The sequence below is a fragment of the Chenopodium quinoa genome, unplaced genomic scaffold (assembly GCF_001683475.1).
Source record: "Chenopodium quinoa cultivar QQ74 unplaced genomic scaffold, ASM168347v1, whole genome shotgun sequence".
Classification (NCBI taxonomy): Eukaryota; Viridiplantae; Streptophyta; class Magnoliopsida; order Caryophyllales; family Amaranthaceae; genus Chenopodium; species Chenopodium quinoa.
The window spans coordinates 4654964-4727052 of NW_018745650.1; the positions used below are offsets into that span (position 1 = coordinate 4654964).

At 34.4% G+C, this 72089-nt stretch overlaps 6 protein-coding genes across 7 annotated transcripts; 3 read left to right on the plus strand and 3 right to left on the minus strand.

Moving 5' to 3' along the window:
- The first annotated feature begins 5884 nt into the window (after positions 1-5884).
- LOC110716943 (1-aminocyclopropane-1-carboxylate synthase 7-like) lies at positions 5885-7479 on the plus strand. Its single transcript, XM_021895593.1, has 3 exons — positions 5885-6061; positions 6191-6483; positions 6615-7479. Exons 1-3 carry the CDS (start codon positions 5885-5887, stop codon positions 7477-7479), a joined length of 1335 nt encoding a protein of 444 aa, XP_021751285.1.
- A 5012-nt stretch (positions 7480-12491) lies between these two features.
- Positions 12492-20222, minus strand: LOC110716935 (probable phospholipase A2 homolog 1). The gene is made up of 4 exons (XM_021895586.1): positions 20034-20222; positions 19875-19914; positions 19648-19767; positions 12492-12891 (listed from the first exon to the last, which is right to left on the minus strand). The coding sequence occupies exons 1-4, from the start codon at positions 20142-20144 to the stop codon at positions 12713-12715; spliced, it is 450 nt and encodes a 149-aa protein (XP_021751278.1). The 5' UTR covers positions 20145-20222; the 3' UTR covers positions 12492-12712.
- A 25890-nt stretch (positions 20223-46112) lies between these two features.
- Positions 46113-54757, plus strand: LOC110716795. 2 transcript variants are annotated; one of them, XM_021895425.1, is made up of 7 exons: positions 46113-46406; positions 46519-46651; positions 47490-47593; positions 49799-49970; positions 50106-50246; positions 51869-52064; positions 52159-54757. In XM_021895425.1, exons 1-7 carry the CDS (start codon positions 46375-46377, stop codon positions 54417-54419), a joined length of 3039 nt encoding a protein of 1012 aa, XP_021751117.1. In that variant the 5' UTR covers positions 46113-46374; the 3' UTR covers positions 54420-54757. The 2 variants fall into 2 exon arrangements, with proteins under 2 accessions (XP_021751117.1, XP_021751118.1); XM_021895426.1 differs by having other exon boundaries at positions 51872-52064.
- Positions 54758-56336: 1579 nt separating this feature from the next.
- Positions 56337-58856, plus strand: LOC110716973 (probable caffeoyl-CoA O-methyltransferase At4g26220). Its single transcript, XM_021895622.1, has 6 exons — positions 56337-56389; positions 56666-56769; positions 56922-57013; positions 57283-57430; positions 57540-57671; positions 58141-58856. The coding sequence occupies exons 2-6, from the start codon at positions 56704-56706 to the stop codon at positions 58432-58434; spliced, it is 732 nt and encodes a 243-aa protein (XP_021751314.1). The 5' UTR covers positions 56337-56389; positions 56666-56703; the 3' UTR covers positions 58435-58856.
- A 479-nt stretch (positions 58857-59335) lies between these two features.
- LOC110716971 (probable metal-nicotianamine transporter YSL7) lies at positions 59336-62799 on the minus strand. Its single transcript, XM_021895620.1, is given in 5 exon segments — positions 59336-60576; positions 60579-60867; positions 60954-61143; positions 61255-61389; positions 61486-62799. Coding segments are annotated over 5 exon segments (1497 nt in total). The 5' UTR covers positions 61581-62799; the 3' UTR covers positions 59336-59788.
- Positions 62800-64196: 1397 nt separating this feature from the next.
- On the minus strand, positions 64197-64694 carry LOC110716969 (probable metal-nicotianamine transporter YSL5). Its single transcript, XM_021895619.1, has one exon. It carries the CDS (start codon positions 64669-64671, stop codon positions 64225-64227), a length of 447 nt encoding a protein of 148 aa, XP_021751311.1. The 5' UTR covers positions 64672-64694; the 3' UTR covers positions 64197-64224.
- Positions 64695-72089: the final 7395 nt, after the last annotated feature.

Below are 72089 nucleotides of genomic sequence, written 5' to 3' on the forward strand. Positions count from 1 at the left end.
TAGATAATGTATGATACTATGATGTCTTAAGAGCTTTAGGAACTTTCAGAGCAACAATTTCAATACAATGTTTGATTATTTGCGACTAGAAACACAAACTAATATGAATAAAGAGTCTCTTTCAGTATCAAATTGAATTGACATAGTCTAGTTCTAAAATACTTCTCTTCTCCTAAATAAGATGGATGTTGACACAAACTTAGCTGTTTACAGTTAAGAGAATCTCTTAACAATTCGTCACATATATGTTTGATCATCATATCTTAATTTTAATTTATAATTAGCCAAATGTCATCTTGCAATGGTCCTAGTTTCTCATACACTTTCTTGGGTGTTTCACTGTGGCAATTCCTCTAGGTTTGATTCCATATAAGACTTTTGAATTACCTTGGTTAATTTTTTAGTTTTTAGGATTTTTACATCGGTACATTCCTTTTTGTTCTTTACATTTAAAGCGTTTTCTATTTTGGTTATCAAATTTACTATTTACTCCCTCACCGTATCCTATACAAAAGACCAACTTGTTGCCTACTTAGGGGGTGTTTGGTTCATCAAGTTGGAATGGATTGATATGGAATCGCATACTTGAGAGGTATGGATTCTAAAACTCATACTAATCCAAAGTTTTTTGGTTTTATAGTTGGAATAGATTCTATCCTTCATTAATAGAGTGGATTGTGAATCATAGGGGGAGAGGTGGGTATGGGAGGTATGGGGGGAATTAGCCCCTTGGGTATAAGATTCCGTTACTAAAAACCTCAACCAAATAAAAAAACTAGATGGAATGAATTCTAACTCCATTCTAATCCATTCCAAATGATCCAACCAAACAAACCCTTAATACTCTCAATATTAATTAAGGTTTGTGCATGCAAATAGTAACCGTAAATAACATGCACAATAATACATGAAGATAGTATTCGGGATTACATAACTATATATATTGCATCTGCCCTTTGTTTCTTTTTGTGTAGGTCTCAATTGAAACCTTCCATATGAAAAGAAAATTAGAAAGGGAGGGATTTTTATTTTGTGAGAATGAGCCACAAGAGCTATACAACTTACGAAGGAGGGATTTGAATTTATGACTTAATGTACACAAGTCCTTTATTTTAATTAATTATTAAGCCAATATCTCACTGGTATGGAGAATCTTATATAGATATAAGATATAAGAAAAAACATATTATGTATGATATTGTTTGATTTGTCTCGATAGGTAGTTTTAAAATACTAATAACAAATTTATATAATTTTTATGCATGATGCGTAACTGAACATGTTGATACTGAAATACATAACTGTGCAAATAAGAAAATGTGACAAACAAAGTGGAACAAAAGGATATTTGTTTATACTTAAGCTCCCGACCCAAGTCAAACTTGAATTATCATTAATTTAATGAGCTAAACACAATTATATCCTTTGCATTAACAAATGACTTTTTAGCGCTTTTCTTATTCTTTTTCATTTGTTTTATGACAAATGCAATTATTTTATTATCTAGTGTATGCTAAACAAAGAAACATGTGGGATAGATTTTCTGCTGACGAACCAATGATTTTAATTCCCTTTGGTTAGTCAAGTACTTAGCACCCAGTGTATTATAATGCAAATGATTCTTTTTGAATTTTGAGGTCCTATTTTGACCAGCAATTTCTCTCAAACTACTTTCATTATATTAATGTTGTCACAGTATGTTATAATTAATAATAAACTTATTATGGAATTACTTTTCGTTTAATAATCTTGTCATATATGCTAAGATAAATCAGTAATCAAAGTTCATAAATGAAAATTACGCCGAAATAATTTACCCTTACTGAATAAACTATACTATCCTTAACTTTAAACTCGTTTAATATAACAAATGGGCATTAACATGTCTCATTAGTTTAAGTTGTCTTAAGTTGTATTTGGTCAACCTTGCTTAATTTAATGCATTCTGCTGTTGTTAAAAGTGTCAATAGTTGTAGCTGTGGGTAGGGCTTTCGTTCTTATTGCTCCGGGTTCCGATCTATATAACCTCGGACAGTACAAAGTAAACTTATTCCGTAGAGGCAGGTAATAACCTAACTCTATTCAACGGGGGCCCTACGTACTTGTCCAGTCCAGGACAACTGAGATCTTCTGTTCTACGTGCGTGGGAACAACTCAAACAAAGAAAAGCCTGGTCTGAATTCAAGCACGGTCCGCCCGTCTGCTGCTAGGACGGGGAATGGCGCCAGTCGAGGGCGTCGCTATGCCCCTTAATCATATCGAATGGTATAAAAAAATAAAAATAAAAAATAAAAAATAAAAAAAAATTATTTTGTTTTAATCGAATTATCGAATAGGTTTCTTCAATTCGTTCCAACCATTAATTTTAATTTAGTTCAATTCTTGTTAGGTGATCAAGTAACAAGCCAACTAACAATTATGCAAGAAAATCTATATGCTTAATCCAAAGTTTAAAATATGGAAGCTAAGCATGGGATTTTAAAATGAAATAATGTGTTTTGGTGAGACGAGTTCTTGATACATGTAACTTTTGTAGAGGTCGAGGCCGCCAAACAAACGTCAGCAACTTCTTATTGATCCCTTTTTCACCTTAATTATAATACAAATAATCCTTTAATAGATCGAAAATCTTTTGTTGTTGAATTTTGCACATGGATTTTCATAATTTTGAGCCGACAATAGCATATTTTTCTTGTCGTTAAATTTTTTTTTTATTCGATTTTTCTTCTTTTTATCCTTATTAGTTTATTATTAGTGTAGTTGGAGGTACATAGTTAACTCATTCTGACAAATTAAAAATTAATTCTAATCCTAAACATTACACTTTTATACCATATATGCTGCTTATTTGTTGTGCAATAAACATTACATACTCTGATTATATCCACTTGTACTGTTAGTTGTACATAACCATGGATAAAATATATTATTCATGTCGAAATTTACTAAACTTTGACTAATATTAACTTCAATTGTCTCTTAAGCTACTTTTTGTAGGGCTTGAATCCGAAAAAATCTAATTAAGCTATAACAAACTCAATTGCCAATTGATCTAATAAGTATGGCCTGGTTACAATAATTTTACAATAGGTGATCTAGTTACGTAGACCTTTCAATGCATTTCATTCATGCATATTGTCTCCTATCTAACCTTTCATATAGGGTTTGAACTTGAGTTATCTAGTTATGTAATTACAACTTCCTTGCTAGCTGATCTAGACACGTGGTAGTTACATGCAATATATGATCGAGTTACGTTGACCTTCATTCTAATGCATGAACTTCGTGCATGCATGTTATTATTTCATCATTTGAGTGCTTGAAGTTGGTATGAATTGATTTTATGGTTTTACTCAAAATCTAGTCTGATTGCAATTTGTTGAAGGAGAAAACAACATAATAAAACCATTCATAGGGTATATTGACTTAGTATATGTTATGTTATGCTTTAAATTGATGTAGTTATAGGTCATCAAATCTTATAGTAGCCTCTTATTTTGTCTTTATTTATCGGAAAATCAGAATCTTAATCTTGTGTAAATTAGTATCTTTGGCCTCTCGTCAGAATTTAACTACTGTCAGATCTTATTCTTTGCAGTGTTTTAGGTATTCTACCAATTCTCCAAGCATGACAGTATGTTCTCAACAGTAATGTTCTTAATTTTATCCTCCCCTAAAGATTTGATTCGTCGTAGGTTAGAATTGCAAGCAATTACCAACACAAATTTAAGATTTTAGTTTGAAGGACGTAAATTAGACTAGTTTAGGACCTACTAAATTAATTTATTTTGCATAAACGTACAATAATTTAAAACAAATAAATTTGTCTATTGAGTAAAGTAATGTTAAATTTTATCATGTGTGATTGGGAAATTATAATGAATAAAAGAAAATATGGTCATGAAGTAATATATAATTCAAAATTTTATATTTCAAAAAAAAAAAAAAAAAATTGTAATCAAACTTTTAAAAAATAAAAAATAAATTCAAACTTTTATTAAAAAAGAATCGCTTTGATTGAATAAATTTAAACTTACGCTTTTTTTTTTTTTTTTTTTAACACTTTAACTTTTACACTTATATGTAATTCACTTTGACTACTTTTATTTGATTATTTATAGCGCATCTAAGGAAAATATAGTCATGTGTGATTTTGTAGATTCGCCTCGAGTTACTTTTATAGAATCAAAATTTATAACTTTTGCATATTGTTAATTAAAGATACTACTCCATCTGTCCCCATTTTTTCACCCCATTGCAAATAAATGGGCCAAACTTCAAAAACTTTGACCATAAATTCCCATTTTTCAATAAGAGATAATATAGTTATGTAGGGGTCAAGTTAGATTTTTTTAATATCAAGTTGTTTTAATTTATTTTACGCGTATAAAAATAGAGTTATATACGTTTTAAAACGTGACTAGAAGACTGTGAAAAGTCAAACGGGACAAAAAAAATAGGGACAGAGAGACATTAATGATTGAAATGGTGCATTAGCTAAGGTGAAATGAAAAAGTGTTGCAAGTAAAAAAAAAGTATAAAATAATTGAAACTTAGGTGAAGAGAAGACAACCTTATATCAAAATTGAAGATGTTAATTATTTGCGGCTATTTTTGTTTCAGCGTCTTGCGTGTGGCTGAGCCGTTTATAAAAGAACAGAGTATGTAACCCCTATAATTCTGGCCGAGTAACCCCTATAATGCTGACGTAGTATCCCTGTAACACTACCCGAGTAACCCCAATAACATTAACGAAGTAACTCCCATGATGGTTGGCCACATATAAGAATTTGTGTTTTTGTTATCATGGTAATTGTTATTAATTATGTTTATTGTTTGGAAAGACAATAAATTTATTAAACTCTCCTTGAATTTTTTTTATTATTATTATTTTCCAGTGTTAACATTGCATTGGTCATTAGGGAGTTGATCATGAGAATTACTATTACTTATATACAAGTAAGGCCCTGTTCTCTTCACCTTATTTTTGCTAAATTAAAAATTATTTTTAATGAACTGAAATTATTTTTGCTAAACTGAATATATTTTACTGAACTGAAATTATTTTTGTATAAGGATTAAATTAAAAATTATTTATATTGATTCTCTATTATATTTGTTCTTTGAAGTTATCGATTTTTACTGAATAAAATTTATTTTTACTAGACTGAAATTATTTTTTACTGATTATCAATTTTTTCAGGTAAAGAAAATAGGGCCTAGCATAGATTAAGACATTGTTATCTTCACCTTATTCAAATAATAAAGATAAGTTAATTTCAACAAAAATAATCAATAAAAATAAATTTTAATAAGTAATTTTAAATAATGAATAAAATATTATAGAGAATTTGTAAAAATAAGTTTTAACCCGTAAAAATAATTTAAATTCATGAAAAATAATATACTAAATCAAAAGTTTAAGCTGATAATTAAAATTTAAGCCCAATTTGTATATTCTATCATGGTGTAGCCACAAAAATTTGGAAAACGAGTCAGTGAGCTCAACCACCAAATTTTATAGGATCTGATTCAGAGACTACTGCAACTCACAGTTGTCATGACAAATAAAAGCGTATTATGTAAAAGGTAAGATTTGATCTTGCTTACATTACTAATCAATCATTGGTCTCTTCACTCTTTTTTCTTGCATATATTTTATTGCCTTTAACTTGTTAGTTGTAGAGAACTTGTCTTCTGTGAAACCCTACCTATATATACCAATGCTTTTAGTCTCTAATCTGCATCAAACAGTTTATCGAACTCTCTCTACCTATCTCGCGGTATAACTTACAAGTTTCTCTCCTACGACATATCTTTCATCTTTCTAGACTTACACTAAATAAAGATCACATTATTCAGTGTACTGTCTTGAATTTAAGCTATGGCTATTCTTGAGCTTGAGCAACCAGCTTCCGTCGAGTTGTCAAAAATTGCAGTTTCTGATACACATGGAGAAGACTCTCCTTATTTCGCTGGATGGAAAGCGTATGATGAAGACCCTTATCAGGAAATAACGAATCCCACCGGTGTTATTCAGATGGGACTAGCTGAAAATCAAGTGAGTAGTTTCAACACAATAAATGAAATGGTGTGACAATAAAAGAGTACAGTATGTACAATACATTTTTTTTTTTTTTTTTTTTGGGACTTGGTTGCTCATTGTGCTTGTTATTTTTTTCTTGAACAGGTTTCTTTCGATATCCTGGAAGAATACTTAGAACAACACTCAGAATCGAGTAGCTGGGGCAATGCAAAAAGTGCTGGATTTCGAGAAAATGCTTTGTTTCAAGACTACCATGGACTATCATCGTTTCGAAAGGCAATGGCTAGTTTCATGGAACAAATTAGAGGAGGAAAAGTAAAGTTTGATTACAACAGAATTGTCCTAACTGCAGGAGCTACTGCTGCAAACGAACTCTTAACCTTCATTATCGCCGACCCTGGAGATGCTCTATTAGTCCCAACTCCTTATTATCCAGGGTAAGAGATCGAACCTTGCCTTAAAACACGCTTTGTTAAATCAAGTGCAATGTTGAGTAATTCAACATGCAATGTTTATTTATTCGATTATTCTGGTAAACTAATCATACATCTTTCTGTACTTTCTTCAGATTTGATAGAGATTTGAGGTGGAGAACTGGTGTCAATATTGTTCCAATTCACTGCGATAGCTCAAACGGCTTTCAGGTGACTCCTGCAGCATTACAGGATGCATACAGCAGAGCAGAAGCTTTGAAAATGAAAGTAAGAGGAGTTCTGATCACAAACCCGTCGAATCCCTTAGGTGCTACTATTAACCGAAAAGTCTTGGAAGAGATATTGGACTTTGTTTCGAGTAAAAACATCCATCTTGTATCAGATGAGATCTACTCAGGTTCTGTTTTCTCCCCTGAAGACTTTACCAGTATTGCAGAAGTACTCGAAGCTCGAAACTTCAGAGATGCAGAGAGAGTACACATTGTTTACAGTCTGTCAAAGGATCTTGGACTACCCGGTTTCAGAGTAGGAACATTGTATTCTTACAATGATAAGGTTGTCACAACTGCAAGAAGAATGTCTAGTTTCACATTAGTATCTTCTCAGACTCAGTATCTGTTAGCTGCAATGCTGTCAGACAAAAAATTTACCGCGAATTACATCAGGACTAACAGAGAAAGGCTGAGGAAACGATACGACTTGATCATCAAGGGGCTAAGGAAAGCCGGGATTGAATGTTTGGAAGGAAATGCAGGTTTGTTTTGTTGGATGAATTTAAGTCCATTCCTCGAAGAACCGACACGAGAGTGTGAGTTAGAGTTATGGAGATCAATTGTTCATGAGGTGAAGCTTAACATTTCACCTGGTTCATCCTGTCATTGTTCTGAACCTGGGTGGTTCAGGGTTTGTTTTGCAAATATGAGTGAACATACACTAGAAATTGCATTAAAAAGGTTAAACAATTTTATGGAAGAAAGGAATTTTAAAGAGAGAAATTAAAAAATTCTTTCTGATTAATATTTTTTTCCTTTTTGACATATAGATATGAATTTTTTTAAAGGTGATATCACCTTTTAAATGTACAAGTTAGGATTATAGAGTATTATCACAAAATGCTGTAAAAAAATTTGGTAAAATATATAAACGTACATGTAATTTTTATTATTATTAGGTAATAATAATACAGTAAATAATATCGCCTATAATTTTGTCAAAAAAAATAAAATAAAAATAATATGGCCTATATTGGTGTTGCTGGTTTCCAAGAAGTCTCCGTGTGCAATGGCGTCAAGTATTCTTTCTGTTTACATAACATCTAAAGTTGTTGACTTTGTCATGCTACACTTGAATGTGTCAGAATAATTTCTCCATTTTTTTTTTTTAATCGTCTTATTTTAATTTTTTGAACTATTTACATATTTTATTTTAATTAATTTGATGACTAATAAGTAAGAGACGTGATTTTTTTATAAAATAAACTTTTAAATATCGACAAACAACAAAAAGGATTAAAGGGTTTACAAAAATGAGGAGTAAGGATTTTTTTTTTTTTTTTAATCTTTATCTTTTTGCATGTGGTTTTTGGATGGTTATGAGTTTATGAGCAATTAATATGATGATTTCATTTTTGGGAGAACTAAATGATTAAGATGCCGTTTTGCTAAGAAGACTAAGAACTAGTCAACCCCAAGCATGCATCAACCATTCAACCCACTAACGTAGGCATCGTGGACCATGTTACTGTCCCATTTTTGCTTTTTAGTAATTTAAGTTGTGTAAATATGCTAAAAAGGCAAAAGTCAACGGATATGAAGTACTTACTCCGTATCCTATTACTTATGAGTTATGTGGAAAATAATAATAAACGTATGGCTCGACTTAGTTTGACATACTTTCACTGAGTGTAAACTCCAGCTAGCTAGCTTACATCACTTTGAATTCCAAATCTTGCTCGAATTTGGTTTGATAATAATTATTTAGTTCGAGCTTGACTTAATATAACATGTTCCAATAATATGCACCATAAGATATTAATTTTATTGGTAATCGACTTAATAATATTGCTTCTCTTGGACAAGTCATGTTTGTAATAACTTTATAATTTAATTGATAATTTAAGCCGTCTTTGGTAAGGTATTATAGATTTATAGCAAAATCTAATAAGATAGCAGTGTTGTATTTCTCAAATTAATTGTTCACGAATGTGGATGTCAATGAGCTGATACGTTCACAAATAGCTTTTCAACTGGCTTAGTCAAAACATCCACAATATTGATGATAGTTCTATTGACAAACACTCACTCAATCTTTACTCATTCAATAAGTTAAGTTATAATCTTAAGATAATATATGTGTATTTTTCACCATTTAAATCATTAACCGAATTAAAAGTCATAAAATCTTATTCACCAATCTCAAAGTGATTCCTATCATACTCCTAATTGTCTTGTTGTGCCAACAACTTACAACATTGTTGGATAAAAAGACTGTTTATAAAATTTAGTGTCCAGGCCACCATGCACGTTCCCTCTTTGTAGTACATACATATCTTAATTACCTGTACTGTTACTCTATTAGCTTAGTTTTATGTAATTCTTTATTAAGCCACTAGCTAGTACGAACCTATTTCTAGATGATTTACAAAAGTATGGTTACTTTAAAATTTATTTATATTTTTGCGTCGGAATGAAATTTAATTACGGAACTACTGTTCATGTAAGCTCGGATAAATTTTTTTTTATTTTTTTATTTTTCAGAGTAAAACCGCTACCTCAAGTAGCGGTTTAGCGGTTTTACCCTTTATAAATTGCTACTCCGTATCTTTACTTGGAGTAATAAAGACAAACCGCTACCTTAAGTAGCGGTTTTAGACTATTACCGCTACTTAACGTAGCGGTTTGTCTCTAAAGAAAAAATTACCCCAAATGTATTATTGAGCCTACGTAGACTGTATTTTCGTAAAAAGTTTCATTCCAACGCAAAACCGTAAGTAAGTTTTTTTAAAAGCTATATTTTTGTAAATCATCCCCTATAAAAATTAAGTTTTTTTTACTAATCTTAAGACTAAACGCTAATGTAATTTAACATTAATTTAATTAAATACTATAGTTTCAACAAATTAAACTAAGCAAGGTTTCCTCAAAAAAAAAAAAAAAAAAAAAAAAAAAAAAAAAAAAAAAAAAAACTAAGCAAGGTGAATCACGCAGCTTTGCTTATATAGTCCCACGTGACTAGAGGATTGCTTGATAGATAATGATTGGAATCATTGGATAAACTAATTAAGAAGAATTTTGAACAACTAATTTTGGACTGACCAAATTATACTAACATTTCATATCCCTTCATAATCATGCATTCTTACATTTTTTTTAATTGGACTATATGCATGATTTCTCCCTCTTATATGAATTATGATTATTTTAGTAATGATATTTCTACGTTTATTCCTCGAACATGCACAGTCCCAATATAAATTTGTTTAACAATCGTCGGAATAATGATATAACACGTAATATTATTCTATATATTTGTTTGTCCCGTTTAGATCAGAATATTTATTTAATGAGAGAGAAACTATGACCATGATTATTCGTGGATATGAAAGGAGTGTTTTGAAGGTTTAGTTTTTAAATATAAACTTTTCATAATTTGTAATTCCATACTGTGGATTGTTGCTAAATGATATGCATGTTAAAAACTATGTAAAAGTCATATGAGATAAATATTAAAAAACGGAGGAAATATTATATGTTGTATAGTATGTACATGCCTATAGGAAGTGTATTGTATCAAATATAATTATATAGTGCTCCCATGTTCCAAGCTAAAATTACACATTAGTGTTGGCTCACTTGATAAGACTCTTACCTCATATCCTAGAGGTCTGGGGTTCTTAGAGGTAGGAATCCCTTATATACCCTCCCTTTTACTCCCATGTGACTGACCCGCTAAAATACTTGTATTACGGGTAGTAGCTACATTAATTATTCTAAATCATCCCAAGATTTATTTATTTTACAGACTTTTGAAGAAATTTTTTATGATTGTTATTATTTTATCAACTTAATGACAGCTTTTACTAAGACAATTCTAAATAAAGATCATGCATGAAAACCATGTGTATACGAAGATAATCAATCAATCAATATCAATATATATAATAAAGGCGAATAAAAAATGACATGTGGCAAAGTCTGGTTAAATAATTTCCCGCTAATTTTTTATTTACTTTTTTGTTTTATCTTAGGAAATTTTTAATTCACTATTTGTATAATATTTTCCTACTTTACCAAAATATATATATATATATATATATATTTTTAAAAAAAAATCTTCCATATATTTTATATAAGGTAATCTTTCCCTCCCAAATTCAATAAAACAATTTTGTAATAACTTATAGAAAATTTAAGCAAAATATTTTTATTAAAAAAGATATGCACATAATTTTTAACGTAGTATAAATTTGTATGGAGTATATATATATATATATATATATATATATATATATATATATATATATATATATATATAGGGGAGGGATCCGGCGAGAATAGGTCTATGTGAGAACCCTATTATATATGAGAACAAATCTCAACCATTGGATACCTCATGATCCAACTGTTGAGATTGCTGACATAGTAATGGCATAACGTAATTTATAGTTTTTTTTTTATTGGGCTCATTTTGAGCAATAATTTTTTGTTCATTTATCAAATGAGCAAACAATTATTGCTCATTTATCAAATGAACAACAATTCTTTGTTCATTTATCAAATGAGCAAATAAAAAAAAAATTGTTTTTTTTTTCTCATTTATCAAATGAGCAACATTTATTTGTTCATTTATCAAATGAGCAAATAATTTTTGTTCATTTGATAAATGAGCAAATAATATTTGCTCATTTGATAAATGAGCAATAAATCTTTGTTCATTTATTAAATGAGCAAACAATATTTCTTCTTTTTGTTTGCTCATTTATCAAATGAGCAACTATTTTTTGTTCATTTATCAAATGAGCAACAAATCTAAAACATTCAAACTAATATGAAACCTTGAACTTACTTAATATATTTGAAAATGTAAACAATTGTTGGACCATACGAGACCAACCGTATACTAGTTTATATTATGCACTTCATTTTCAGCCTATTTTTGAAGTAGATAGTTCAAAAGGTTAATTTAATACATGTTATTCTGCTCATATCCTTCACAAATGAGCAAACTGAAATTAAAATGAGCAAAAACACATACAATAACAATGTATAAATGAAAATGAACAAACTTATATTAGAATCTCAGAAAATTGCTCTATACTATCATCACATTATACAAACTCATTAAACTCATTTTCGATCGCCGAAATCTTTCAATTTCACCGAAACGCGCGACCATAATCGTCGTTGAGTGGAGCTCAAAAATGACATAATTGGTCTGAATTTTGAGCTTGATTTCTTGATGTTGCAAAGTTAATAACAATGATGTTAATGGCGATGTTGTTTATGACGAACATGATCGTCGCCGATTGGAGCTCGAAGACACAATTATCGATTTAAATTCGAGCTTAATTTTCTTGTTTTTAATGGCGCAAAGACGATGGTGATACGAGCACAATACAAAGACGCCATGGTTGATTAGAAGTTGAGCTTAATTTCTTTGAAATTAATGGCGTAAAGTTGATGATGTATACTAAACAATAGGTGAGAGGAGAGAGAAAGAGAAGGTGAGGAGAGAGAATAAAAAATTCAAAGGTCTAGATTTATTTTCACATAAGGGATGTGTTCTCACATAATCTCATTTCTATATATATATTTGGTATTTAGAGAGCCACAAGGGCGAGTGATGAGAACCGATCCCAAGAGATGAGACGCCAGTGGAGAAGATCCTCCGATCCATAACAGTCAGCATTTTTTCGGTCACACGACTACATGAGCATTAACATAAATGTAAATCCTAAACCAAGCAGACAAAAGAAGCAAATTGAGAATAGATGCACTAATACCTTGCATAAGGAGATGAAAAATGGATCAGTAACCTTAATAAACATATACTCTGTATTAAGCTTTGTTACACCAATGATAAGTCCTGGCAAAGAATAACCTTTCATCAATCACGTCTACTGTATCTAATTTCACAATGGTTAAAACTATGCGCGAGCACAAAATTTTCAGTTTTTTTTTTTACAGCAGATATATTTTAAGGGCTTTGCTCTTAAGTCAAAACAAAAATTGGGCTAAAGATCGAGCTTTGGAGAAGCGAATTGACTCATTAGAATAGCCATATCCATTCCTTGTACCATGGTGTGCACGACAACATCATAAGGGCAATCCTTCGAAAAACCAGCCTTTCCAGATTTCTGTGCTTTCTTGATGCATCTCTTGAACTTTTGATGGCATTTTATATTTGTCATACCTGAACAATCCGATTACCACCTGTCAGCAATCTTACTAGCCATGTATACCCTCATCATACTCCTACATCCCAATTCCCAATTACATATAGAAAGGACATGAAAAAGAATATAAGACTATAAGCAGCACCCTCATGCACCAAAAAAAAAATAAAAAATAAAAAATAAAAACACCCACGACCCACCCCTTCCCCAACCACACAGCACAGACTGAACTACAAATAGTGCAGTGCTAAACGTTCTAGAATTAAATGGCTAACTTTGCCAGAAGGAATTTGCAAACTACTTCTGCCTAGAGAGCAAATAAGGTAACATTTTTCATTTTCAAGATGACTTGGAAACTCATAATTCAAGTAAATTCACAGAAAAACTCTTCTTTAAACGTTCAACCAGTTATTTATCTTCAGAGAGCTTTGACACTGCAATGATATATCTTCATAACGGCTAATTGAACACAAATTAACCCAATGACTGCAATAACTTCTTTATTTGTATACCAACGAGGGAAAATGAATTTATATTTCAAAGACAATATAATTGGCTTATTGTATATAGTTTAGTGTTTCCCTGTTTTGTAATCGTTTGATAAATGTGTTTCCACATTCTCCCTATATTTGCCTTTACACTTCCTCATTCTATTTCCATGCAACATATAATATGAGTGCGATGCAAAATATAAGTTATGAAATATTGAGATGTGATTGTTTGAATTTCATTTTGTTCTGTTGATATATCCATATTCACATATGTATCACAAATGCAGATGACAAATCATGCAGTCATTTACAAAAACAGCATGAAATATCATTTGGCACAATAACATTTCGCTACTGTCATTATTTACAAATACTGCAAGCTCCATAAGAACTCTCCAACAAGAAAGTCAAAGAAAAAAAAAAAACAATAATTACAATATCAGAAAGCCATTTTGCTGACATTTCCCCTCTTTACATTAGGATTGTTCTGGCCTGTATACAAACTGCTTTAGAGTAAAACTTTCTACAACAATGCTACTATGTTCTCTAGAGCTAACCATGCATTTCTTTCGTTTCACCAAACCAACTACAACTCACTAGTCCTTAACAATGGATAAAATAATAAAAGTTCAAGGTGCAATAAGGCAATTGGGGTCCAGTTATTACTAGAGGTGAACTTAATAGACATCCAAAAGTTGGAGTAAAAAGAAAAGATGTGCACCACAAGTGTGCCTCGTGTGCTTCAAGTGCACCTCAGGTGCCCTTCTTTGAAAGAGCCTCACCTAGGATATTAAAAAGAAAAATAATAATGCTTGATCCCATCCCATGCGCCTAAAACTGGGCACGGGCCGGGGTGGCCCGCGTGCCGCCCAGCACGGCACGGCCCGACCCCAGGCCCGGCCAGGCACGCCCACCGGATTTCGTGCCACGGACACGATCCTGGTTTTCCAGGCACGGCACGAGCACGGCCGTGGCCCAGCGTGTTGGCCCGCCGTTCTGGCACATTGGCCCGGCACGTGGCACGCTGTGAAGCACGGCACGCAGGAACGGCCCGCGTGCCTGCTTTTAATAATGGCTATATTACCGTTTTACAACAGCCATTAACGACTAGTTAACAGCTATATTTTAGCCAAATTGTTCCCCAAAATTTCTATAAATACCCACCTCCATTTACTTCCCAAATCACAAAATCGCAATCTCTTCTTCTAATCTCTTATATTCTCTAATAATCCTTAATCTCTTATTCTCTAATAATTCTCTAATAATTCTCTTAAATTCTCTAATTATTTTCTTAATATCGGAAAAAATTAAAAAGTTCGTAATCGTAATTAGTGGAGCGTTGAAGCACGATTGTAAGATCTAAACTAATCTTTAATTTATTATTGTTTTTATTGTTATTATTAGAATAATCTTGTTTAATTATTATTGTTGTTAATTGTTATTGTTATAATTGTTGTTATTAATTATTATTATTGTTATTATTTATTATTGTTGTTATTGTTATTGTTATAATTGTTGTTATTAATTATTATTATTATTTTTTTTATTGTTAAAATTGTTGTTATTAATTATTATAATTGTTAATCAGTTTTTATTAAAAATCTAATTGTTAATTATGGCATCGAACAACCCATCATCTAGGGGGAAAGGCCGACTTGGCCGTAGTAGTAGTTATAGGGAATCACCTAATACAACGAGCCCCCAAATTTCGAGTCCAACCAATGACCCCGGTTACTTCCCCCCGGCTATGAGCCATTTAGGCACGATGGTACTTCCGGTTTTCAACCCTATAATATGTCGGGATTTCCACCACCAAACCAATTTCAACCACCCCAGCAATTCCCACAATTCGGTCAATTCCCACCTAATTATTTTGGTGATCAACAAAACTATTATTCTAGCCAAAGTAGCCGAGCAGATACCCAAATTCCCTCCGGTTCTACCCCTTCTACTACTACTAACCCAAACACACATCATGAATGGTTAACCGAAACTGAGATGCTACTTTTGAAAAACCGAAAGAGTAATGTATGGCTTTATTTCCTCCTAAATAAACCCCAAACACATGCAAAATGTAAAACATGTAATAGTGTATTCTCGGCACTATCCAAATCCGGGACAGGACACTTAAGTAGACACATGAGAACTTGTGCACAACCAGCTAGTGATCCAACCCAGCCAAAAATTTCCCAATACCATCCACACGGCTTTACCTACAACTATGAGACGGATAGGGATGAACTAGGGAAAATGATAGTACACGCCGAACAATCTTTTCTTTTCTCGGAAAGTGACCCATTTAACACTTACATTAACAAAACACTACAACCACAACATAAAAGAATCTCTAGGAAAACCGTTCGTTCCGCCGCCATGAAAAACTTCCTAGAATACAAATTGCGGTTACAAGTCGAATTGAGTAACCTTAACTGTAGAGTGTCTTTGCCAGCCGATTCTTGGGATAGTGGTTATAAATATCACTATTTATGTGTGACTTGCCATTGGGTAGATGATCAATGGTTGTTACAAAAAAGAATAATACATTTCAAAATGTTGGAATACCCACACACCGGCATTAACATTGCTCACCATTTAATACAAGCAATAGACGAATACAACCTTCGAGATAAAATGATGTCTATGACTTTTGACATGCAACCTCTATGACATACATAGCTAATCTTGTCAAACAAAACTTAACCGATGTAATATTAGACGGTGACGCTCTTCATATTAGATGTGTTTGCCATGTACTTAACTTATGTGTACAGGATGGAGTTCGGGGAGTTCGGGCAATTGGCTCATACTATAACAAAATCAGAAATGCTATTATGTCTATTAATAGGTCAAACATGAGGTACCAAGAATGGAAGAGTTTTCTAAGACAACAAAAGATAAGGGCAATAAAAATCTAAACCGATTGCCCAACTAGGTGGAATTCCACCTATGACATGTTAACCAAGGCAATTGAGTACAAGAATCCGTTAACAATATATTACAACCAAAAATTTCCACAAACTGTTTTATATAATGATGATTGGTATAACTGTGAAAGATATATACAATTTTTACAGTTATTATATGACATGACGTATTGTTTTTCTTCTATTTACAATCCTTGTGCTCAAAACTTTCTTTCTAATGCATGTTTACTCGCCCAACTTTTCGCTGATCATCGCAACCAAAGTGATTATGATCAGTATCTTCTAGCAATGGAAACAAAGTGGCGTAAATATTATAGTGAAATTCCTTTGATTTATATTTTTGCTTCCATATTAAATCCTAGGCAAAAGTATGAAAACACATTTATGTTAGTTGACATTTACTTTCAATGCATGCTTCTTGACGATGATGTAGAAAACTATAAGACTAATGTGAAAGATCAGTTTTTTACTTTATATAGAGTCTATGAAGCCAAATATGGCACCGTTCCTCGGTCAGGGCCTTCCCAACCATCCAAAAACGTAAATAAGAAGGCCAAACATTTATTTTCACAAGCTACTAACTTGATTTCGAAGTTTTCAGGTGATTCATCAATCAGGAGAACGCAAAGCAACGTCTCGGAGTTGCAGATGTACCTGAGTTACGACTTCACCAAAGGCATGGATGACGATGAGATAAACGGCCTCGACCTCCTTGCATGGTGGAAACAACAAAGCAGGAAGCATCCAACTTTGGCGGCAATGGCACGAGACATTCTTGGTATCCAAGTCTCCTCTGTTGCCTCCGAACGAGCTTTCAGCGCATCCGGAAGGGTTCTGGACGATAGAAGAACAAGTCTAAAATCCGAAACACTAGAAATGTGCGTGTGTTTCAAAGATTGGTTGGATGCAGAAAATCGCTCACAAGACCGTTCTTACGAGGACAACGACAACGATGAAGGAACCTCCGCTTCCGACCGTTCGAGTTCGGCTAGTTCCCAATCTATCCAACTAGTTGATGAAGCCGAAGCCGAAGCCGACGACTAAGACGAGCAACAAGAAGAATAGACAATTTTTATATGTTGTACGAATTTAATCATTATCGTTTATCAATATTATCATTATCCAATTTTCATTTTTATCATTGTACAATTTTCTCAACTCAAGTAATAATAATATGAAGTATGCATTATTCACATCCAAAGTCCAATTTGCCTTTTTTCCCCATTCGTTATAATTTGTATATTAATATAACAAAAAGAAAATTATACCAATTAATAATACAAAAAAATATTTAATAAATCATAAATATTAAATTTTAAAGTAATAGTATAAACTAAATATATAAATATAAATATTGAATATAAAAAATAATAAAACATAAATGTTCAACTTAATTTATTTTATAACTTATAATTTTATAACTTATAAGTTATAAGTTATAATTATAATTTTATAACTTATAAGTTATAAACTTATAAATTTATAACTTATAAAAGTTAAAATTATAGGTTATAAAATTATAACTTATAAGGTATAATTATAATTTTATAATTTATAAGTTATTAACCGCTAACAAAAAATAAATAAATAAATAAAAATAAAAATAAAAAAAATTATTTACACAAGGCCAGCCCGCTAGGCCAGCACGAAGGCCGGCACGGCACGAGCCCGCCAGGCTGCCTTTGAAATTCGCCAGCACGGCACGGCACGAAAACCTGGGCACGCCGATGACCGTGGCCTGCCAGGCACGGCCCGACCTGGCACGGCACGATGCCCAGGTTTACATCCGCCTATCACTTCACAGCCTAGGTCCACTATTTTATACACTGCTCCTTAACCCCCAACTAATCTACTAAAATGACTATATTATGAATTCAGCATATTCAAATCCACAGGAAAAAATAAATCTTCCTGACTAAACAAAGGGTTAAAAAAAATTCAATTGGTTTCTAATTTATGCAACTTTGGGGATTTTATTAATTTCTTGATTACAAAAACAAAATTGAACCAATTGAATCAAGAAGATGTTTGGCTACACCAATTTGAGAAGCAAAATCCTTGAATCAAAAATATTTTATACATTTATTCATCAGCTTATAGAAATTTGCAATCCAATTTCTCAAACAAGGATTTTAGTAGTCCCAATGCATCATCAAGATAATCAACACTTCCATTGTATTGCGTAAATGCAGAAGGTAACAAGTTTACGACATTCATCCTCGTTTTCCTTTGTCTTTATTCCTAGTTACATGGCATATTTTATAAATGCTTTCTTGGCCATTCATCCCCTCTTGAGGCAGCAGGTGTTACCAATTCACTCACTCCTATATGAGCTTAATTGTTCAATACTATAGTGAAAGCAACTCATTTCTCAATTTATTCATTCCACTCATGTCAAGAAAATTTGGATAATTATGAGATGATCAGACTTTGACTTTACAAGGGTGCCAAGGGAAAGAGGGAGGGGAACAGAGTGAGTAGTGATACCTTAGACTGTGGATGTGATAGTTTGAACTTCATTTTGTTCTGTACTTATAAACTCACGATTCATATGCTTAATCATAATATTCACAAACATTTTTTAACCATCATCAATTCCTAGGAATGAAAAAACATCATAATGCAGTCCTGCAATTACATTATTGTAAACTAAGGTCAAAAATTCAAAATGCACTGTGTCACAACTCACGACTCAGGTTATCTAACAAGTATGCAGTACTATGCACTAAGTACGATGTTCTTAACTACTTTGAATTCTCTAGAACTACGTCGTAACTGATAACACAAAAATTTCATTTCCTTCTGTTCATCCCACCAACTTCACCCCAAATCTCACTGTCACAACTACTTGACCAAAACTACTCCATTTAATTCCATGGAATTGAAGGATGGTTTCTAGTTTCTACTCAGTATTCACCCAATTTTCAATTATCTGAATATATTTTTGTTACAACGTATAACTAAAGTTTGTGTCCTTTATCAACCCTTACTCAACCTAATTCCTAAGCTTATCTTATTTGAACTTCTCAACGCTTATTTGAACTTATGTTTCCTAAATTAATGGAAATGTGAACAAAATAACTTTCAAAACTGTGAAGTGTAAAGAAATTACTAATTTGTTCCATTAAAATCCAATATCAACTTAACTTTGCCACAAAATCGAAACCCTCCCAATAATATGGACTAATCACACCAATTTCAAGAAGCAATAACTTGGAATCAAATAAGATTTCAATAATTCATCCATATAAATTCCACCAAGATAAGACTACCAATTTCAAACAAACAAAATATTAAAAATAAAAAATAAAAAAATAATGTCGAAAGAAAATTGAAAAATTAAAAAAAGGTACTGTACCATGTTTATCGACGCAATCGTCATGAATTTGACAGCAAGCATCAACATCATCGCAAGGATTCTCGCCTGGACATCCACTATACCCTACTCCACAGTATTTTCCATACTTTATTCCAACATCTATATTTCAAATTTCCCAATACCAAAAATTAGAAGAAAAAAAAAAACAATTTCCTGGTAAATATTCAAAAGAAGGGGGCAAATTGAGAATTGGGTTAGATGCTTACTATCACAATTTAGAGCAATACATCTTTTGCTGCATTGGATCTGCAAAAATAATCGTACCAAAAAAAAAGGTAAACGGATTATTCAGGCTGTTAACTACCAAATACTAAACATTAATAACACCAATCGACGCGTAAGAATGGATAGGAATCGGTGGGTACCTGAGAATTGTTGGTGGTGGAATCGGCGGCGACGATGAGGAGAGAGAAAATGAGGAAGAGAGTGAATGTTTGCTTAGAGATGACATTTTCATGGAGTATTTCTCCCCGCATTTTCACGTTTGGCTCGTCTCGGCTCGATTCGTTTGCGATACGCCAATAGCTAACAAGTATTGGGTCTGTTTCCAAAATAACTTAAGTACGGAGTAGAAGACTAGAAGGTGTCAATCCACACTTGGTATTTGGTCAACGGATGTGTGCTTCCAACTTCCAAGTCATTTCTATTTTCTAGTTTCACGTGAGATGTACGGCTTATATTTTTTGAACAAATATTTTTTTTTAAGTTATAGGATAAAATTTGAGATTTTATTTATTGTATATAGTATATTATTTAATATTTTTATTTTAAAATAAATGGTCTCTCATTCGTTATGTATTTTGATAAAATTTCTAATCTTAAACGATAATATTATATTTAATTAATTTAAACTTTAAAATCTCATTCGCCAATTTTGATTATGTGGCTTTTGAATTATTCAATTCTAAAAGAAATTACAAATCTCTTATTAATTGGCTACAACTAAAATTTATAATCTGTGGCACGCTAAGAAAAACTCCCCTAGCCCATGCGATGCACAATTTTTTTTCACAAAAAAATAATATTCTTAATTAGACTATATAATATTTTGATTAATTTGCTTGTTAAAAAAAGATAGGTTTTCAATTATGTGAAAATTGTATTTAAAATTAAAAAATCATAAATGGTGTCTCATCCGTCAAATATTAGGATAAATATATCACCCATAAACATAGATTAAATTTTATTAATAAAATCTATACTCAACAAAAAAAATTCCGATCCTAATAGGAAAAATTCATGGGAATAAATCCCACCTTTGGGTCATTCGTTTTTAATAATCTCATCTTTAAGTTATTTTTTAATAATTCAACCTTTACCCCCATTCTTTTTTATTGGTCCCAACCGGTCATATAACTTGTTTGACACGTGGCGACCTATGATTGGTAAAAAAAAAAGTTAAAAAAATAAAATAAAATAATAACTCCACAACCACCAACCTAGTGAGCACCCAGCCTCCACAACCTCCACCCTCACCCACACCTAAACATCACCAAACCCTGAACCCCGGCCCTGACCACCCGATCCCGACCACCGCGCGAACCCCTCGACCCCAATTACCACACACCTAGAAACCCACGATCCCGACTACCGCCTCCACCTTCCATCTCTTTCTCCTTAGCCCTCTCCTCCACCTTGATTCGAACCCCAAAACCCCGACCTCACAACCCACCTGCTCTCTCCTCCGACCTTTCCTTCTCTGACCACCACACCTCAGCGCAAACCCCCCCCCCCCAAATTTCGACCTTGCTTGTCCCTTAGCTTGTCCCAAGAATCCGGCCACCCCCTCCCCCCCCAAATTTCGACCTTGCTTGTCCCTTAGCTTGTCCCAAGAATCCGGCCACCCCCCCCCCAAATTTCGACCTTGTTGACAACCCCATCCTCTGATTCTGGTGTCTCTGACCTCCCCCATCATCCAATTCAAGCCGCGTCAAACTCCCTGCCTCGATTTCGCGTCGAACCCAATGTTGGTTTGGATTGGTGGGTTTTCGAATGGTTTTGAGGTTGGCTGGGTTTGGGGACGTGGGTGGGGTTTCAGGGAAGGGGAAGGCCGGGGCTGGGGATTTGGGATTGGGTGGGTGATTTCGGGATTGGATGGTGGGGTTGTGTGAGGGTTGAGGTTGGTGGTGGTTGGGCGAGTGGTGGCCAGTGACAAGTGAGGAGTTGAGGAGGTGGTGGTGGTTTGGGTGGAAGTTCTAGCGGTGACTATGGAAGAGGTGGGAGGAGATGAATTAAAAAAATTAAAAAAATTTGACCAGTTTAACCGGTTTTTGGTCAAATGGGACCAATAAAAAAAATGGGGGGGTAAAGGTCGGATTATTAAAAAATAACTCAAAGGTAGGATTATTAAAAACGAATGGCCCAAAGGTGGGATTATTCCCATGAATTTTAAATTATTAGATACAAATAAAAATATGTAAGAAATATTATAATTTAAAATAATCAAAAACATATATACCATTTATCCTCTATTTCGATAGAATCACCAACTTCATTCACATTAAACTACATCTAATCTTAAGTAGACAAATAGAACACTAAATTGCTAGCAAAAATAAAATTGATATAAAATAAATCTTTACATTTAGCAACTGAAAAGTATCTAACGGAGTAAACTTTTACTTCAATCAATTTTGGATGAAAGTGTTGAACAAAGTTGGCTTCAATTGAGGCCTGAACGTAATCACCCTGTAATTAAAAAATAAGAAATTAAGTTAATTTAATAACTTGATCAAGCCACATAAGTCACAAATTTGTTTTTGTTCATAAAATAAATTATAAAAAAAATTAAAAAAAATTAAAAAAAAATTAAAAAATAAAAACTAAAGAGGTTTATTAAGAATTTAATTAATGTAAACAATTTATAAAAATACCTCCTCGTTCAATAGGATCATATCCAAACTTATTAAATTATCTTGTTTGTGGAAGTTTAATATGTCAAACAGGCTAAAAACTCATACGTTGATTTTCCAATCATTTTTTCTCGAATTAAATTAGATATTTAGATCTGCATGTGAAAACAAAATCAGTAAACAAAACATAAACATAAACAATCGTTACGTATCTAAATAAACACAATCTAAGTAAAAATTACAAATGTAAATTTAAACATGGATTTTAAAAATTAAGCTAAGAATTACCCAGCCATTGATGATAACCTAATATTTACACAATATTACTAACACAAAATTCACTTGATGTGGATTTATTGATACGAAATTTTGTTGGTGTCGTATGATGTGTCAATTTATAATGATATGTGTCACAAATTCTTATTTTATCATTTTTTTAATTTAGTTAAAATTTTAGTTTTAATTTAATCATGATTAAGGAACAATTTTTTTTTAATCATAAACGCTATCTAATTTTATCTTATAAATTTGTGCACTTATCTTTAATTTTTTTTTTTTTACCACTAGTTTATAAGATAAATTCCTTTCCAAAAAAAAATTATACGATGATTTTATTTGTGGTGTTTAATTTACGTGGCATTAAAATTTTAGATGTCAAATATAATTCGTTAGTTTTACCTAGGCGACGATAAATTTTTTATCATTCGTCCTTTTTTCCTTAGGTGGCGAGTGAATTTTTAAATTCTAAAATAAAATACAAATCTAATTTTTAATTGGTCAAAATAATATTTTTGCTTATGTGGCGCGGCGAATGCTTTCGAAAAATACTTACTTTATTTCTACACTAGATGGAAGCCCGTGCGATGCACGGTTTTTTCATCTAAGATATTTAATTATTTGATTTAATTTATTTAATAATTTTAGACAAAATTACAAAAGTTTAATATTTTTTTTTTTACTATAATTTATAATGAATTTATTAAATATAAATAAATTGTAAATATGATATTTTTTCCGTTATATAAAATCTTTAGTGTGAAATGATAAATTTTTAATACTTTAAATCCTAAATCATTATTCATTGTTTTACCATATCTTTTATTTCGATAGAATCACCAATCTCGTTTGATATAAATTAAAATCCTATGTTTAAATAGAAATACTATTCATTTTTCTAAAAATATTGGTAAACATAGAAATACTAATTTAAACATAGGATATTAAAAATTAAGATAAAAATTACCCAGCCATTGATGACCAAAAATTAACACAAAATTACTAACACAAAATTCACTTGATGGGGTTTTTTATTGATACGAAATTTTGTTTGTGTCGTATGATGTGCCAATTTATAATGGTAGGCATCACAAATTTTAATTTAATTATAATTAACGAACAATTTGTATTTCTTATCATAAATACAATCAAAATTTATCATATAATGATAGGTATCAAACTTTAATATAAGCGTTTATCATTTAAATATTTCTTAGTATATTTTTTTGGATTTCTTATACTCGTAGTATTGAATTAATAAATTTATCTTTTCCTATATTTTACTCTATGTTTTTCATTAAAATAATTTCATTCGTGGATTATAATCTACGTGGCATTAAAACTTTAGATATATCAAATCTAATTCGTTACTTTTATCTAGGTGGCGACATAATTTTTTAATTCAAAAATAAAATAGAAATCTTTCTTCTTATTGGTCGAAATAAGTATATTTCTTACGTAGTGCTCCAAATGCTCTCCAAAAATTATTAGATGGAAGCCCGTGCGATGCACGGTTTTTTTTATCTAATATGTTTAATTATTTCATTCATTGTATTTAATAATTTCAGACAAAATTACAAAAGTTTAATATTTATTTTTTTTACTATATTTTATAATGGATTTATTAAGTATAAATAAATTGGAAATATGATATTTTTTCTGTTATATAAAATCTTTAATGTGAAATGATAAATTTTTAATGATTTAAATCCTAAATCATTATTCATTGTTTTACCATATCTTTTATTTCGATAGAATCACCAACCTCGTCCACAACCAACCTACTACATCAATGGATAAATTGAACTGTGAAATGTTAGCCAAACTGAAATTGATATAAATTAAATCTTTATATTTATATAAAATAAATCAATATATTTACCAATAAATGAAAAATTGTTGCGATATAAAATCAAATCTATGCATTGGAATTTTTTCATCATCTCCAAAAATAACCAAAGCCATCCATATATTAAGTATACAATATCTAATCTTATGCCATTACATAAACAAATAATCGTTAAGTATCCTAAATAAATATAATGTAAATAATAATTACAAATATAAATTTAAACATAAGATTTTAAAAATTACCCAGACATTGATGACCTAAAACTAACAAAAAATTACTAACACAAAATTCGCTTGATGGGGTTTAATATTGATACGAAATTTTATTTGTGTCGTATGATGTGTTAGATCTGCATATAAAAAAACATTTAGTAAATAAAACAAAAACATATAATCATTGAGTATCCCAAATTAATACAATGTAAGTAATAATTAGAAATACTAATTTAAACATAGGATTTTAAAAATTAAGCTAAAAATTACCCGGCCATTGATGACAAAAAATTAACACAAAATTACTAACACAAAATTCGCTTGATGGGGTTTTTTATTGATACGAAAATTGTTTGTGTCGTATGTTGTGTCAATTTATAATGGTATGTACCACAAATTTTAATTTAATTATAATTAACGAACAATTTGTATTTCTTATCATAAATACTATCAAAATTTATCTTATAATGATAGGTATCAAACTTCATTATAAGCGTTTATCAGTTAAATATTTCTTAGTATATTATTTTTTATTTCTTATACTCGTAGTATTGAATTAATAAATTTATCTTTTCCTATATTTTTACTTTATTTTTTTCATTAAAATAATTTAATTCGTGGATTATAATCTACGTGGCATTAAAATTTTAGATATATCAAATCTAATTCATTACTTTTATCTAGGTGACGACATAATTTTTTAATTCAAAAATAAAATAGAAATCTTTCTTCTTATAGGTTGAAATAAGTATATTTCTTACGTGGCGCTCCGAATGCTCTCCAAAAATGCTTACTTTATTTATATATATTATATTATACTAGTTTCGTGCCCAGGCGATGCCCAAATGGTTGCTAAAATTTTAAGGTAACATTTATACTTGAATGTTAAATACAGCCAAATAATTCGTTCTGATAATGTAGGATATTTATACATACGATATCATATGGCTTATATTTATATAATAATACTTTTTGTATTTTTGTTTGTAAATAGATATCTATGTTATTATTGACTTTAAATTATTTTTATTGAACTTAAATTATTTTTATTGAAATGAATGTATTTTTACCAACTAAAATTAATTTTACTAATTAAAACTTATTTTTACTGATTCTCTAATATTTTTTTAAATAAATTAAATAGCAATGCATTTTGTATGCAGCTAGCTACACCATCTAGCCGGACAAAGTAACCCTATAAAACTGACCGAGTAACCCCTGTAATACTAATTGAGTAACCTCTAATACTGACTAAGTAACTCCTACCTATAACACTGATTGAGTAACTAATATAACATTGACCAAGTAACCCCTATAGCACTAACGAAGTAACTCTTGTAATAGTTGGTGACAATGTTTGGCCAACAACTTATAAAAGTTTGTGATTAAATATATTATAAATGGACCTTATTTTAAAGAATTTTTTAAAACGAATTTGATGATGGAAATAGAATTGAGTTATAAAATATTTATTAAAAGTTAGGATTAATTTTGTATATATGAAATATTAGAATTCTATCGATAATAAAACTCTATACAATAATTTAATCTTAAAACTTCTATCCAAAAATCGTTTACTTAGCATCATATGTGTCACAATAATACCTATTTATCTCCTACGTAGCGCGACACTTGGCGAAAAACTAGAATGCCAAGTGTCGCTATCTCCTGGCCTAGCTGCGAGACTGACTTTAATTATTAGTGATATGATATTAGATTAGATTAATGAGGTTGTTTTTATTTTTATTTTTTTATTTTAATATAAAGTCATTTTTAATTTAAACTTGTTCACTTCACCTTATTTTTGCTGAACTGAAATTATTTTTACCGATTCTCTATTATATTTCTTCTTCATAGTTACTGAATTTTACTGAACTAAAATTAATTTACTGAACTGAAATTATTTTTCCTGAACTGAACTTATTTTTACTAAATTGGAATTATTTTTTTACTGAACTAAAATTAATTTTACTGAATATTATTTTTTTAAGGTGAAGTGAACAGGGCCTTAGAGTATTTCTTTAGGGAATTTATTATGTGGTGATTGCTACTACTCCCTCCGTTTCTATTTGTTAATCCCATGTACTATTTTGGCCGTTTCAAAAATATCTACCCATATTGAATGTATTCTATTTTTAACTTACTCCCTCCGTCTCTTTATTAAGGACCTATTTGGGTTTTTTTTCACGAAAATTAAGAAAGTTGGTGGAAGTACATAAGTGCATGTGGGGTTAGACAGAGATAGAGAAAAAAAAAGTGGTTGGGAATAATTGAAGAGATGGAGAGAGAAAGTGTTGGAAATTGTTGTAAAAAGTCATTATTAATACAAAAAAGTGATGACAACTCATCAAAAAGTGGAGAATATTCTCAAATAGTACAACCTTAAAATAGAAATGGGTTCTTAATTTTGATTTGTCAAAAAAGGAATACAGGTCCTTAATAAAAGGACGGAAGGAGTAGTTTTTATTTTTTATTTTATACATATTAAATTCTGATTGGTTAAATTAATTGATTGTGGATTGATGACATGACTCTAAGTAAGGAAATCCCTCCCTTAAATTATGCAATTACGGCGGATGCTTTCCCACAAAAAAAAACAAAAAATTTAAATAAGGCAAAACTAATTATGAACTGTTTTTGTACTTTAATGTTTGATTCCAAATATTCTTCTATTCTTATTTTATGTGATTGATTTCATATTGGACTATCATATGAAAAACGAAGGGAGTACTATTTTAAAAAAATTTAAGTACTTATAAAGCTTAGTCATTTTTCTACTAATCATGTTAATTTTGAGAATTGACAGCAAAAAGATGGAAACGATTTTTTCCTGATTTCATATTTATAAGTTTAGTTTTATTTTATTTTTTTTAAAAAAGTTGAAATATTGAAACAAAAAACAATAAGCATTTTTGTCTCAGTAAAACTTTTGAATTAATAGTATTTAGGCATATTTAAAGAGAGCTTTGTGTAATTCTATATACTACCTTTGTTAATGGTTATTTGCAACTTTGGAATTTTTTATATCTCACAAATAATAGCCAAAGTTGCAAATAACCATTAACGGAGGTAGTAATACAAAAGTAATTAAAATTTGAAGTGACATAGGCTATATTGCATTAACATAATTGATCATGTCTCTTATGAATATTTTTGATCTGATTTTCTAATTTGACCAAACTTTGACTTAATTTATACGACACTAATTCGTAAGATAAAAAACTATCAAACGAGATGTCATTAAATTCATATTAATATGTACTTTTCCAAATGTGAAATTTTCATACATTTTTAAACTACAAAGATAAAGACATTCAACGATAAATATGTAGGGATCGAAAAGACGAAAAGGGGTCACTATGACACCCACAATTGAAAGGAATGGTGTCCTTCGAACAAGTGTATTATTTTTATAGAGGGTTCGGAATAAATTAGAAAGTTAATTATTCAGTGAGGTCAAGTGATCGGAATGCCTAGCTGGCTTCCGATCAATAATATTAATGAATAATTAATATTACAGCTTGATCTTGACTGGACCCTTCGAGTCATACCCAATCGTGTAACTAAACCGAAGCGACGAATTAATCCGAAAGATTAAATATGTCGATAGAGATTTTACAAACAAAGACGTTGGATACCGAGCTTAGAGCGTCGAACGTCGAGTCGTTTCAAGGAATCGACGAGACGAGAAAATAAGTCAAATGACAAGTCATCGAACCTAGCCTCGGATTGGCCGAGCCAACCGAGGACTAAGCCGCGCTAGCTAGCATGGCTGTTAGCCATGGACTAGCCTCGGCAGCAGGTCCAGCAGCCACGCGTGTGCGCTGGTCGGGCGTGCTAGCCGAGCTAGCTAGCTAGCAGCGAAGGGGCCCCACGCGCATTGCCTTGTGGGCGAGCTAGCAGCGCTAGCATTAACCCACAAGCATGCGAGCAGGCCAATGCTAGCAGTGCTAGCACCAGCCAGCAAGCACGCGAGCAGACCTATCACCAGCCTGCTAGCTCGCGTGGGCTTGCGACATGCTAGCAGGCTCAGCCAAGGGCAAGGCCGCCAGCTAGGAAAAGCCTTGAGGCCAAGGCATGTTAGGAATTCTTGGGGACATTTCCCTATAAATACCCATCATTGGGTATTGGGAAATTCACTTGAGTTAGTGAACTCTAAGGGTGAGCATTCTTTCTCTTCTCTCTCTTCTCTTATGTTTATGTTTATTTTGCATGCTTTTATTTATGCTGTAATTATTATCATGCGATCCGGTTATCGGGTTTTGTTTTTGCGCGGTGTCGGACACCACAAAACCCAAGAACAATATCACACGCAAGACAATCAACCAACAATTTAATTCAACTAACCTAAATTGTCACAGAACCAAATCACTAATCAGACAAGACATCAACAATTTAGTAATAAAACCAGCAATAATATGAATAAATAATAGCAAACAGCACACACGAATTATACACCCTTCAATGAGAAAGATTTAAACTATGGAACCATTTAAAGAGTTCACCTTATGCTTCTCTTATTGAAAAAAAAGAGGAAAGGAAAAAAAAAACCGCCAAACCAGTCTACAAAAGATTTAAAACCCACCAACAATCACCAAATAATAAGAGAACAAAAGGTGTAGAATCCACTAAAAAAACAGCCAAACTAGAGCTAAACAATGACCGTCCATAATGATGCTTTTGGTGTCAGGAACAAACTGGTAAACTTCCAGCATCATCCAACGGTGAAATTTCCGGTAACAATTAAAAAGTTTTCACTTGCTATCTCTTTTGTGCGTGTGTTAGCTGCTGCTTTTCCTCACACTCACTACCGTTATTTTATATCGAGGCTTGGCATATAAGCTAAGGGGATGAATTACTTGTGTTAAGCAAGGAAGTATTGGATAAGTCAACTTCAATTGGACATATCTCTCAAACTACTTGGAGTTTTGAAGTTATTCAAGTTGGAGGTGAAATAAAGTTTCAAGATCTTTCCAACAATAGGTCATAAGCTTAATTGTGATGAGAAACGAGGAAGTTATAGCTATTTTACTACGAGCTATCTGTGCTGACCCGAACAGGGGCTGCACGTCTAAGCAGATGCAGTTCCAGTCGAGCAGTAGCTACTGGAATGATTCATCTAGGCTAACACGTCCGTGCCAATCTATTACCCTGTCTAGATTTGTCGGGGGTATAAATACCCATTTGGGGTTATTTTGTTCATTATCCCCAAATTGAGAGAAACGCAATTAGAGCTAGGGTTCTTGTTCTGGAAACCTTATGCTTTAGAGTGAAAATTAGTGAGAGATTGCTCTTGTAAACACTAATTAAAATCAATACAACTATTCTCCTTGCTTTGGGTGGGTTTTATAGTCTTCAAATAATTTATTGAAGGATTTTCCCACTTTCCAATTTCTTGTCTCTTTTACTATCAAATTTCTTAATTGTTCTTTGCTAATTACTTCAATTATCAACCATTTGCTCTAACAAATTGGTATTAGAGCCAAGATTAGATATTAAGGTATGATTAGGGCTTGTTGTTGATTGATTGAAGATTGAAGGTATTTTGGCCATGGGATGGAGGTTCAAAATTTGAAATTGAGAAATTTGATAGGTCAATTAACTTTGGGTTATGGAAGTTGAAGTTGAATGCCATTTTGGTTCAAAATGGCTTGGATGGGGCAATGCTTGGGATTAAGAAGAAGTCTTCGGCTATGTCGGAGGAGGAGTTCAACAAGTTGGACAAGAAAGCTCTCTCCTTGATTCAATTGAACGTTTCTAATGAGGTGTTGAGGGAGGTAGTGAAAGAAACAACGGCGGCGGGGTTATGGTTAAAGCTTGAGTCACTCTACATGAAAATATCGGTGACCAATCGACTTTTGTTGAAGAGCAAACTACATGACCTCAAACTTGAAGAAGGTAAATCCTTGAAATCTCATCTTATTGAGTTTGATTCTATCGTTATGGACTTGCATAATATAGATGTTACTTTAGATGGTGAGGATTTAGCTATAAGTTTGTTGTGTTCATTGCCTCCCGATTATAAGCATTTTAGAGAGACGGTTTTGTATGGTAGAGATTAAATTCACTTGAGGATGTTAGGAGTACGTGCGTTGTTGCAAAGGGAGTTAATTGAAAATTAATTAACTAGAAATGATGACCTTGTTCATGGTGGTGAAGGTCTTGTTGTGAGAATTAGACCAAAGGAGAGGAAAAATTTTGGTGCTACATCCGGTACTTTTAAGTCTTGATCAAAATCTAAGCTTAAGAACGTTGTTTGTCATGCTTGCTGTAAGAAAGGCCACATTCGGAAGTTTTACCCGGAGAAGGGGAAAAAGGATAAAGGTAAGAGTGTTGCTAGTACATCTTACCATGACGATTCGGTGGCGAAGGCTCATAGCGATAGTGATGATTCAATTCTTCTTGCGGTTGAATCGAATTTAAGGTCCAATGACAAACGGATACTTGATTTGGGGTGTTCTTATCATATCACTCCCAATTGACATTGGTTCTCTACTTATGATAGTGTTCAAGGTGGAGTGGTACTAATGGGCAATAGTGCGGCTTGCAAGGTTGTGGGGATTGGGGCGGTTAGGATCAAGATGTTTGAGGGAATTGTCCGCACTCTATCAAATGTGTGTCATGTTCCGGATATGACTAAGAAATTGATCTCATTGGGCACTTTGGATAGCAATGATTACCGGTGCACTCTTGAAAAGGGTGAAATTAAGGTTGCTTTGGGGGCTCAAGTTGTGATGAAAGGCAAGAAGATTGGCTCACTCTATGAGTTAATCGGGTCGACAATTGAGGGTTCGGCATCGGCGGTGTCTTCGTCAATGTCCGAGTCCAATAATACAAAGTTGTGGCATATGAGACTTGGGCACATGAGTGAAAGAGGTTTGTCGGAATTGTCCAAGAGGGGTCTATTGGGTAATCAAGCTACGAGTTCTATGGAATTTTGTGAGCATTGTGTGTTCAGGAAACAAAGAAGGGTTAGCTTCAAGGCGGCCATACATAAAACCAAGGGTAAACTTGATTATATTCACTCGGATTTTTGGGGTCCTTCTAGAAAGCCATCCTTGGGTGGTCACCGCTATTTGCTCACCTTTATTGATGATTATTCACTGAAGGTGTGGGTTTTCATCTTGAAAAGCAAAGATCAAGTCTTTGAGGAGTTCCAAGATTGGAAAAACTTGATTGAGAAGCAAACCGGAAGGTAAATAAAGAGGTTGCGAACGGATAACGAGCTTGAGTTTGTGGAGAAAGAATTCACCAAGTTTTGCAAGAAACTTGGCATTTCTCGTCATCACACTTGTACCGGTAGACCACAACAAAATGGAGTGGCAGAAAGGATGAATAGGACTTTGCTTGAAAAGGCTCGGTGTATGTTGTTCCAAGCGGGGTTAAGCAAAGGATTTTGGGCCGAAGTGGTGAAAATGGCGGCTCATGTGGCAAATCGATCACCACACGCCGCTCTTGGGTTGAAGACGGCGGAGGAGATGTGGTTAGGTTCGCCGGGAGATTATTCTGGATTGAGAGTCTTCAGTTGCCCGACTTATGCATATGTGAATTATGGGAAGTAGGAGCCTAGAGCAAAGAAGTGTATCTTCTTAGGATACACGGATGGGGTCAAGGGTTATAGACTTTGGGACCCTAGCACATCAAGAATCATCACTAGCTGAGATGTTACCTTTAATGAGTCTGTATTTCTTCAAAAGGGTAATACTTCTTCTTTTGAGCTTGCCGAGAAGGAGGTGGAGAATGTTGACAATGTTGATACTCATGAGAAGGTTGATGAGGTTCTTGATGGTGATGGTGGTGTAGAAACACCACAAAAGGTGGAGTTGTTCCTTCCACTTCCTCCCCTAGGAAGGCCACCACCCCTAAGAAGGAACAATCTTCCCACCAAGTGCACCAATCAAGTCTTGCACATGGACGGGCTAAGAGGCCTATAAAGCCTCCGATCCGATTTGGTTTTGAGGAGATAGCGACCTATGCATTGAATGTTGCTAGTGAAGTAGTCGATCTTGAGCCATCTTCATATATTGAAGCAGTGGAGTGTGTTGACTCCAAAAGGTAGCAATTGGTAATGGAAGAAGAGATGGAATCTCTTCACCAGAATCAAACATGGAAGCTTGAAGAGAAACCACGAGGCAAGAAAATTGTTGATTGCAAATGGGCCTACAAGTACAAAGAGGGAATTCCGGGGATTGAGGAGCCAAGGTGCAAAGCAAGAGTTGTAGCACGTGGTTTTAGCCAAGTTCCGGGAATCGACTACAATGAAATTTTCTCATCGGTGGTAAGGCACACTTCTATTCGTTCATTACTTGCTCTTGTTGCCATGCATGATTTGGAGTTAGAGCAATTAGATGTGAAAACCACATTCTTGCATGGAGAGCTTGAGGAGGAAATCTACATGCGACAACCGGATGGTTTTGTTGTTGAGGGAAAGGAAGATCATGTATGCTTATTAAATAATTCCTTGTATGGTTTGAAACAATCACCTCGGCAATAGTACAAACAGTTTGACCAATGTATGTTGGGGCATGGTTTCTCCCAAAGTGACTATAAAAGTTGTGTACACTTGAAGAAGGTGAGTGATGGCTCTTTGTTGTATCTTTCGCTATATGTTGATGACTTTATTGTAGCGGCAAAAGACATTTTTGAGGTCAAGAAGGTGAAAGAAATGTGAAAGGGGGAATTTGAAATGAAGGATTTAGGGCCGACAATGAAAATTCTCGGCATGGTGATCATAAGAAATCGTGAGAGACGGAGTTTGTACTTATCCCAAGAAAAGTACATTGAAAAGGTCTTGGAGAGATTTCATATGATGGATGCTAAGCCCATTTCCGTTCGCTCTAGCATCTCATTTTAAATTGTCATCCTTGGAGTCTCCAATTTCAAAGGAGGACAAGGAGTACATGTCATCCATTCCTTATGCCAATGCGGTTGGGAGCATCATGTATGCAATGGTTTGTACTCGACCGGACATTGCTCAAGCCGTAATCGTGGTGAGTAGGTACATGGAAAATCCCGGAAAGGCACATTGGCAAGCCGTCAAGTGGATCCTTAGGTATTTGCGGGGTACTTCTAGCACTTGTATTGAGTATGGGCGGAATGGAGATGACTTGATTGGTTATGTGGATTCCGATTATGGTGGTGACCTTGGTGATCGGAAGTCCACTTCAGGGTATGTGTTTTGCCTCGGTGATTCGGCTATTAGTTGGAGGTCGGCATTGCAAGAAGTGACCGCCTTGTCAACTATGGAAGCCGAATACATGGCTTTGACAGAGGAATTCAAAGAGCCCAATGGCTTAGTGGCTTTGTTGGAGATTTGAGGTCGGAGAGATGTTTTCCTATGATGTATAGTGATAGCCAAAATGCCATTCACTTGGCTAGAAATCAAAATTCTTTCCATAGGAGGACAAAACACATCGATGTGATCAAGTATCACTATATTCGAGATACTATTGTTAGTGGCAAGGTAGCATTAGGGAAGGTGCATACTTCGAAGAATTCGGCGGATATGTTAACTAAGCCGTTGCCGGCTGCAAAGTTTGAGCATTGCACAAACTTGGTTGGTTTTTATTAGCTATATTGTTTTTGACACCCTTGTAAGGGTGGTTACACCTCTTTAGGTGGTTTCATCTTTGTTGAAGATGTTGTTTACATCCGTTGTTTTCGAATGGTTGTTTTGGTTACTTGAAATGATTGATTATCTTGTCAAGGTGGAGAATTGTTGGAATATGACTCGAGAATCAATCGAGGCTTGGCATATAAGCTAAGGGGATAAATTACTTGTGTTAAGCAAGGAAGCATTGGATGGTTCAACTTCAACTGGGCATATCTCAAACTACTTGAAGTTTTTAAGTGGTTCAAATTCCGATGAGAAATGAGGAAGTTATAGCCGTGTTACTATGAGCTATCTATGCTGACCCGAATAGGGGCTGCACGTCCGTGCAACTGCAGTTCTAGTCGAGCAGTAGCTACGAGAATGATTTATTTAGGCTAGCACGTCCGTGCCAACCTATTACCCTGTCCAGATTTGTCAGGGGTATATGTTGGGTTTCGTAGCGTCCAACGCTACACGGAAGAGAAACCCGCCCTAGACCCGCTCACTAATTAAAGCAACTAAACATGCAATCACATAATTAACAACATAAGAGAGAGAGAAAGAGAAAAGACATTCTTACCCTTGACGCATGCTTCGCTCAATTCACGAGCTCTTACTTTAAAGCTCGAGCCACGCAAGTGCGACGGCCTCCCACGGCTCGCACCCTCGACCCGACCCGAACGGTCCCGAAGGTTAGTCGGGACTTGACCAAATAAAACTAGAGTATTACGAACTTAAAGGTTTTCTCACTAATGATGAGATGCCTTATTGAGTTCAACTCAAGTGAAGTTTCCCAAACCCAAAACTTGGGTATTTATAGGGAAGGGAGCCTTGATCTCCCTTTTCCCATCAATGTGGGAGGTTTGCATTTTCCTCTATTATATTTTAATCAAAAACAAAATAAAAATGCAAGGCAATCAACAAGCTCCAAGTGTCACATGGAGGGAGAGAGTAGGTTAGGACCATTCAAGGGGGGGACCAAATCCCCTTGCTCACCAAGCAACCCCTCAATTTCGGTCCCCACACAAAAACCGCACCACCTCACCACTTAGCTGGCTGGCAGCCTGCCTTGGCTGCCAGCTGGCGCATAGCACCAAGGCTGGGCAAGGCTGGGCAGCCTAGCCAGCCAGCTCGCAATGCAGCCAGCTAGCACGCAGCCAGCCAGCACACGCATGCGCTGCTGCTGCTGCTTGGTGCGTGCTGTTGTAAGAGTGGCGAGTGCTCGGTGCTACTCACTAGCAAGCACGCACAGCCAGCTGCTGCTGCTTGGTGCTGCTACGCTAGCAAGTACGTACAGCCAGCTACTGCTGCTACTTGGTGCTGCTAAGCTAGCAAGCACGCACAACCAGCTGATGCTACTTGGTGCTGCTACGCAGGCTAGCACGCACAGCCACACACATGCACGCATGGCTTGCGACGCTGCGTGCTGTGCTGTGCGATGCCCAAGCATGCTGCGATGCTGGCGATGATGCGGCTGGTGCTGCTATGCTAGCAAGCACGCCCAACCATGCATGCATAGCCAAAGCACACACATGCATGGCACGCATCTTGCGATGCTCGTGCTGTGCAATGTGCGTGTGCTAGGCAATGCTAGGCACGCTAGCACACATGCGATATGGAACCTCACCTAGCCTAGCACTCGTATGGTTAGACCAATGCGATGCTACGGCTTGGCTCGTACTTGTCGCTTGCTTGATTCCACGTCTCGTCGAATTCTAAATTTGACTCGACTTGCGACACTTAGTCTAGACGCTCTAAGCTCGATATCCGATGTCTTTGTTTGTAATACTCTAATGACTTATCTTCCTTCGAATTGATTCGTCGTTTCGGATCGGTCATTCGATAGGGGTGCAACCCGAAGGGTTCAATCAAGATTAAGCCGTAATATTAATTATGCATTAATATTACTGATCGGAAGCGGCCTTGACCTAGGCATTCCGATCACTTGACCTCACTGAAGAATTATCTTTCTAATAATTCCGAACCCTCTATCTGAATAATACGCTTGTTGGAAGGATACCATTCCTTTCAATCTCCCATTTGTCCTTCCGGACAAGTGTGCAGTTAGTATTTAGCCCTTTTCCTATGTCGCTTAATGTCTCTTCATGAACTATAAGGTAAGATTCTTCGTCATCCTTTTTACGTCCAGAAGTGTTTCTCGATTCCCGAGTTTGACTGTCAATAAGCAGGTGATTTCTAAAATCCATTTGAGCACGACCATGCATTTTCACAGTCTCGCTCTTCTAGAGGCCTTGTAAACAACAAAGACATATTCCCTATTGTTAATAGGGGGACATTCCCAGTCTTGTACTGTAAGATTCCCTTACTGAGAGGACCTAACCGCCCGAGTGATGCCGTTATTATCTCTGTTTACGGCAGACGTTTGACAACATCAAAACGACTAGTATTCAAACAAGAGAACTCACAATACTCGTGGTCGAGGAAAAAGGTTCCGATAGCTATGATGAGAAATATACTTATGATGATTTCATATCTCTTAAAGTATTCTCATAGGTCGATCCGGTACAGTTCCAAACTAGTACCTGTGCAAATGATTTATGACTATCATGTCCTCGCAACACAAGAAACGGTGCTGTAAATCATACTACACACTAATCTCAAGTGGTCATTAATAGTCCATCATTTAAATGACCTTGATTAGGGACAATTTTTGATTAAAACATTCAATGTTCACTTAACTGGTGTTTCTTTATCCAAGACATGGTCTTGATACCCTGTTTTGAACATTATCAGAAATCGAATGGACTCATTATTTAGTTCTAAACCACAATTAAATAGAAATGGAATAATAATAAATTTGCAGAAAATTTAATTGCTCTAAAACCGAATGGTTTAACATAATGTTTTACATTAAGACATCAAGTTTAATTAAAACACATATACAGGGAAATCAAAGCCAATCTCCAACATGCTTGATTCCCATTGCCTCAACGTGCTTGTTGTGCTTCACTTGAGGCAAAGGTTTAGTCAATGGATTGGCTACATTGTCGTCCGTTCCAATCTTACAAATTCTGATTTCACCCTCGGACTTCCATTCCCTTATCATGTGAAATCGCCGCTTGACATGTTTGACCTTCTGGTGTTCCCTTGGCTCCCTAGCCGGAGCAATAGCTCCATTGTTATCACAATAGAGGTCTATCGGACCCTTTATGGAGGGTATAACACCAAGTTCACTAATGAACTTACGAATCCAAACTGCATCCTTAGCTGCTTTCGAAGCTGCCAAGTATTCGGCTTCAGTTGAAGAATCTGCAGTGGTGCTTTGCTTAGCACTCTTCCAACTGAATGCTCCACCATTCAGGCAGAATATGTACCCTGACTGCGACTTGGAGTCGTCTCTGTCAGTCTGGAAGCTCACGTCAGTATAAACTTCAACAACCAAATCATTACAGCCACCATAGACCAGAAACTTATCCTTGTTCCTTTTCAGGTACTTTAGGATATTCTTGGCCGCAGTCCAATGCGCCTCTCCTGGGTCTGATTGGTATTGGCTCGTAGCACTCAAGGCATACGATACATCCAGCCTAGTACATATCATGTCATACATGATCGAGCCAATAAGCGAAGCATATAGAATCTGACTCATCCTCTTTCGCTCATTAGGTGTCTGTGGACACTGTTTCTTGCTGAGAGTTATGCCATGTGACATGGGTAGGTGCCCTCTCTTGGCCCCTTCCATGTTGAATCGAGCCAGTACCTTATCAACATAAGTACTTTGGCTCAATCCAATCATCCTTTTAGATCTATCCCTATAGATCTTAATGTCCAATATGTACTGTGCCTCTCCCAAGTCCTTCATTGAAAAGCACTTACCAAGCCAGCCCTTTACGAACTCTAACAGTTTAGTGCTGTTTCCAATGACTAATATGTCATCGACATATAAGACTAGGAATGCGATGTCACTCCCACTGACCTTCTTGTAAACACAAGACTCATCTAGATTCTTGATAAAACCAAACTTACTAATGGCTTCATCGAATCGCAGATTCCAACTTCTGCTTACCTTCTTAGTCCATAAATGGACTTCTTAAGCTTGCATACCTTCTCAGCATTGCTTGGATCAACAAAACCTTCCGGCTATGTCATATACACAGGTTCTTCCAAAATCTAATTAAGGAAGGCAAATTTGACATCCATTTGCCATATTTCATAATCATAATATGCAGCAATCGCTAGGATAATCCGGACGGACTTAAGCATTGCGATTGGCGAAAAAGTTTCATCATAATCAACTCCGTGAATTTGCCTGTAACCTTTTGCCACCAGTCTAGCTTTGTATATAGATACATTTCCATCTTTGTCTATTTTCAACTTGATAATCCATTTGCAACTAATAGGTTTGTAACCTTTGGGAAAATCAACCAAGTCCCAGACTTGATTTTCAGACATGGAGTCCCCATCTCGGATTTCATGGCCTCTTGCCATTTTGCAGAGTCGGGGCTCATCATAGCTTGTTTGTATGTCACTGGCTCATCTCCATCCATAACTAGGATGTCTTGATCTTCGGTTAAGACAATACCAAGGTATCTGACTGGTTGAGATCTTGGTCGTTGCGACCTACACAGGGTAATAGGTTGAGCATTTGCATTGTCAGTTTGACTCTAACCAATGTCATTAGCTGCTTCTAAAGCCCTTGATTGTCTGTTTTGTCAGGTTGACTTTGTTGCTCATCCTCTCGAACTTCGCCGAGTTCGATTTTCCTCCCACTTGTCATTTTGGAAAGGTGTTCCTTCTCTAAAAAGACACCATCACGAGCAACAAACACTTTGTTCTCAGATTTGATGTAGAAGTAATACCCCTTGGTTTCATTTGGGTAGCCCACAAAGAAACCCTTGTCAGATTTTGGGTGAAGTTTGTTAGAAATTAATCTCTTGACATATGCTTCGCAACCCTAAATCTTAAGAAAAGACAACCATGGAGGTTTCTTCGTCCATAATTCATATGGAGTCTTTTCGACAGCTTTTGACGGAGCACGATTTAGTGTTAGTGTCGCAGTTAGAAGTGCGTGTCCCTAGAAAGAGATAGGAAGTTCACTAAGACCCATCATTGATCGAACCATGTATAACAAGGTTCGATTCCTCCGTTCGGATACTCCGTTCTATTGTGGAGTTCCGGGAGGTTCAACTCTGAAAGAATACCATTATCTTTCAAGTGATCGTCGAATTCGTGGCTCAAATACTCGCCACCTCGGTCTGATCGAAGTGCTTTGATTTTCTTGCCAAGATGATTTTCAACTTCACTCTAAAACTCTTTGAATTTCTCAAAAGATTTAGATTTGTTCGACATAAGGTAGACATAGCCATATCTACTATAGTCGTATGTGAAGGTAATGAAATATCGACAACCATTCCTTGCAGGTGAACTCATTGGTCCACATACATCTGTATGTATTAGACCTAATAAGTCACTAGCCCTTTCTTCCAACTTGGAGAATGGCTGCTTTATCATCTTTCCTAACAAACATCCTTCGCAATTTTCAAACGACTCTAAGTCGAATGAGTCAAGGATACCTTCATGAAGAAGTTTCTTGATCCGTTTGATGTTAGTGTGGCCAAGACGATAATGCCACAAGTAGGTTTGATTCGACTCAATGGTCTTTACTCTTTTGGCGGTATCGTCAATTTGTCTAATCATATGTAAAACATGCAATTTTATAGAACATATAAGCAAGACATTTCAAAAACAACCATTGTTTAAGTCTTGTGATCAAAGTAACCCGGTGTCTAACACCATAGATCAAAAGTATGTTCAAAAGCACGAGAAACTAAGAATAGTTAATTACAATCCATAGACAAAATAAATGTGCCTACAAGCACGATCGAAAGACCATCTTTGTCGTCCGCTCGTAGTTGCACATCCACTTGTGAAGCCCTCTCACTTGGTTCCTAAAAAGGAAACATAAAGTGAGTTACACATGGTATCCAATACCTATGAATAGCTTTATACACAAGTGTTAATGAAGATACCTGAGGCAGATGAAACATTCCTCTCCTCCTCATCCTTTCGGAAGAGCTTGCATTCCCTCTTGTAGTGGCCTTGCCTACCACAATAGAAGCATTGCATCTTCGCCTTGTTCTTGAACTCCCTCTTCCTTGCTCTCAAGGGCCTTTCGGTTGCTCCATAGGAGGTGGCTCGGTTAAGCAATTGCACCACCGCTCTTAAAGAGCGTGTCTCCTTTCCTACAGCTATATGCACTCTAAGTGCATCATAGCCTAAGTGGAGTGAAACAAGCAAGATATGACCCGCCATCTCATCCTCCAATGAGATTCCGAGAAGCTCCATGTGCTTGAAGAGCCTAGTCATTCCAAGCACATGAGGTTGGAAGGGCATACCAGGTCTCAATTTGGTATTGCAGACCCTTGACCAAAGCCGGCGCATCTCCTTAGCAAGATAACCTACTTCCGGTGGCTTTATCTTCATGTTCGAGAGTGACCTAGTCACATCAAACACGAGTCCATAATAGTTGCCATTGTTACTCTTAGTGACTCTTACATTGACAACGTCTTCAAGTGCTTTGAGGAACATGTCCGGAAAATAGAAGGAGAGTTTTTCCTTCCAATCTTCCGGGATGGAATTAGCCATTATTCGTGAGAATTTCTTGTAATCGGAAGACCATTTATCACGAGTCTTATCACTCATGATTCCCTTAGAGAAGAAGCTTGGAATGGGAGTATCAAGAGTGTACTCCAAGGAACAATTCCGAAGAGTTTTCCTGAGTTCCTCTTCCCATTCCTTGAAGTTGACCAAGTTAAGGCTAAAAGCCAACTTGTCGGAGAGTTCCGGGCATATAGAATTGTTGTTGATTGAGTTACTTGCAGACATGTTTCTACAATTGAAATAATTTGAAATGAAAAACCATTCATAAAACCAATAAGTTTGAAATTTAAAGCATACATGCAAATATTCAATCTTATTGAGCATTTTATCCACACATTAAAATTAGCCCGTTTTAGGCGAGAATAAAATAATTCCAAGATCCCAAAAATCAAAAAGTGATTAAGCATGCTTTGGCTTGTCTTAACACTTAATATTTTAGGGTAAGCAATCCAATTGCTAATAGCTCCAAGCTACACTTGATTCAATAAAAAGTCGCATCTAATGCTTCCTTGACATTTTATCTCCATTGCCACGACATCTAAGGACTCCTTACTGATATCGTTGAGCTTAACCAAGACGACTTGTATACATAGTATACCTTACGTTCCTAGGGAAGCGGTGATGCCTCGCTTTGGCGTAGCCCATCACCACGCGCATTAGTTCGGCAAGTGTCGTTCTTGGAATGACAAATTTGGCTCAATATTATAGGGACCTAGGGTTTCTATGTTGGTTGATTTAAGTGAACTTGATTAATCATCGCAACATTTGAAATCATAAACATGCATCTACCATACAATTCAATCATATATAAACACAATATATAAATAATAAGTAAAAGATGCATTTACCAACTACCATGACCCCTTAAGTCTTCAAATCTTCAAGGGTCTCCGATGCAACTTCTTTGGCTTGTCTTCTTAGAAACGCCGTCTTCGAGACATCTCCACCAAATATGCAATTACTAGCTACTACTCTAGGAATAATCTACATATTAAGGTACAAAAATACGCAGACCGTATTTAGATTTATAAAAATACATAACGGATCGCAGACCGTATTTACTATCCTAGTCGGGCCCCACTAGTTGCCATTTTCATAATACCTGTGAAACAATATACATTCCATTCATCCATTCACTATATGTGAATGGCCCATGCATTTTACAACGATAAACAAGTAACAACGCATAACACGCGCAAACTAGGAACTAACTTAGGCAGTTAATCCAATTAACGCGCCTAATTAAAACTAGTCAAGGTTGTTAACCATTTTATGTGATTAAAACGCAATTAGTTCAAGTAATTAACGAAGCTCCCACTAAATTCCGCATCCAACTTAATTAATCCAATTAATTAAGCCGGTAAACCCATATTTTGCCAAAATTATTTTGCAAGTGCCGGAGGAACCGAGGCCTAGCCTCGTTAAAATAATTAAAATGGCCCCAATTACGCAAAACAATAGCCCTCAACATGCCCCAAGTGCCTAGCATCAAAGCCGCGGGGCTAGGCTTGCTAGGCACTAAGGTCGTGGCTTGCTTGCCTAGGGTGCTGGCTGCCCACCATGGCTGCCTTGCTGCCCCTAGGTGCCGTGGCTGTGCGTACTAGCATGCCTGACTAGCAGAGCACGCCACGCATGCTGGCACCACACGCATCGCAGCAAGGTACGCATGCTTGCGTGCATGCTGGCAACGTGTGGTGGGCTTGCTGGGCTCGCATGCCTCGCTGCCGAGCAGCACTTGCGGGCACCTTCACACAGCACACACATCTTCTCACACAACCTATAGCACTAAATGTGCATCACACTCTTTCACACATACCATGCACAAGTGCATCTACGAGGCAAGGCAACCCATCACGCACCTTGGCAGCCACATGTGGGCTACTTGAGCAGCCCAACTAGCCTAGGGGCGTGTCTTGGGCGATTTTGCCTTGAATTGTGTGCACTTGCCTTGGGATTTTAATTCCCGATATGTGTGATAAAAAAAAGTATTTCTAAATTTATTTTTAGAACCAATTTAGAGCAAAAATGAAAATGAATCAAGTCCAACTTATTTAAATTCAACTTTAGTAGTGCACAAGCCTAAATTATTCAAGAACCATTCTTTAAATCAATTTAGGTTCATCTTGATGCTACAAAATTGAAGGGCTATACTCATAATTAATTTAACAATACATAAATTAATAATGAGATTTATCAAAATTAAAGAGGTTGGAAAAATAAACCCATTCATCTAATGAAAAATTTCCAACACTAACTTGTGTATAATTGAAAAATTACATCTTCCAATATGAAGATTAATTAAATTTCAATCACAAGTTTTGAACTTTTAGGACTTTAATCAACTCAAAAATGATTAAATCCAAGAATTAGTTCAACATGGAATTTAGCAATCAAAGTTCCAACCAAATAAACAATTAAAGATTGGATCTTTAACATATTAGGGACTTCAAAATTACAAGTTCACCATAAACATTCACACTTAAACAATTTATTTGCAAAAATGTGAAAATTTCATGTTTATGTGAAAAATGAACTCACCAAATTAAGCACTAATTATGACTTCATAAACATGCTTAACAAGGTTTATAATTGCAGTAGATTAGTGATGCAACCATACATTTAATCTACCTTTAACATGCCATAATAAATCAAGGTTTAAAGATTTAAAAAATTTCGTTAAAAACGAAAAACCCCTCGATAAACATGTTTCTGGGTGGATTTTGGCTTTTGGACAACCCTTAAAAAGAGTCAAAAACGATTTTGAACATTGATTCCTCCCAAAAATCACTATTTTTGAGTCGAAATCTGGGTTCGTTGGCCAAAATTAGTAAAATACGAGATTAAAACTAATTAAAACGAGCTTCTAATCTAATTAGAAAGCAAAACCAGAATTTAAATCCATTTTAAATCACCTCAATTAATTATTAGTTACAATAATTAAAATGAGTGCGGCTCCGATACCGTTGTTGGGTTTCGTAGCGTCCAACGTTACGCGGTAGAGAAACCCGCCCAAGACCCGCTCACTAATAAAAGCAACTAAACATGCAATCACATAATTAACAACATAAGAGAGAGAAAGAGAAAATACATTCTTACCCTTGACGCGTGCTTCGCTCAATTCACGAGCTCTTACTTAAAAGCTCGAGCCACGCAAGTGCTACGACCTCCTACGGCTCACACCCTCGACCCAACCCGAACTGTCTTAATCCCGAAGGTTTGTCGGGACTTGACCAAATAAAACTAGAGTATTACGAACTTAAAGGTTTTCTCACTAATGATGAGATGCCTTATTGAGTTCAACTCAAGTGAAGTTTCCCAAACCCAAAACTTGGGTATTTATAGGGAAGGGAGCCTTGATCTCCCTTCTCCCATTAATGTGGAAGATTTGCATTTTCCTATATTTTATTTTAATAAAAAACAACATAAAAATGTAAGGCAATCAACAAGCTCCAAGTGTCACATGGAGGGATAGAGTAGGTGAGGACCATTCAAGGGGGGAACTAAATCCCCTTGCTCACCAAGCAACCCCTCAATTTTGGTCCCCACACAAAAACCGCACCACCTCGCCACTTGGCTGGCTGGCAGAGGCTACCAGCTGGCGCCTAGCACCAAGGCTGGGCAGCCCAGCCAGCCAGCTTGCAACATATGCGCAGCCAGCTAGCACGCAGCCAGCCAGCACACGCATGTGCTGCTACTGCTGCTTGGTGCCTGCTGCTGTGCGAGTGGCGAGTGCTAGGTGCTGCTCGCTAGCAAGCACGCACAGCCAGCTGCTGCTGCTTGGTGCTACTATGCTAGCAAGCATGCACAGCCAGCTGCTGCTGCTTGGTGCTGCTACGCTGGCTAGCACGCACAACCACACACACAGGCATGGCTTGTGATGCTGTGTGCCGTGTTGTGCGATGCCCAAGCATGCTGCGATGCTAGCGATGATGCGGCTGGTGCTACTATGCTAGCAAGCACGCCCAGCCATGCATGCATAGCCACAACACACATACGCATGGCACGCATCTTGCGATGCTCGTGTTGTGCAATGTGCGTGTGCTAGGCAATGCTAGGCACACTAGCACGCATGCAGTTTGGAACCTTACCTAGCCTAGCACTCGCATGGCTAGACCAATGCGATGCTACAGCTTGGCTCGTACTTGTTGCTTGCTTGATTCCACGTCTCGTCAAATTCTAAATTTGACTCGACTTGCGACGCTCGGTCTCGACGCTCTATGCTCGATATCCGACGTCTTTGTTCGTAATACTCTAATGACTCATCTAATCCTTCGGATTGATTCGTCATTTCGGATCGGTCATTCGATAGGGGTGCGACCCGAAGGGTTCAGTCAAGATTAAAGCCGTAATATTAATTATGCATTAATTATTAATGATCGGAAGCGGCCTCGACCTAGGCATTCCGATCACTTGACCTCACTGAAGAATTATCTTTCTAATAATTCCGAACCCTATATCGGAATAATACACTTGTTGGAAGGACACCATTCCTTTTAGTATAAATACCCATTTGGGGTTATTTTTTTCATTATCCCCAAATTGGGAGAAACACAATTAGAGTTAGGGTTCTTGTTCTTGAAACCCTTGTGCTTTAGAGTGAAAATTAGTGAGAGATTACTCTTGTAAATACTAATTGAAATCAATATAACTATTCTCCTTGCTTTGGATGAGTTTTATAGTCTTCAAGTAATTGCTTGAAGGATTTTCCCACTTTTCATTTCTTGTCTCTATAACTATCAAATTTCTTAATTGCTCTTTGCTAATTACTTCAATTATCAATCATTTGCTTTAATAATTTATTTATTATTGACTTAAATAAATTAAACCGAACATAAGAAGTACAAGCTTGTATATTACTCATATGAGTGATAAACTCACCTTTACATTGCACATTAAGTAATCTTGGTTTACGTGGAAAAATCAATCCTTCTCCATAAAATACGTGTGTTCACATCGGTCAAAAAATTGGTAGTTCGGTAGGAAGAAGACCAAAAGAAGCTCCTAATTTCCGTTGTTAGTATTTTATTTGACGAAACAAAAAGAAAATTCATTTCTTTGGGAGAAGAAACAAGAAATTAAAAAAGTACACCGCGTAATTTATTTAAAAGTCATCTTCCAACCGTATGTACTCCGTCTCATCCTCTTCCCCAATCAATAAAATAAATCCCTAATTAAAATTTCACTATTTCATTCATTTTTCGATTCTTTATCCTACGACTCTTCGAATCTCGCTTTTCGATTGATTCAGTATCTATACTTTTATCACGTAAACCCTATTTCTCTGATAAATCTCAGCTTAAAATTATGTTGCATAGAGGATTTAAACCCGCGAAATGGTAAACTTTGATCATTGATTTTTTGTTTTTTTTTTGGTTTTGAATATGAATTTTGAGTTTATTTTTACTGAATTGAATTTTTGTTGGTGAATTTTGATTGAATTTTTTTCAGTAAAACGGCATTGAATCTTGCAAAGTCGCGGATAAAATTGATGAAGAATAGAAAGGATATACAATTGAAGCAATTGAGGAGAGAAGTAGCTCAATTGCTTGATTCTGGACAGGATCAAACTGCCCGAATTCGAGTATGTTTATCGATTACTTCATCTTTAATTTTGATTATTCTGTTGAATCATGTAATTTTGAGGTTACGTGCAATTATATAATGCTAAATTTGGTTAATAAATGATTTTACGATTTGGATTTTATTTGGTTTTTATAAGTTTCGTTCATAGTGAGATTTGATGTGAAAAAGTTTGTTGTTTACTGATTGATTCTTTGATGGTTAACTAGATTTTTAGGTGGCCTGTCTAAAAGAAATGTAATTAGTCTTTAATGTGCAAGAAATGGTTACTTTTAGTGAAGTCTTACTGAAGTAATGAAGATTCTGCTGTAAAACTCTTTTTTTTTTTACTCCCTTAGTGAATTGACTTCGACTATTTGATCTAAGTTGATCGATAACATTAACACGAAAAAATAACTCAATCTAATCCCAATAACAATATTGATGAGTCCTGATCATCTCTGCTGTGAGGTTATCTGATCTTGAATGGTTTACTTAAGTTTCAGTCTAAGACATATGATAACAGTAACTTGTATACTCTACTCACAGTCGTGTTCTTGAAATGTTTCAGGTTGGTTAATAATTAGTCAATTAATCCTTAAATGTTAATAGGACAAATTTTCTTCATTTTCAATTAAATTTTGCATATTTGATTAAATTTAATGCACTCTTTATATTCAAGTAGATTAGTTTAAAATAATGTAGAAATTATTCATTTCGAGGCTTTATTTGTGTATGCTCTTCATTTTCCCCTTAAAATGGTGGATAGATCTGGTGTTTATATCAGTTATATTTATAATTCAACTGTCTGATCGAGTTCTGTTTGCTTACATATTCATATGAAATGATTCTTATTTCAGGTTGAGCATGTGATAAGGGAAGAGAAGATGATTGCTGCATATGAAATGATTGAGATATACTGTGAGCTTGTCGTTGCGCGGTTGCCAATCATCGAGTCGCAAAAGTATGTATCATAAAAAATTTGGCTATTTCATAGTTTTCATGTGTATTGCTCTTATGTGTTTTCTTTAGGCAATGTCTTCTATCTCTTCATTATACTCGAGGACTCTTGCTCAAAATAACTTTTATTGTCTTTGGGGTTAACCTTTTCTTTTTGTTAGTGTTATCCTGGTGAACCTCCTTTGTATGTATCATGCAACAAGTTCTTTAGATAGTCTTTTCATTAAAATCGAGGAATCTTTCTGTAAACACCTTTTCTTGTGGTCATATTGAACTTATTTTTTGTTTGATAGATTTTTTCTGGTGAACCTCCTATATATGTATCATGTAAGAAGTAGCCATTGCTATATGGAGGCTGTTTTATACTGTAATTACATTTATATTTGAACTGTTAGCATTTATGATTTATGAATAAGTGATTAAATTTATCTTGTTTATTTATTATTTGAACTGTCCAGCTAAAATGTCATTTACGCTGTTCTTAAAATGAAGTGCTTCATGTTGAGCTCTGAGATTCTTGAAATTGGATGTACCACATAAATGCTGTGCCAAAGAATGCTCAGTGAAACCTTTTTTTTAAAGGCTACAAGCAGTAGTTTAGTGTGTGCGTGTGTGTGTGTGTGCTTGTGTTCGCCCGCGCGCGTGTGCGGGTATGTGTGTGCGTGCGTGTGACAATCTTATGGTATAACTCATAAGCTTTATCCAGTAAAAGGTACTTTTCCAAAAAGCAGTAGTGCTGTAATGTAGGCTTCCATCTTTCAAATGTATCAAGCTTTGGAGCATTTGCTGTAATTGGGGTGTGCTTGCTCTTTTTTTTTTTTTTCTTTCTTTTTTTGGTTGTTAATGGCTGTAAGTATATGAATTAGGGATATATTTAATTTTCTTATTTAGACAGGCCTAGGCACTTCCTAATTTCCTATTGCACCTGAAAAAAATAATTCCTCCTGTTCATATTTTAATGAATGATGTCATTACTTTGTCTCGTGTTGTGGATTGATTGGGATGGCCGGATGGATTGTGTATGCTTATGGATGCCATGGGCTCATGATAGGATTTTGATAAATATTACTGAAAGGGGATTTTTGTCTAAAGTCTTGTGCTGACTGCTGAATAACAATTCTTGGCTTGTCTTTCGATGACTTTGGAATTGATACCTATCCATAATGAAGCCATTTGACATATAAATGTAATAAATCATTTTCATACTTATTGAGCACAATTTTTACAGTTTCTTGAATCTGTTTTCATGAACTAGCTGCTGTTGCATTGTTGGAATATTAGTCTATAATCAACAAGGCTTGTGGAAAGTTTCTTTTGGCCAATATTGGAATGTGATTGATAGTAAAATTTTGTACTTTAAATGTTTGTGATGAGTGGCTCATTTTAGCAAAAGATTAACATAAAATTTAAAGAATAAAACGACAATGTGACATCAAAATTGGCTAAAAGTTGAGGCATATTGGATTAATTTTGAGTTCTCTAGCAGGGTTGATATTTTTCTTGTAAGAAACTTATTCTATGGGTTATGAGTAGAAAAATTGGAATGCAAATTCTAATTTGACGAATGGCTGACAAAGAACATAATTTTATTTATATTTAAAATAATGTTATTTGAAGATGCTTATTAATTTATTAGTTTACTAATATCTTCCTGACCCTTATATGATATTGTATAGTGTATAGTAGGCCTAATGAACACAATATATTTTCTATTTGTCTAGCAATTTGTGCTTTTTTCCCATTAATTTCCCCATGGTCTTTAAAGGATACTCCGTATATAATTCCTTTGACATGAACTGCTCTCTTATCCCTCTCTATATGAAAAAGGAAGAAAGATGTATGTACTCGCGCCATCCTTTAATGTCTTTTTTTTTTGGGGCGTCCTACAAAAGTGTTCGTTATCCACAATGTGCCTATGACTCCTAACTGCTCAACTTCCCTTATTACCATTTCCTTATCTCGAAAATGGTTATTGACTTGCACATGTTTTAAACGATTTATAGCAGACACATAGCGAAAGTTAGAGAAGTCAAAATATTTTATTTTTTTTAACTTTCGTGATAACTGCAAATGTTCATTCTTACTGGCAGACAAGTAATTGGTTAGTTGTGATCTTATATGTGATTGCTATAATCATAAAAAATTAGATATTTCTTCGGTCTACGGTGTTTGACTTGTTATGTGCTGATGTCTCTGGCTTTTTTTACAGAAATTGTCCTCTTGACTTGAAAGAAGCTATTGCGAGTTTAATATTTGCAGCTCCAAGGTGTGGAGACATTGTTGAGCTCCAGGATGTTCGCAAGCATTTCACGGCAAAATATGGTAAAGAGTTTGCCACTGCTGCTTCTGAGGTCCGCCCAGCATGTGGAGTAAGCAGAACTGTGAGTTTTCTCAGGATGTACTATTAAAATGTGATCGCATTCGGTCAGACAAATAACTTCTTACATATTACACTTGTGAAGGCAAATTGTTTTTCATATCCCCTTGATCTTATATAGATTACCACTTTGTATCAGCTGGTTGAAAAGTTATCTGTGAATGCCCCTGATGGTCAGACGAAAGTGAAACTCCTTACTGCTATAGCGGAAGAACATAACATTAAATGGGAACCAAATTGGTTCAAAGACGAAGATCCAGTACCTTCTGTTGACATTCCGGTAAGACTTAATAAGGTTATGTAGCCTCGATAATTTACTGAACTCCCTCCGTCCTGTAGTGTTCATGGGGCTTCCACTTTGGAATGCCCCAAATGTTACCCTGGATTTTTCAAGATTTTTTTTTAATCTGAACCCATCTTAATTGCATATCGCTGACCAGTGAACAACAATAACTATCTTATAATGTAGGGTAATTGTCTATAATCTTCTATAACTATTACTAAAACAAAAGCTGCTGACATCATCTTACCTCAAATTTTGACAAATGTCAATTTATCTTTCACTCTTACCCCCTCCAAACACTGCATTACAATTTACAATACACCTTTTAAAAATTAGCTTTATTATAATCATATTTAATTACCAAAGTTTAATACTACTACCTAAAATTAATTACTAGAGATTTACTACTTATAATTAATTATTATAGTTTCTACTCCCTAAATATATTGTTTTTCTTTGAATATTGGTTTTTATAATTTAACATTGAAAATTATTGGAGTTGGTATATGATTACTCCTATTCCTAATGATCTTAACTAAACTCTTGCCATTATTTAGCCACCCAATCGTGTAAAGTTTTCACTTCTAAGCTATATAATTTAAGTTTATTGTTAAAATTTTGTAAACAAATTAAACAACTTTATTTATTTATTTATTTTTATTTTTTGTCAAATCTGTGCATCGCACGAGGCTTACCTAGTTACAATTTCAATGCAGTCACTCTGATTTAATTGACTAACTAGTTTTTAGGCCTGGGCGATGCCCCGAGCTGCTGCATTAATTCCATGATTGAAATCCTTATTTATATTTAATTTTAATAGAATGATTTAATTATAATATGGTAATAGCTCAATGGCTAACGCTATACTTTTAAAACTTAAGGTAGTGGGTTCAAATCTTGTACAAGCTATATTTTTAAACACGTGAATTTAAGGAAGGTTCCACGTGGCACCTAATCTTCTTTAGTAACGCCTTTTAATATATAGTATAGATTTAATGTTAAAGAAGTTTAAACCCTTACAAACAGATTATCTTGCAGGGAGTATAATTTAATGTGCGTATCACATTTAAATAAGGCCAGTCACTTAGAATTGGGATATACCCCCTCAACTTGATAGCTACAATTTAATTTGCTTAGTCGTAATTATTTGGAGGCTTGCCCAAGGATGTGATTAAATTGACTGCATGAACATATAATCAATGTTCACAAAATTAGTGAAAATGTGGGGTGTGGAATTAAGTTCTTAGCTTTACTTATCTCATACATAATGTGTATATCAGTATATGCTTTGGCATTGTTTGCATAAGCTTATTTGGAACCCTATCCATCTTTTTTTAGTAAATTTTACTGCTTTCACTTTTCAAGTTATGATGTAAATTTCTCTCAAGCTATATTAATTAAAAAGAAAAAAATTAAGAAAGAATTTTCAAGTGCGTATATATCACTTCTATTTTCATACTATGATTAAGGTTTTCTGTTTTGCATAAAGTAAACGAAAAATGTAGTGAATTGTATGAATGTTGTAAATAGTAGAAGAGTTGGGAACATTGTTCAACACTATGTCCCATGGATTGCTAGAAATTTCCTAAGGTTGGTTTCCTGACCAAACTTTTTTGCAGAAGGTAGCAGTCACACAATCTATGGAGGGCAATAAAATACAAATGCAACCCCTAAACTATGAGCTTGCCGACGACCTTGAGGAAAATAATTCTCGTGATAAAGCAAGACCAGGGATTTCTTCTCAAAGACATGCTCATACACACAGTGATTTAGTTCCGCCATCTTCCACTCCTCATCCTGATCCTAGATCTTCAGGTCACAAAATTTACTTCTTGATGTTTGTATTGTAGTTTAAATGCTGTGCTACTAACATGTTTCATTGACATGATATATATATTTATGTTTGCAGAGAGTTCCTCGGAGAAGATGAAATTCAGTCAGTCTTCTGGAACTGCTGAAAGTATTTTTGGGACTGGCAGGCAAAATTGGAACATGGAATTCAAGGATGCAGCTGCTGCTGCTCATGCTGCTGCTGAATCTGCAGAAATGGCAAGCTTCGCTGCAAGGGCTGCTGCAGAACTTGCTAGTTGTAGCAACGTTAAGAGTGATGGCCACCATCACAGTGCTGGCAGTGGGCTGCAACAGAACCATGTGCACAGAAATTCAACCAGTGGTTCATTTGATCAGAAGAGTCCAAGAATGCAGAACCAAGAAGATTCATATAGGCAAGGTAATATGACAGAGGGAGGTGATGCCATAAATTTGAACAAAGATTACACTCAATATGGAGGGCAGTATGAGGCCGGAAAACAAGATTTTACCGAGAGAAAAAGCAGAAGGCATACAAGAGACCCTTATTCTACTCCTATTACTTACCAACCTGAAGATGAGTATGAAATTGAGTCTTCTGAGAACCCTTTCCATGAAGAGACGGTTGAAAGGAAGAATCACTCTGAAAGTTTTCAATCTCAATCTAGTGTTTTTGAAGACGAGTATGGTGTCTTTTCAAATATGAACTACGATAACAAGAAGCATGATTCAGGTGATGGCTATTTAGGTAGTTTCGGTAGGAAAACTGATGACCAAGAAGATTGGCATGCTCGAAGTGCTTATACGTTTGATGAAGAAGACGCGACTTTCAAAGATCATAGAGCTGGAAATAGAATTCTGGAATCAAATCATAAAGAGGAAAATATATTTGACTCTGGAAATGATATTTTTGTTAAGATGGACCACAGGACCAGTGGCATGGGTCTAGATGAAAAGGAAATTCATACTAATTCTGAAGTGTTTTTTGATGAATCTGGCTCTGATGATGATGATAAAAGTGTTTTCAATCCTACAGAGGAACACAATTTTCATGCTCCTGCTGAACCTACATGTATAGGTTCCTCTATAAACCAAGACAATCGTCACCTTGAACCTGAACTTTCGGAAAGTTTTAGAAGATCACCAATATATTCAAAATTAACTGAACCCATGTCTCTGAATTTTGATGATTCTGATGGGGCAAGTTCGGGGAATGAGGAAGAGCTGCAGAAAGTGAAATTTGATCCTGGGGTTCCTAGTTATGATAACCAAATGCCTGGTGCAGACCCCCATTTTGAGCTGAGATCATCAAAAGTAGAAAAGGGAACCACTGATAATTCCATGAGCAGTAAACACATGGAGGAAAAACAATATTCTGGTTCATTGTACGGGAATAGTTCTGCAGCACAGTCAACTGGCTTTAAAAGCCGGTCTGATCATGATGTATCTTATGAAGGTGGACCTCAGAAATCATTGGAGTCCTTGAGACATTCAGAATCACGACATCCTGATTCTGAGTTTAAATATGAAACCCAACCTACCTCTGATGGTGGTATGGGGTTGAACCTAGGATTATTGCCTGGTGGACGTCGAAACAGGGCTCATGGGCACATGCCAAAAGGTGGATTAGCTGATGCTTCATCTCCCTCAAAATCTACTGACGCATCCCTAAGTAATACTTTTGGTTCCAGTGAGAAAGCTTCTACTTATGAATCTCAATCATCATCCAGTCAAATAGACAACAAACAGGTGCCTGTGAAGATGAGTGGGGTCCATACAAATTATGATTCATCTAGTGATGATAATGAGATGATAATTACGAGGAAGGATGCAAACAGCGCTGAGGGGGCATATAGAACAAGAAGTACGATTGATGGAAACACAAGTAAAACTAGTTTGAAAAGTTCACCAAGATATTTTGATTATGATGACAGCAGCTCCGAGGAGGATGTACCTAAACCTGTCGCGAGTAAAACATTTCTAGGTGCTGGACTATCTCGGAGAACTAAAGCTTCTGCTCCCAGAACAGTTACCAGATCTACTGCATCTGATACAGCAAAGACGGGGAGGTCTTCAAGTTCCTACATTACTGAATTATCCAGCTCTAGGATCATCGGCCAATCAAGAAGGGATGATGACCAGAATATGGCTGCGAAATCATCAGAGGATGTCATAAGTACATCTTCGTCAGTTTTAGAAAAACCAGTAACTCCGAAATGCACTGATGTTCCTGAGACATTGAATAATGAAAAAACTCCTTCTAGAGAAAACTCCACAAAAAATCCCAGCCATGTTCACCCCAAGCTTCCTGATTTTGAGACATTAACTGCGCAGCTGCATTCTTTGCGGAGAAATCGCTAAATAGCCATTGTGACTTAAATTCATATACTGTACATAGCTATTCAACAGGTATGTATACAATTCATGTTCTGGAGTGTCTTCTCTTGATATTTATACTGTGAAGCAGAACTTCCATATGCATGTTTTATATGCCACACTTGACAGAATTCGACCCCGTAAGTGGTATTTCTTGAGTTGTACTAGTTTTGCCAAAAAAAAATTGCAGCATCTTTACTTAAGATCGATGATATATCATTTGTATAGAATACTTCAATACGGTTAAGTGTGAGAGAACATTATTACATTGGAACAGTTTTGTACAAGTATGATTGTGTTGTTCTATTACCTTCGTTCTCAAATAATAGACTACATTTGATTTTGGTCATTTTAAAAGAATTTCACTTATTAATTTTTACGTCTCTACTTTAATTTGTTAATATAGTCTATCCTTGGAATTTTTTATAATCTAAGGGTGTCTGTCATAGGATAATATTTTGATTTGCTAAATTTATAAAGTAATGTATTATTATGGGATGACCTGAAATAGAGTTGTTATCGAAGAATTTTAATTTTTCTTCCAAAAAAAATGAGCATAGTACGTAGCTCTGGTTGAATTAGTTGCTTTTTTTTTTTTTTCCTTTCTCATAGTTTTGATGATGAGATGGGCCATACGTAAGTCTTAGAAACGATTTAAATTATTGAATTAACACATGTTTTTTTTAAAGGAAATAAACACATACTTCATCCGTTTTTTTTAAATTGATCTGATTTGACTTTTACACTATACATCATCCTTCCTTTGACCGTCTTTTGTGAATAATATATAAGAAAAAACATATTCAAGTGGATCTTTTTGAATTCGTCTCAATAAGTAATATCCTAATATAAAACTTTTATAATTTTTACTTATGAAGAATTAAAATTATTGATCGTTAAAGTTTTGCATTGACAAGCGTAATAAAAAAAACAGGTCAAGTAAAAAAGAACAGTGAAAGTAAATAATACTCTTTCATTTGGAATTACATTTCATATTATATCACTTTAAGTTACGCTATCAATGCAATGATAAATTTTTTATGAAGACAATATAGACAAAAATCACGAGGAAAAACATTCTTCACATTTGTCTCTACTCGCTTTCTCAATCCTTCACATCACCTTTCTCACGAGGGAATTTGGTGAGAAAATATTCTTACCATCAATGAGAAGGAAAAATTACTATAATACCTGAGTGTAAAATTTATGTAGAAGAAAATAGTTCCTATAATCCCTACTCCATTTTTAATTATTTGTCCTATAATATTGTTTTATAAGTTTTGTTTGAGTGAAGTTGATGAAAAAGTGAAATAATGATGACATAATTACATAAAGCAATTTTTGTGAGAGTAAAATTGCGATCTTTATATATATACTTGTACTTAAAATAAGACAAACAAATAGAGACATAGTGGGTACTCAAAATCGTCATGTCTACTCGGGACATATCATTCTACTCCAAGAACATATGCGAGCTATAAATCTATAATACATTAATACCTACTTAAGTCTTAAGATAGAAGAAAACAGTTACTCAGGTGACGTAATTGTTATCTTGTATTCTGAGTTTTTTGGCAGACAAACGTTTACTACAAGCCCGCCACATTTGAAATCTACGCATTATAAGTATTGGTATTATTATATAATTGGATACGTAATACATATATTTATCATTTATTTTGATCGAATGTAAAACGTACAATCCAAGATTTGAATTAAGATTAAACCCAAGACCCCAAGTCAGAAGTCATTATTCTGACCAAGTCAAGAATCCATAAGAGGTTACAATATTTTACAAGCCTTGACTTTTAAATTTCTAGTCGTTTGTTTTGACCTTGAAGAAGGGTCAGTCCAAAAATTTTGTGTATAAATTTACCACTAATTAATCCAATTTTCACAAGTTAAATTAGTTGATATATTGCTCAAGAAAGGCATTCATTTATTTTCACCAAAAGGTTTGTGCTCTTTGATTAGATTTCATATATTTCTCCAAATTTTATTCATGTACGTTGGTTTTTTTTAAAATTCAATCAGTTAAATTAAATTATTGCATGATATTTCTACTAATAATTTTACTTAAATAATTGTATTGTAGTAATTCATAACATTAGTTATAAAAGTTGGTTAAATTATGTGTGCTTAATTTTCCCTTGCTATCATTGTAATAGAATTTTCATCTTAGTTTTGTTTGGAATTTATAAATTTTTTCAAGTTAATAATCTCTTATAAAGGTTTTAAAGCACCGCGAAAATTTGAGAGTAAAATAGCTATGGCCTCTATGGAGCCATCATCAATTGCAAACGAATCACTGCTGCAGAGCAACGAGCTATACAAGGTACGAGTAATAGCTTAGACATTAGGCAAAATAAAACTTTTTTTTTGTTTTAACAATAAAACTTAAATATTGTTAATGACCAAATGGTAATATATTTTGACTAAGATTTATAATAATATAATGTTTTAATATGGATGATGCATGTTGGGCAGTATATTTTGGAGACCACCGTATTTCCAACGGAGCCAGCACCGTTGAAGGAATTGAGAGATGTCACTACTTCTAACAATAATAACCATCCTTTGTAAGTACTCGTTATGACGTTAGAGTTAGATACTACCTCTTTTCAATTTGATTGTCATACTTTTAATTTACGTTAGGCCTATTTTAATTGTCTTCCTTTTATAATTTTGATTCACCAATATTTTATTATCGTCTACATCTTTCCACTACCAAAAGTCAGACGGCGAAGAGAGTAACATGTTACATATTTGACTTTATAGTTCTTTACTTGGTACTCCGTACAATTTTTTTTTTTTTTTTTGAATTGACAGTTTTATTAATTAATTTCAGAGACAATGTTAGTACTACGTGTCCACTTGGTGGACAATATATAGGCATGCTCTTAAAGCTAGTGAATGCAAAAATGGTGATTGAAATTGGAGTTTCTACTGGATACTTAACACTCTTAACTGCTCTCTCTATTCCAAAAGATGGCGAGGTAATTTAATTTAATTATACCAAGCAAAATCCAATAAAATTACAATTTCAAATGAATAGTGCGATTAATTAATTATATATGGTACCAATTTCTTTATGATCATATGCAGATTCTAGCCATTAGTCCATATCCAAAGTCCTATGAACTTGGTTTACCTATCATAAAGAAAGCAGGACTTGAGCACAAAATCAACTTCATTGATTCCGAAGCGCTTCCCATTCTTGATCAATTTGCCAAAGATGTAAGCACTCATCTATACAAGCAACTATCGTAAATACTCTCTCTGTTCCAAATTTATTGTCTCTTTATCTTAACTAATTTCATATTTAAAGATATGATATAAATATATGATTTTATGAAAACTTCTCTTTTAATAGTAATTGTAAAGAAATAGTATAGGTTCTATTATTTTCACATAATTTATATTGAACCAAAATCATCTTCACCTAGTTTTTACTTAATACTTCACATTATTTTTTTTAAGGTGAAGAGATTAATTAATTTCAATGTATAATTTCAAATTATATATATTGTAGAGTTATATGTCACTTATATGTAATTTTTAATTCTAGAAATATTACTAGTAGTATTATATAAATGTGACAACATTTCTCAAACAACTAGATGGGCTATTAATTACAAAAATTGTATGTAAATATATTACTTCTAGTCGATCTTTAACTTGTCAATTAATGTGTTTTCTTATGCAGAAATTAAACTTGGGAAGCTTTGATTTTGCAATCATTAATGAAGCTCAGACCAATAATTACATTGATTACTATAAGAGATTAGTGAAGCTAGTAAAGATTGGAGGGTTAATTTGTTTTAGTAACACCCTATGCGAAGGGTATGTGACTAAACAGGAGCAAGAAGTGCCAGAAAACAAGAGACATTTTAGGCAACAATGTCTCAACTTCACTAAGGAAATATCACAAAATCCTCAAGTAGAAATATGCCAATTACCATTAAGCAACGGTTTTCTCGTGTGCAAGCGCCTTTACTAAAATCCTTCGATCAATTTGTGGTGATTCAAGTTTAATTTGTTGTACTTTAATCGTATGAACGAGTATTATTTGTTTTGCAATTGAATAATGATAATCACTATGTATGTTCAAGACTTGTAATTGAAACTCAGTATATAGGATTGCCCATTATTGTTATCGGATCGGTGTTTAGTTTATATATATATAACTCTAGGTATCAAATGAAAAGAGGGAAGGAAATAAAACATTGTTGAATATGTTTGCCATTATTGTTTTATTTTATTTTTATTTTTTTAATAATTATTTTTTATGCAATTTGCAATACGTAACAATCTTATTCATTTAATTATTGAGAAATTAAATCTGTTATCTATTAAATACAATATATTCCGTAATAATTATTAGTTGATTGTATAGAGACAAAAATAATAGACAAAAGCTAACGAGCGCCCCCAGGACATTAGATAAGAAAGCTAAATACGAAAAATATTATAGTGAAATTAACATTAATTACACCGATCGACGCGTAATTTTGTCATGCATATTGAACTTAATACTTTTTAAGTAATATATTAATCCTTTATCTAACGCCCCAGGACACTTGTTAGCAAGATCCAAAATAATATAGCTTATATACGAAGTATATGGTAATTTGTTCATGTTGTAAGTGAAAGGTTAAAGCTTCAAATAATCTCTCATTAATATCATATGCTTTTCTTAAGAGTTTTAATAATAATACAGATGTTGTTGTGATATATGAAAGGAAAAATAATAAAACCTTTAATGATTTTTTTGCAAATTAATTAATCTTAAGATGCATGGGAAAAAATAACAAAATACTTATGGAATGAAGTAGACTTACGAGATCGAAGAAAGCTGTTTTTCTGGCTATTAAAGACATAATTTGGAAGAAGTTATCGGGGTGGAAGGAGAAATTCCTTTCCGATGCAGGAAAGGAAGTCATGATCAAATCTGTAATTTAAGCCATTCCGAATTTTCGAATTTAACCCATGCGGCCATACAACATCCAAAATAAAATATGTGAAGCCTGTCGTGTCCCCCTTGATTTAGACCAAGAGAAACAAAATGAAAGCCTGGTGGAGGTTTTTTTTTTTTTTTTTTTTTTTTTTATATTAGACTCTAATTTTCTCCCTTTTCACATGTTTCATATAAAATTTTATGAAAATTCACCTATGATCGATCTTAATTAATATAAGGAAGAAAAAGCAGACTTTTTTGGACGCAATTGTTGAATTGTACTGGATTCATGCATTAACGATAAAATAGCAACCCAAATCTACAATTTTTATGTAACTAGGAAATTAAATCCACACACTAATAGTCTGTTCATATCATTAGCTTAATTTCTTCCAACTTAGCTAGATTTGCTAGATTCGAACTTCATGCAGAGTGGAGGATTTACACCAGCCAAAGCAAGTATTGCACTTGGCAAACTCCATATACCATCACCACAAATCAGCCCAGAAGCAACAGCAGGCGCGAACATATCAGCCTTAGCCTTATTGTTGTACTCCCACACGAAGAGTATCAAGCTACCAACACACATGTCGATAGCAAAGTAGCCTCCGATGTAGAATGGTATAGCCATGGCCATCGGAATTGGTATGAATTTCGAGTATTTCTCCCATACCACGTCTTTAAGTCCATTTATAACAATTGCAACAACGAAAAATATTATGCATAGCAAGAGACAATGTTTAGGCAATGAACTCACTCCTTCGACTCCAAGAAGAGCTATGTTTCGATATAAGGATGCAAAAGGTGCCGGATATGTAGTCTTTGGCAATCCAAGATCAGGGTAAGCCATGTAGAAAATCCAGAAGACACACGGTGATATGATACAGCCCATTGCAGTCCCTACTATTTGGCTCACAAACATTGATCGAGGTGAAGCTAGTGTCATGTACCCTGTTTTAAAGTCTTGTGTAAGGTCTGATGCTGTTGAGACAATGTTCATCATAACACCACAGGCCGCGAGCCCTGCAACAATCCCACCATGAGAAGCACCGGCCCATCCACCAATTGTGAAGATTGCTAACTTTCCGTAAGTAGATGCCAAAGACCAGTCAGTTAGGCCACAACCATACGCGTTACAAAAGGCTAAAATTGGTGCAACAATGTACATGACTAAGATATGATACACTTGAGTGGATGGATGATCTTTGGAAGTGCACTCATGGCGATTACAGCAATGGCGATGTAACTAGCTGCTGCAAACCAATTTGGAATGCTATCCTTGAGGAAATATTGAGTTCGTCGTTGGTCATCAAAAGATTCAGGGGAGACTTCAGGGGTCTGGTGTTCGTTAGAAGGGAGGATTGAGCCGGAGCTCTTTGCCTTATACTGCTTGTACAAGCCTGACATTGATCTATAGAAGATTTTAACAAAATTGTATAGTCCATCTGCCAAAATTATGGCTATTGCAATAAAAATCTGCAATCAAAAGATTAGAGATTATAAATTATTTATCTATCATCAATTCTGTTTGAAAATACAATAACCAACCAAAAATTTTATACCTTGTAACCCTGCAGGCCATGAAGGCTGCTGTCTTCAAGGGTGGCGTCGAACCAATGTCCTTTCTGTTTCGCTATAAGAGGCCACATGATACCGTATGATATAATTGCTCCAAGTAGCAAAGATATGTTAACAATATAAGGGCATATCATTCCCACACCAACATATGTTGCAGAAAAATCAAAGTAAAACCTGTAGAAAATTTGTAGTTAGGACAGTCTTCTCTCAAAACTAAATCGATCTGTTTATGTAAAGCACGTATAGTAGCTTTAACTAAATAGAAGATTTTCAGTTAACACATACTTTTGATCATAGGCTTTTAGACCAAAAGTTGGGAAATTCACAAATCCGCAATCATCACCTCCTGCAAAGAACCATTGGAAGAAACCCCACAAGAAGCTGAAAGAGAAGAATTTGCCTAATATCTTCACCTTCTTCCTACAATAATTAAAAAATAGGAATTATTTGATTCGATTCACTCCATGAATGAATTACAATGGAATCGAGTATTTAAGCTAAGAATGTAACGCTTACTTAGCTATAATGGCACCTTCTGGAGTGTGAAAGCTATTGATGAGATGTGCAGTAGCAGTCCCACTTGGGTAAATGAGTTTGTAGTCGATAATCATAATCTAAGCATCCATGTTTTAAAGCATATATAGATTATTATGTGCAATATGATACCATACAATCACGAATTGAAAGTATTGCCTCCATTTTTTATTGTTCTACCAACATAAATCCGTCCAAAAATAAATTAACTATTAGTGAAATAAATAAACATATTTTAAAAGGGAAAGAGATAGGAGTGGGAAGAGGGAGCTCCGATTTCCCTTCAAATTCACTCCCAATTTTGAAGGGATGGTATCTACAAGAGAGCGAGGGAGGGAAGTCAAAGGACTTGTCTCCCCTTGCTCTCCCTTCCCTTCCCTGCTAACCCCGAAACCAACACAAGTGAGCTCGTTCCCCTTCTTTTACTCGTATTCATACAAAGTGTTAATGAAATTCAATTATTCGTACATTACGGAGGGGAACAACAGAAAGAAGTCCAATAAAGCTAACAATAAAGATAAAGCCAATCATCCATCCAAGAGAAGGATTCTTGGTGTCATGTACAGAGCCATCTCCCAACTTTGCAATTCTGTCACTCATCCCAAGAACGTAACTTGCCGCACCTCCTGTTCAATATCAAATTTTTTTCTTCACTACATAGTATACACATACAAGTAAAAGCCGAAATCATTTATGCAATATTCAATCTAATTGTACAATGACTAGCTTAGTCTAATAGAGTTTAACACTAGCATGATGATACACAACCTCCTCCTTTAATACTTTCCAACCCCTCGACACAAGCAAGCTGAGAGAGAGAGTCTATTCCACAAGATCAAGTAAGAGTTCATTTCAAAACTATAGGTCAATAAGAGTAACATTATAGGGTTGCACTATTTTTTTTTTCCTATTGTCAAAGTGAGACACTAACGCGTGTTGTTTGCAAGTGCTATACCTAATACTTCTACAATGACTTTTTTTTTTTTTTTTTTTTTTGGTGTCAATCTACAATGACTTTGTGAGGCTACATAATTTACAGCCCTGTTCGTGGGCACTTACGGTGTGTGACTTTATTTTTCTAATTGGTTTATTAATTGATTTAATTATTTGTTTCATCGTATTTCTCCAAATGTTAATGCTCCATAATATATAATTACATAAGTGACACAAATCATGAAATAGAAGATTTGGATTCCATACTTGCAGGTCGATTTACATTTGTTGCTATTTCTAGTTCAAAAAAAAAAAAAAACAAATCAATTATTATTTATTTCCATATTGAATTCATTTCCATATATTTCCTACTAAAACTATTTAATAATCTCTAATTTATTTATTTTTTAATTTTTATTATTATTATTTTTTGTATCCTAAAAAATCCTTTTAATTGACCACTGATGATACATACCTACTCAATTTTATTGGCGTATCATTATACAATGGAAAACAACTGTGAAATGTGAAATACTGAAATCCAATTACAAAAGGATAATTTTGGTACACGTTGTTTTTGGGGGAATTTCAATATTCTTTTAAGGGAACAATAGCTGTAAGATAAGCTTAACTTTTGTGTTTTAGGGTGTTAATGTCTTATATGACTTATATGCAAACCTGTTTTAGATGAAAGTAATTGAAAAACTAACTTCCAAATTACCAAAACAAAAACTTTAATTCACTCTTTAATACGCTAACTTTTGAATTCAAGGTTTTGAATTCCTCAACAAATTGCTTATTTTGGCAATAAGATAATGTATGCCCATAACTAAATATGAGTAAAATTGAAAATACAACAAATGGTGCACTGTACATGGCTAAAACCAAATACTCCCTATGGAATAGCTTATTGCGTGAGAAATCAAAACATTTCTAAATAGAAATGTACTACACTTAAATAGAAAAAAAGATTTGATAATCTTTTAAAAGAGGAAAATGAGTACGCAATGATCCTTCTTATGATGGAAACACCTATTTCACGCGGTTTCATTGATGGCCAATGAGGTAAGACAACAAATTAATCCAAGTCCTTGGGTAATAATCAATTTTGGATGAATTTCTAGCAAACATACGAACACCCAAACACTCCATACGTTACAAATTATAATTGATACAAAATAAATAAATTTTCAACTGATGTTCTAAATTCTTAGAAAATGTTCTTGAATCCTTGTTTGAACGCATTAATTGATTTCTTGGTGTACATCGTTAAACAAGATGTGTTTGTATTGTTCAATATTTCAGGACATTTCGAGGTTTTTGGGCCCTTATAATTTCCTTTCATGCATTCTCAACCTTTAGTTTAAAAAATTAACCAGGAAATCATACTTTTTACAATAATTCAAAGCTAATTTTGAATTATTTAGTGGGTTGACCAGTTATATTATAGGATCAGTTATCTCAGAATACCATAAAAAAATGAACATTATTCTTTCAAAACATACATAATCCTTCTCGATATTAATTTTGATTTTTTCATATTATATGTTCCTTCCATAATTATTAAAAAAATTATAAAAATTTAATATTGGAAAACTATAAATCAAAGGTGAATTTCTACAAAAACAATCTATTTGTACATAATTATCATTAAATTATTAGATTCCATTTGAATTGAAATTTTTTACTTAATTCAATTAAAAAATAATGAAGGGACTAATAATACAGAAAATTGCATCAAGATAACTATCAAATCAGCCATTAAGCTAACAAATGTAATAATTAATATCAAACAACAAAAAAATCAGATTTAATCCAGAACAATTTTTGCCGGTAAAAATAGATGAACTCACCGGAGAAGGCGATACCGGAGGAGGCAACAACACAAGTCTGAATAACAGTATTTTCTTGACGAGTAAAAGGTTGTTTAAGATAACCAGATTTCTCAAGCAACTTTGTCCAAGTCTTAACAAAGAAGAAACCCAACAATCCAGCCGAAACATTGAGTGATGGTATAATCCCAGTAGTAAGGTTGAGTTTCATAACAATGAATGTAAATAGAATGCTCAACACAAAGCTTACGACGAATGCTCGAATCGTTAGCTGTTGTTTCCATGGTGGTACCACGGTTCCCTCGAATGTTTTCTCTACGGAGGTTATTAGGGTTGTGTTCGTTGTCGAATCGTCGACATCGAACGTTGCAGCTGCCTTGTTTTCCCTATCATCAGTATCCATTATTGTAAGGGTTTAAGGGATTAAGGTTGTTTTGAAAATATGAAATGAGAGACAATGTATGAAGTTGTAATAGAGTATCTAATAATAGTGAATCAAATAGATCAAATGAAATCATTTAGGACCTATTAATATGGGAGTTTTTGATACATTTGATTCATTTCTATGTAAGTATACTTTGACTGTTGACAGCTTGATACTTGGTAAAGCCAATGGTGTGAACTTAATTTTTACTCCAATTATTTGATTATTATGCATTACTTCAACGCGATTTTAATGCACACATTTAATAATAAATATTTATTCGTCTTATTATTCCTAGTTGGGATATTCCAATTTATTTAGCCCATACTCACCTCTTTTTTTTTTTCCCACTGCATTCTTTACTAAAATAAAATCATGTGCAACTGAAAGGTACATAATTTGAGAAGGAAGGAATATATTAAATATTTATTATGAAAAAAATCTAAAAAGTTAAAAATTGGGCATTTGGTGAAATTAAACAATAAAATACCAAATGACAATGTTTCTATATGACTACACTATTCAAAAAAAAAAAAAAGTGTATTATAGTATGTGTAGTTCACTTTATTTTTAGTTATTTCAAAACAGGTCAGAAAAATTAAGTTATGATTAGATTGGTTTAGAGTTATGATCAAACTTTATCACTTTATGTGCAATTTTTTATCGCAATATATTATTAATTTCGTAATAAAAAATTAAAATAACACATTTTACAAATCTAATAAGACTCCATTTGATACATTTTTTCCTTATAAAATTAGCGTAGATGTTAGATTACAAGGTCAAAATTTTGTAAAATCAGAACATCAAATTAGATTAATAAATAAATCTAAATTAGATTAGATAAGAAAAAATAAGGTAACCAAACATAGCCTTAATGAGATTTGGGTACTAACCCAAAATACTCCCCCTCCCCCCCCCCTCTTAGCCTCTGTTTAGTACACCCGGGTGTACCTTCCTCTACGTATACCCAAGGGCATTTTGGTAAATTCGCAGAAAAATGCATGTGCCTTACGCATGATAGCACTGATATCTTACACCTCCCTTATTTCGATACTCAAATTTATAATTCTGTTCTTCATAAAATTGCAAACAATTGCTACAATTTATTCGAAAATTCATTCTAGCATTAATGGCGAAATTAAATTTAATTCCACATAGACAATTGAAGATCATTCTTAGCAACAACCAAGTATCAATTGAGCATTTTTTCAAAAAAAAATTTGCAATTTTTTTTTACGAATTTATCAATATTTGTTGTTAATTTGAGAAAATTCATAGTATAATTTATGCAAATTGATGCGAAATTCTATATATATTAGCAATAACGAATTTAAATGAGCATAAATTGATCTAGATTATTCATTAAAATTTAAATGAGCACAATATGTTAAATCAACATAACGGATTTTAATTATACTGCAAGTGAGAAAACAGAGGTAATGAATGAACATAATCTAATGCATTTAATGAGAATAATGATTAATTGATCCTGAATTCTACATAAATTTTTAATTCTGATTGTGAAGCATATTAAATTTAGCATATTGAAACATGATTAATTATCATGTTGGAAAAAGGAGCAAATTGAAACATATATATGGGCAAACCTAAATGAACAAATTTAGGTGAAATTGATATTTTTGATTGTTAGTGGCACTAGTATTGATTTTCATGTTCATTATAAACAGAGAATAAATCAGTGTTGTATCTGATTTATTAATCAGATAGTTCTGCTCATATTTCTAATGATCAAATAATGTTGAGGCAAAGTGACCAAGATGCGGTTGTGACGAGGAGACTAAACATCATGTGTACTAACCAAGTGTCTGACTGCTAGGAATGAAGGTATGTGAGGAGGCAAGGTTAGACGAGGTGGTGAAAGGGAGGTTCTTGTGTGTTTTAGTTTTGCAGATTGGTAAGGTTCTTTTATGCATAAAACACATCATGAGTTGGTTGGCTTAAAAGAAATAAGGTAAGGTTGGGTCGTGAAACTAGGCTGCCGTGTGAAGTTGAAGAGTGCATTGGGGCTGCTATAAGCTTATCAAGAAGCATAAGAGGCTACATATCCTCTGTGTGGTTCTGTTATGGGATGTTATACAGCCAGGTATGTAGTCTGCATGCCCCTGTTGAGAAAGTTATTGTATTTTCCTAATTTCTTGACCACACATATAAATGTGAACATCAATTTGTGATATGTGTACATCTTGTCTAGTTATTGATTGATAAAGACGGTCAATTGACCCTTTTACCTTTGTTGTGTCATGAGCTAGCTAGCTATTGCTAATATCAAATTTGCTTGATTTTATAATCCTTTGAATGTTTTTAAAAAGGTAATAATGTTGGGATAAGTAAAGGATGGTCTCCCTATAATGCTTTCAATATGTCTTTTTTCCAGAAGAAAGCATTCACCAGCTTTTAATATGATCAGAATTGTATGGCCTGGTGCTTGTGAAGGATGGAAGCTCTGCACTAGGTCCATATTTTAGCTTTGTTACCCATACGTTTCAAATGGAGCCAATATGAGACTTAAGCTAGGTAAATCTCTCTCTCTCTTTTTTTTTTTTTTTTTTTTTTTTTTTTTTTTTTTTTTTTTTGTCTAAATAAAAAGTATGTGGTTTAGTCTTTGGAATCAAGCAAATAGTTTAATGCTTTTGTTAAACATAAATTGTTGTTTGTTACTCGTGTTTCTATTAACTATGACAAGTGTCATTGGTTAATGCTTTGCTTTTTTAAAAATAAAATTGTACAAGTCACTATGCAGCTCTGAGTACAGTATAGGGTAAAAAAAAACTTGTTTTCTTGTTATCAAGTAAATAATCTCAAGGTGAGATATGCTTTACTAATAATTTGAGATTATTCTATTGACAATTTTCCTCATAACACTAACCTACTAGCTTAATTGGTAGAGCATTATTGTGCAAATGCACAAAGGAAGTGGGTTTGAATCCCACGTAGGTTTATTAATTAAATTATTTATATGCAAATGAGCAAAACTTCTAAAATTTGAGCAAACGTGTATGTTAATGTTTTTTGTCATTCAAGTCCAATAATCATACATATATTCCATTTGTGTAAAACTAATCACAATGAGCAAATTTTGTTAGATTTGAACAAGCTATTGAATTATTACTTTTGCTCAGATTGCTAATTTTCAAAATGAGAAAAACTTGCGAAAGATTGCAATTTTCATCTGATTTTTTTGCTCATTTGTGCCAATTTTATGAATGAGCAAAACAAATTTACTCATCTGTGAAATGAGCAAAAATATTTGCTCATCTTTGAAATGAGCAATACAAATTTACTTATCTTTGAAATGAGCAACATTCTTTTGCTAAAATGAGCAATAATGTTTACTCATTTGAAGAAAGTTAAATGAAATGATTGTGACTATAACATCTTATTATGTATACCCAATTGAGTGCAATTATGGACCTAGTGTAGAGATGTGCAGCTGTAGAGTGAGTGCCACACCTAGCTTAATTACAGGCCGGAAACAGTGCTTGCAGTCCTGTAAACTTGGAGAGAAAGCTAACAAGGAACAGAAGCAAGCATGGAAGATGGTGCTGGATGCTTAAGTCTATAGAAGTTGTCATTCGGGAAGGAGAGGAACACTTTCAACTACAGGATAGAGAGTCAAGCATGGTAAGAACCATTTACAAGGGCTTACAAGCAGTTGCGAGATTACATCTCTGGCATATACAGATTTTGACCCACAACAAAAAGAACCATTAAGTGGATGCAGGGTGATTATGCAGGGGCTCAACACGCAAGAATGCTACTTCAACATAATTCTGACTTATTATCAATGTTTCATTGAGCTAGTGTAGTTTGTAATATTGTTAGGGACTAAACTCCCTTTATTTTGGCTGTCACAAAAAAAAAAAAAATATTGAGTACAATTATAAATGTTTTAAACTAGTAGCCTATGTAGGATTTGAACCTACATCTTTTGTGCAATTTAGGAACAAAGTGCTCGACCAATTGAGCTAATAGGCTAACTGTAGGGAATATTTCAAACATCAACTTTAAGCCCCATTGTGATCATGCATTTAGGCATGGTGGCATCCAAAGGGAAGGAAGCTAGAAATAGAAGAGTCGCCAACAAGTTTTAGGAACTGGTAAATCGTTCATGGGTGTGAAGGTTACACCCCATTCACGACCACGGAGATCGCTAACTCTATAGTGGTCCGAAACCATGATTGGATATTCGGGGATGATGGTAGAAATCCAACCTAAAAGAGATTGAACCCGCCCTAAATCGACCTCTACTTAATTCTTATGATATTCATGTGCGCTTTTCGATTAACATACATACATCAAATTAGCCCTAAACCTGTTTAATCTATGTTGGTTGATTATTAATGCACAAATAAATCTATTCTTAACGATCACTTTAATTAAAATCAGATTAAGCCTAAAATCAAATTATTAGTTATCTAATTAGGCGTGATTTCAAGTACAAATTCCCTTTAAACCTACAAGAAAGGGCGTGATCAAGCAATAAAAATAAATCATGAATAATCAAGCAATGTATAATTAACACAACAATCATCATCATAATAATACCATCAAAACATTATTAGCAAGATCCTAGGCATGATACTGAACGGAATAATAACAAACCCTAGCATGTCACTAAAAAAAAAAATCAAAACTTTAACCTAAACATGATACTAGGAATCAAAATCAACATCCTAACATGATACTAAAAATCATAAAAGCATCCTAACATGTACTAGGAATTCAAAACAACATCCTAACATGATACTAGGAATTAAAATAATAATTAAGTAATCGAATTGCTTACTTTGATGCCTTATATATATTTCTATCAAAACAATACACACGTTAGTAACTTCAAGAAATAAATCAAACAAATAAATCAAATAAGAATTGAAATATAGATTTGGGACCAAACCCTCGAACTATCTACCTTTCACGTCGAGGTCGAAGGCAACTTCGAACTTGGCTTGGAGTATTCAAATCTCATGATGGAAGTATGGTGTATGATATCAAGAAGGTGTTGGGATGTGTTTAGGCTAAGGCTAGAGAGAGAGAGAGAGAGAGAGAGAGAGAGAGTAAGCTTTAGCTTAGAGAGAGGGATTAGATGATCATTGTTGGTGATCAAGCTTGTTGATGATTGAAAACAAGGTGAAACAACCTCTATTTATAAGGAAAAAAGAGGGTCGAAAGACCAGAAAAGAGTCAGAATCTGACTCGGAGTAAAACAGGTTCCATCGCAGCGCGATAGCCTTATCGCGATGCGATACGTCTATCGCTGCGCAATATTTCTATCGCTCAGCGATACTTTTTGGAAGATAAGATTCGTACAGAATCCGACTCCAAATCAACTTGGGTTAGTCAAATTTTCGTACGTATTCTAATTTTATCAGAATTGAAATCATTGAAAAACAAGTGTTTTATCCGAAGTAAAATTCTTAAATCTTTATCTTTTATAAAACAGGATAAATTAGAACCTTCTAGAAGATTCTAGAAGCTAATAACAAATCCTAAGGGATTTAGGAATGATTTTTAAGGTTAATGGACCCTCCACATGGTCATTAGGTTGTAGGTAAGGCTCGGTTTGGGCTTGGTTTAGTATTCTGGCCATAATTTCTTCGTTATAAGTTGGATTTGGGCTTATAATATATCGTTGTAAAGCTCTTTTCAAACCCTATCCAACTGAATAATAATTAGACCATAATTATGGACCAAAATAATCAGGTTTGGACATTTTTATAATGTGGACACGAAATGAATGATTTGTTATGGTTTACAACACCAAATACTTAACGTAGTATTACAAACCAAGCACTGAATTAACAATGTAAAACAGAAATTACAACAAAATAGTACTAATATGAAAGATTCTTTACTTGCCTCACTCCAAGCCGAAGACCACCAAGAACATGAGAAAACCAATGACCACGTGAGTCTTCTATACCGGATACTTGTCTAAGGCGTGTATACACTTTCCTAAAGTGATAATTTCCCCCACCTCGATGCTTGGGTTGAAACTAGAAACTCACTTTGGTATACAATAGACAACACCACACTCTAAGCACAAAGATGTGTGATAAGATGATTAAATTCTCAATCAATAAACATTAATGATGGAGAATTAAAGAAGAGTTTGCAAATTTCTTCAATAATAATGTAGAGAGGGAAGAATTTCAGAGAGGAAGGAGTTTTTTCTTTGTGTCCAAAAACAAAAGAATCGATACGATATAAAGGGAATAACCGCAAAACCGAAGACGAGCGAGGAGGCGCGGGCGCGCCACCCCTTGCGCGCGGGCGCGCCACTTGCTCGCGCGGGCGCTCCTCATAGTTCTTCCAAAAATCCAATTTTCCAGAAACTTGACGCGATTTTGTCGCGGTTTAAGCACGGGTCGCGCCAAACAATGGCGCGGGCGCGCCTCCAAAACTTGACAGATTTTCCAGAAACTCAGCGCAATTTTGTCGCGCTTTTGGAGCGGGTCGCGCTTGCCTTTCACGGGCGCGCAAACAAGTGGAGCGAGCTCTCCACTACAACACTCTAAATAACTCAACAATCCTCCCCCATTTAGAGTGTTCCTTTAAATCCTTCTCTACTTCCATCAATTAAGCTTCATCTCATGCATCAATGTCAATGTCCCTACGGATTGAATTGACACTCAGTATAACGCACTTAACGATGATCATAACCCATGATTTCCATATGGATTGAATCACACGGATATCTCTAATCATTCGAAGGTGAAATATACACAAGATAACTCGAATTTAACATCACTTGATACTTTTATACAGCCATGTGTCCGTATCTTTCATAAGTTCATCAAAGTCTATATGTCCATCTAGACTTCTTGAAGCGGCTAAACTTGGAACTTATATAGGTAGGTTCTCATATACGTAAGTGTGTCCTTGTGACAAGACACTTTCATTTAGAGCTTCTCAACTCTAAATCTTTGAGAACTTTGAATTGACGCTACCTTACCGTCACAAGTAACATAGAAATGTGGGTCATCAAATATTGCTAACAAACAACAAAGTTGTAATTAAACCACATTGAATCTAAGACTTGATGTTTCTTCAAGCGTTAGATTGGGTTTCACAACTTTGTGCTATAGGACATAAACCCATTCCAGTCAAAGCAAATATGATGGAATGTCTTGGCATTGCTTTAGTAAAGCAATCCCCCAAATTCATTTTTGTAGGAACATAGTCAAGACTTATGACCCCATCATTGATAAGCTCTTTCACTAGGCTATGCCTAAGTGAAATATGCCGAGACTTACCATTATACACTTGACTAAATGCCTTTATCAAAGCCGTATTCGAATCACAATGAATAGCCACCAGTGAAATTGGCTTAGGCAATAAAGGCAGCTCTAACATGAGATTTCTCAACCACT

Excerpts from the sequence above, each read along its gene's own strand:
- LOC110716973 (XM_021895622.1), top strand. The coding sequence starts at position 56,704 with ATGGCCTCTATGGAGCCATCATCAATTGCAAACGAATCACTGCTGCAG. Across the intron at positions 56,770-56,921 it reads AGAGCAACGAGCTATACAAG|TATATTTTGGAGACCACCGT; the intron begins GTACGAGTAATA and ends CATGTTGGGCAG. Across the intron at positions 57,431-57,539 it reads CTATTCCAAAAGATGGCGAG|ATTCTAGCCATTAGTCCATA; the intron begins GTAATTTAATTT and ends GATCATATGCAG.
- LOC110716795 (XM_021895425.1), top strand. The coding sequence starts at position 46,375 with ATGTTGCATAGAGGATTTAAACCCGCGAAATG. Across the intron at positions 46,407-46,518 it reads GGATTTAAACCCGCGAAATG|TAAAACGGCATTGAATCTTG; the intron begins GTAAACTTTGAT and ends AATTTTTTTCAG. Across the intron at positions 50,247-51,868 it reads TACCTTCTGTTGACATTCCG|AAGGTAGCAGTCACACAATC; the intron begins GTAAGACTTAAT and ends ACTTTTTTGCAG.
- LOC110716943 (XM_021895593.1), top strand. The coding sequence starts at position 5,885 with ATGGCTATTCTTGAGCTTGAGCAACCAGCTTCCGTCGAGTTGTCAAAA. Across the intron at positions 6,062-6,190 it reads TGGGACTAGCTGAAAATCAA|GTTTCTTTCGATATCCTGGA; the intron begins GTGAGTAGTTTC and ends TTTCTTGAACAG. Across the intron at positions 6,484-6,614 it reads CCAACTCCTTATTATCCAGG|ATTTGATAGAGATTTGAGGT; the intron begins GTAAGAGATCGA and ends TACTTTCTTCAG.
- LOC110716969 (XM_021895619.1), bottom strand. The coding sequence starts at position 64,671 with ATGGATACTGATGATAGGGAAAACAAGGCAGCTGCAACGTTCGATGTC.
- LOC110716935 (XM_021895586.1), bottom strand. The coding sequence starts at position 20,144 with ATGCGGGGAGAAATACTCCATGAAAATGTCATCTCTAAGCAAACATTC. Across the intron at positions 19,915-20,033 it reads CCACCACCAACAATTCTCAG|ATCCAATGCAGCAAAAGATG; the intron begins GTACCCACCGAT and ends TTATTTTTGCAG. Across the intron at positions 12,892-19,647 it reads CGATTGCGTCGATAAACATG|GTATGACAAATATAAAATGC; the intron begins GTACAGTACCTT and ends CGGATTGTTCAG.